At 42.7% G+C, this 71,618-nt stretch overlaps 7 protein-coding genes across 7 annotated transcripts; 1 reads left to right on the top strand and 6 right to left on the bottom strand.

Moving 5' to 3' along the window:
- Window positions 1–12,180: 12,180 nt before the first annotated feature.
- Window positions 12,181–13,154, bottom strand: LOC129147086 (olfactory receptor 18-like). Its single transcript, XM_054716895.1, has one exon. It carries the CDS (start codon window positions 13,009–13,011, stop codon window positions 12,181–12,183), a length of 831 nt encoding a protein of 276 aa, XP_054572870.1. The 5' UTR covers window positions 13,012–13,154.
- Window positions 13,155–18,112: 4,958 nt separating this feature from the next.
- LOC103304456 (putative gustatory receptor clone PTE01) lies at window positions 18,113–18,721 on the bottom strand. The gene has a single exon (XM_054716894.1). The coding sequence runs from the start codon at window positions 18,719–18,721 to the stop codon at window positions 18,113–18,115; it is 609 nt and encodes a 202-aa protein (XP_054572869.1).
- Window positions 18,722–25,863: 7,142 nt separating this feature from the next.
- Window positions 25,864–26,805, bottom strand: LOC129149298 (olfactory receptor 18-like). Its single transcript, XM_054716893.1, has one exon. It carries the CDS (start codon window positions 26,692–26,694, stop codon window positions 25,864–25,866), a length of 831 nt encoding a protein of 276 aa, XP_054572868.1. The 5' UTR covers window positions 26,695–26,805.
- A 4,392-nt stretch (window positions 26,806–31,197) lies between these two features.
- Window positions 31,198–31,956, bottom strand: LOC129149297 (olfactory receptor 7E24-like). Its single transcript, XM_054716892.1, has one exon. It carries the CDS (start codon window positions 31,954–31,956, stop codon window positions 31,198–31,200), a length of 759 nt encoding a protein of 252 aa, XP_054572867.1.
- A 12,128-nt stretch (window positions 31,957–44,084) lies between these two features.
- LOC103304455 (olfactory receptor 18-like) lies at window positions 44,085–45,026 on the bottom strand. Its single transcript, XM_028138693.2, has one exon. It carries the CDS (start codon window positions 44,913–44,915, stop codon window positions 44,085–44,087), a length of 831 nt encoding a protein of 276 aa, XP_027994494.2. The 5' UTR covers window positions 44,916–45,026.
- A 5,355-nt stretch (window positions 45,027–50,381) lies between these two features.
- On the bottom strand, window positions 50,382–57,736 carry LOC103304454 (olfactory receptor 7E24-like). The gene is made up of 2 exons (XM_054716891.1): window positions 57,708–57,736; window positions 50,382–51,330 (listed from the first exon to the last, which is right to left on the bottom strand). The coding sequence occupies exons 1-2, from the start codon at window positions 57,734–57,736 to the stop codon at window positions 50,382–50,384; spliced, it is 978 nt and encodes a 325-aa protein (XP_054572866.1).
- A 12,604-nt stretch (window positions 57,737–70,340) lies between these two features.
- LOC103304450 (olfactory receptor 7D4-like) lies at window positions 70,341–71,279 on the top strand. The gene has a single exon (XM_008161341.3). The coding sequence runs from the start codon at window positions 70,341–70,343 to the stop codon at window positions 71,277–71,279; it is 939 nt and encodes a 312-aa protein (XP_008159563.3).
- Window positions 71,280–71,618: the final 339 nt, after the last annotated feature.

Below are 71,618 nucleotides of genomic sequence, written 5' to 3'. Positions count from 1 at the left end.
AAAATGGCGGTGGCCATCTTATGACCTCATGGGGAAGGCCATCTTGTGTGCAAGGGCATGATGGTCAGTTTGCATATTACCTCTTTATTGTAAAGGATGTTATCATCTTAGGGGTTTATTGCACAAATCTCCTAATTAGCCAATTGGTCCATGTGGTCCTAATCTCTGGATATGCTAGTATCAATGGAAGGGAAAAAAGGAAAAAAGTGAATGTCCCTGGAAGATCATGGTGCTTTCTCTCCTGAGAAGGAAGGTCACCTCTACTTCTTGCTTCTTACTTCTGAGTTTTAGGCTCTTAACATAAAATTCAGACTTCTTTTTTTTTTTAATTTAACCACTTACTATGTGATTTTGGTATCTGTAAATTGCATTGTATTAATCATAAAACCTATACAGAGTTAGTTCTTCTATACCAGTGGTCGGCAAACCGTGGCTCGCGAGTCACATGCAGCTCTTTGGCCCCTTGAGTGTGGCTCTTCCACAAAATACCATGTGCGGGCATGCACATACAGTGCGATTGAAACTTCGTGGCCCATGCAGAGAAGTCGGTATTTGGCCTGGTCGAGTCTATTTTGAAGAAGTGGCATTAGAAGAAGTGGGGGTGTCAGTCGGTCGGGCGATGGGAGACGCGGCACAGACGGGCCATGGGATACACAACGCGGGGGAGGCGCACAATTCATGCACGAGTTGAGTGAGCCAGTCAGTCAGCAGTCTCATTGTGCAGTGGTTAGTGCTAGTCACGTCTGCAAATCGCGCGCGGGTGACAAAAGTACCTACTCGAAGCTTAAAGTTACCTGTATTTTTCCAACCAGCTGCAAATCCTACAGGTATTTTTGTCATCAATTTAAGAATTGTAATTATTTTGTGTTGGTGGTTTTCCTATCTAATAAAAGAGTAATATGCAGATTGACCATCAGTCCAACACACAAGATGGCTGCCCCCATGTGGTCAAAGATGGCTGCCCCCATGTGGACACAAGATGGCCACCACAAGATGGCCAGCAGGGGAGGGCAGTTGGTGGCAATCAAGCCTTCAGGGGAGGGCAGTTAGGGGTGACCAGGCCAGCAGAGGAGGGAAGTTGGGGGCGACCAGGCCTGTAGGGAAGGGCAGTTGGGAGGGACCCAGGCCTGAAGGGGAGAGCAGTTGGGGGGAACCAGGTCTTCAGGGGAGGGCAGTTAGGGGTCACCAGGCCTGCAGGGGAGGGCAGTTAGGAGTGACCAAGTCTGCAGGGGAGGGCTGATAGAGGTGACCAGGCCTGCAGGGGAGGGCAGTTAGGGGCAAACAGGCTGGCAGGGGAGTGGTTAGGGGGTAATCAGGCTGGCAGGCAGAAGCAAGGGGGCAATTACCTAGGGGGCAATCAGGAAGGCAAGCAGGTGAGCAGTTGGGAGCCAGCAGTCCTGGATTGTGAAAGGGATGTCTGACTGCCCATTTAGGCCCAATCCTGGATCGGGCCTAAACGGGCAGTCGGACATCCACTGAGGGGTCCCAGATTGGAGAGGGTACAGGCTGGGCTGAGAGACACACACACCCTTGCACGATTTTCGTGCACTGGGCCTCTAGTATTATTATAAAATGAAACTTTTTTTTAGGTGCCCTGTTTGACATGGTTACAAAGAAAAAGCAAAGAAAAACGGAAGACGAAAACCGTGAATTTAAGTTGAATGGACCGAGACTTTCGCATTTATTCAAAACTTAAGTGGCCTTCTGACCTGTCTTATTTGTTAGGAAAAATTGGCGCATAACAAGAAATCAAATTTGGAGAGACACTTTACGATTAAACACGTGTCATTTAGTACTAAGTATCCTGTCGGTGATGCAAGGAAGAAAGCAGTTGAGGAACTTCAGAAGAGTCAAGAAAAATCAAGTTCTGTATTTAATTACTGGATGCAATCTTCCAACAATGTTAATACTGCAAGTTTTGTGGTTAGTCAAGAGATTGATTGCTAAAAGAGGAAAACCATATACCGACGGTGAATACAGAAAAAGTTGTTTTATAAATGCATCCGAAGAGCTATTTCTGGATTTTAAGAACAAAGCAGATATTCTAAAAAAAATTAAAGAGTTACTATTGTCTGCTAAAACAGTAAAAGATAGAACAGTCAAAATGTCTTTGAATATAACCGACCAGCAAGTCAAAGATCTTAAATTGGTTTCAGCTTTATCAATAGCAGTTGACGAGTCTTGTGACATAAATGATACAGTGCAAGTTTCACTTTTTGTACGATTTATTTCATCTACAGGTCCTAAAGAAGAACTTTTAGGATTATTGCCACTCAAAGTTCAAACATGTGGAGAAGATATAGCAAATGCAGTAATTGAGTGCATTGAAAAACATCATATTCCACTCGATAAAATTGTCTCAATTTCAACAGACGGGGCGAAAAGTATGACCAGCTTAAGAAACAGGTTTGTTGCTATTTTGAAAGAAAAAAATTAATCACGAGATACTTACTTACCATTGCATCATTCATCAAGAAGCGCTTTGTGCGCAGACATTTCCAGAAGAAATTGGCAAAGTTATGGAATTGGTGATTAACATTATCAGCTCCATTATAGCTAAAGCTCTTAATCATTGCCAATTTAAAGAATTTTTAGTTGAAATGGAGAGTACGCAGCTCTTCTGCTGCATAACAAGGTACGTTGGTTATCAAGAGGAAACATTTTTAAACGTTTCGCTTCCTTATTAACAGAAATTAAAGCATTTCTCCTTGAGAAGGGTGTTCACTATCCAGAACTAACAAAGGATCAGTGGATCCAAAATTTTTATTTCATGGTAGACGTTACGTCTCATCTAAATCAGCTTAATCGTAAACTACAGGGGAAAGGAAACACATTTTTTTAGATGTTAGAAGAAGTTATTTCATTTGAAAACAAATTATCTCTTTTTGCTCAAGATTTTGAAAGAGAAACTTTGATTCACTTTCCAACCCTGTTGAAACATAGCCAAGAAAATCTGATATTAACATTTGCTATTTCAAAACAACACTTTTAAATATGATGGAAGCTTTTCTCAACAGGTTTCAGGAATTCAGAAACAGCAAAGCGACGTTAGCCTTTGTTAAAAAACCTCTTAATGCTACTGTAACAGAATTAAATTTTTCCCCCTTTAATATTGACATTGGCAACTTTGAAATGCAATTGCTGGATTTAAAAAACAAAGAATTGTGGAGCTCGAAATTTGAACGTCTTTGTGCTGATATAGAAATATTGGAGAAAAACAAATGTGAACTTAGTTCACAGCACAAGTGGTCTGCTTTGAAAGACCTGGAGAAGGAAGATATGTTGATTTTTAACACCTGGAATAGTATTCCTGACTCATATAATCAACTGAAAAAACTAGTGTTTGCTGTTCTTTCCTTATTCGGGTCTACATATTTATGTGAACAATCATTTTCAAGCATGAACCTTATCAAGAGTAAATTAAGAAGTCGCCTTATTGATGAGAACCTGGAATTGTGCCTAAAATTAAAAACAACATACAAACCTGACTTACCCAAACTTTCCATGGAGATGCAAGGCCATTGTTCAGTTTAGTGTTTGTCAGTCATTGTCATGATTTAATTTTATGGATATTGTAAGGTAAATTGCAAGGAATTTAATTTTATCAATAAATAATATCGTTATTAAGTATGATATCAAGTTTTATTCAACGTACCTATAGTTTAACTAAGACTTAAAACTTTAAGTAAAGTTTATTAAGTTAATTTTAGGGAATGTTGTGGAGTGAAAGAAGATGTAGTGTCGAGGATTGAGAAAGATATGTTGAGATGGTTTGGACACATAGAGAGGATGAACGAAAGGAGATAGACGAAAGAAGTATACAAGACGAGTGCGGATGGGAGAGTTGGAAGGCCAGCTTAGGAGTACCCTAATTAAGTTAATAACAATATACCTACCTATATAGTTTAAGTTTAAAAAATTTGGCTCTCAAAAGAAATTTCAATCGTTGTACTGTTAATATTTGGCTCGGTTGACTAATGAGTTTGCTGACCACTGTTCTATACCAAGAATGTGATACTCTTTTCATTTTATCAATTAATATTTGTCTCTAAGGATAACTTCTTATTTTCATTGCCTTAGTTGTTGGTTGGCATTTTGTATTTTTGAGATTGACAGTTTTTTGTTTTTCTTTAGGGGGGTGTTTATTTTGTTTTTTGTTTGTTTGTCTTTGCCAGTTTGAATGAGGCTTCAGTTCTAAGTTTTTCTTTAATTGAATCATACTAATATATTAAAATACTATTGATTTTTATATATTTACTAGAGGCCAGGTGCACTAAATTTGTGTACTTGGGTTGAGGGGAGTCCTCTTGCAGGCCGGGAGCCCTTGGGGGATGTCTGACTGACAGCGTAGGCCCACTCCCCAGACATCCTTAGGGCTGCTGCGGAGGCGGGAGAGGCTCCCATCACCACCACTGCGCTCATCAGCCATGAGCATGGCTTCTGGCTGAGCGGAGCTCCTCCTGTGGAATCGCACTGACCACCAGGGGACAGCTCCTGCATTAAAAATGCCCCCTGGTGGTCAGTGTACATTAAAGCAACCGGCCGTTTTGCCATTTGGTCGATTTGCATAATAGCCTTTTATTATATAGGATAAGTTGTCAATAGACAACCCCAGTTCCTTGCCACATGAGCTTCCCCAGTGGGCACTTGACAACATGGCAGCTATCTTCCATCAAAGTGAGCTGGTGAGAGAGTGACAGCCCAATATTTTTGATATTTTACTCATTTCATGTAAGTCACAAGGTCCAGCCCAGATGGAAAGGGGTATATACAAGGACATGAATACAGAAGGCAGAGGATACTGGAAGCGTCTAAAAGCCACCCACCACAAGGCCTCAATTTCTGACAAAAATTTGCGTTCTGAGCACATGACACTAGAGCTGTCTCTCTGCTTTCCAGCACAGTATCCAGCCCTTCACATCACCATCTCCTCAAAACAAACAAAAACTAGCACATGCAAGATCTTGCTCTGCTTTAGGTATTTCTGCAGATCCCACAATGCTGCTTCTTGCCATGCCATGAAAAGAAGTCTCCCTGGTTTCTCTTATACCTACGGAGTCCTTCTTATTTGCAGGAGAAGTCACAGCCATTTCAGGACTAATTCAACAGGTGTTCCTAGAGGCTTCTGATTTCTGTTCCACTAGAAAGGACTAATCTCTTACCAAATATATTTTCTTTTATACTCTTTGCATTCTAACTCTTGAAGTCTTTTATTTTTTATTTTTTAATATTTTATTGATTTTTCACAGAGAGGAAGGGAGAGGGACAGAGAGCTAGAAACATTGATGAGAGAGAAACATCGACCAGCTGCCTCCTGCACACCCCCTACCGGGATGTGCCCGCAACCAATGTACATGCCCTTGACTGGAATCGAACCTGGGACCCTTCAGTCCGCAGACCGACGCTCTATCCACTGAGCCAAACCAGCTTTGGCTAACTCTTGAAGTCTTTTAAAATGTGATTCTGCCTTATATGGTGAGTAAAAGTGGGATGTATGGTAATCCTAACTGATGTCAACCCTTAACCTTTGCAGTCCTCCTGGCTCAGACTTCTCTGTCTGAGGAGCTCAGAGAGTGACTTAACTGATATGAAGAAAGCTTAAATACTTTCCAAGATAAGCTCGATGTGTGATAAAGCATGCTAATTATGTGTGTCTTCCTAAATGGCAGAGGAAAACTTTGGGGATCCCAAATGACCAAATGGCAGGAGTATAGGAAAGTGAAGAAGGAGATGTGAGTGTTGGCACATTTAAGAATGCTATGGTAGGAAGAAAAGTGTAATAGTACACTGAGCCAATTAGATACTCAATTCACTGTAGTGAAGCTAGTAGGCTATATAGTGTAGTGGTTAAATTAAATGAGTTATTGGATAGTTTCTCAGAAAGCTCAGACTTCTACCTCTGCAAATATGTATAGTATCTTTTAAGGAAAAATTGATATGTACAAAGATACCTAAGTATCCTATATAATAAAAGCGTAGTATTCAAATTACCCGCTCGACCGGGAATTCAACCAGGTGGTGGGGCTGCCCAGGGGAAGGGAGGGAGGTCCTGGCCAGCAGCAGGTGACTGGAGGAAGGGAAGGAGTACCCAGCCAGCAGCTAGCAGCCACTAGGGACCCTACCAGTGCACAAATTTTGTGCACTGGCCCTCTAGTATAGCATAAGACAATAGGAGGTCAAGAACAGATTGACCATGATAAAATAGAAGGAATGATGGTTACAAAGTGGAATCCTAATGAGGCAGTTACCAGTGAAGGAAAACTTTCCTCTTTGCTGAGGACATGGTTCTTGCTATCCCTGAGTAATGAAAATGAAAATAGAGTTAAGTTCATTCATAATGACTTGGGAGACTTAACAATCTACAGACACAATTAGAATTACACAACCACTGGAAATATCATACCACTATTTTAAACCTCAATTGTATGCCCCTGACCCAGACATCCTACCTTATAATAGAGAAATATGCAAATTGACCGCACCTCCGCTATGCCCATGATTGGGCCTGCGAGAGGCTGGGGGCGGGACTCCGGGTGGCCTATCCGGCCCTTGAGAAGAACAAGATGGCGGCGCCCAATCCTCTTAGTTCCGGGAGTCTGGGGCGGCGATCGCCACCCTGGGGGGCTGTCCGGTCTGAGCCAGGCGATCGCCACCCTGGGGGGCGTGTCCGGTCCGAGCCTGGCGATGCCAGGGGTCCGAGCCAGGCGATCGCCACCCTGGGGGGCGTGTCCGGTCCGAGCCTGGCGATGCCAGGGGTCCGAGCCAGGCGATCGCCACCCTGGGGGGCGTGTCCGGTCCGAGCCGGGCGCTGCCGGGGGTCCGAGCCAGGCGATCGCCACCCTGGGGGGCGTGTCCAGTCTGAGCCAGGCGCTGCCGTGGGTCTGGGGTGGCGATCGCCACCCTGGGGGGCGTGTCCGGTCCGAGCCAGGCGATGCCAGGGGTCCGAGCCAGGCGATCACCACCGGGGGGGCGTGTCCGGTCTGAGCCAGGCGCTGCCGGGGGTCCGAGCCAGGCGATCGCCATCCGGGGGGGCGTGTCCGGTCCGAGCCAGGCGCTGCTGTGGGTCTGGGGCGGCGATCACCACCCTGGGGGGCGTGTCCGGTCCGAGCCAGGCGCTGCTGTGGGTCTGGGGCGGCGATCGCCACCCTGGGGGGCGTGTCCGGTCCGAGCCTGACGATGCCAGGGGTCCGAGCCAGGCGATCGCCACCCGGGGGGGCGTGTCCGGTCCGAGCCAGGCGCTGCCGTGGGTCTGGGGCGGCGATCGCCACCCTGGGGGGCGTGTCCGGTCTGAGCCAGGCGATGCCAGGGGTCCTCGGGCGGCGATCGCCACGCTGGGGGGCGTGTCCGGTCCGAGCCTGGCGCTGCCGGGGGTCCTAGCCAGGCGATCGCCACCCTGGGGGGCGTGTCCGGTCTGAGCCAGGCGCTGCTGTGGGTCTGGGGTGGCGATCACCACCCTGGGGGGCGTGTCCGGTCCGAGCCAGGCGATGCCAGGGGTCCGAGCAAGGCGATCGCCACCGGGGGGGCGTGTCCGGTCTGAGCCAGGCGCTGCCGGGGGTCCGAGCCAGGCGATCGCCATCCGGGGGGGCGTGTCCGGTCCGAGCCAGGCGCTGCTGTGGGTCTGGGGCGGCGATCGCCACCCTGGGGGGCGCTTCCGTGGGTCTGGGGCGGCGATCGCCACCCTGGGGGGCGTGTCCGGTCTGAGCCAGGCGCTTCCGTGGGTCTGGGGCGGCGATCGCCACGCTGGGGGGCGTGTCCGGTCCAAGCCTGGCTATGCCAGGGGTCCTCGGGCGGCGATCGCCACGCTGGGGGGCGTGCCCGGTCCGAGCCAGGCGCTGCCGGGGGTCTGAGCCAGGCGATTGCCACCCTGGGGGGCGTGTCCGGTCTGAGCCAGGCGATGCCAGGGGTCCTCGGGCGATCGTGTCCGGTCTGAGCCAGGCGCTGCGGTGGGTCTGGGGCGGCGATCGCCACCCTGGGGGGCGTGTCCGGTCCGAGCCAGGCGATGCCAGGGGTCCTCGGGCGGCGATCGCCACCCTGGGGGGCGTGTCCGGTCCGAGCCGGGCGCTGCCGGGGGTCCGAGCCAGGCGATCGCCACCCTGGGGGGCGTGTCCGGTCTGAGCCAGGCGCTGCCGTAGGTCTGGGGTGGCGATCGCCACCCTGGGGGGCGTGTCCGGTCCGAGCCAGGCGATGCCAGGGGTCCGAGCCAGGCGATCGCCATCCGGGGGGGCGTGTCCGGTCCGAGCCAGGCGCTGCTGTGGGTCCGGGGCGGCGATCGCCACCCTGGGGGGCGTGTCCGGTCCGAGCCGGGCGCTGCCGGGGGTCCGAGCCAGGCGATCGCCACCCTGGGGGGCGTGTCCGGTCTGAGCCAGGCGCTGCTGTGGGTCTGGGGCGGCGATCGCCACCCTGGGGGGCGTGTCCGGTCCGAGCCAGGCGCTGCTGTGGGTCTGGGGCGGCGATCGCCACCCTGGGGGGCGTGTCCGGTCTGAGCCAGGCGCTTCCGTGGGTCTGGGGCGGCGATCGCCACGCTGGGGGGCGTGTCCGGTCCAAGCCTGGCTATGCCAGGGGTCCGAGCCAGGCGATCGCCAACCGGGGGGGCGTGTCCGGTCCGAGCCAGGCGCTGCCGGGGGTCTGAGCCAGGCGATTGCCACCCTGGGGGGCGTGTCCGGTCTGAGCCAGGCGATGCCAGGGGTCCTCGGGCGATCGTGTCCGGTCTGAGCCAGGCGCTGCTGTGGGTCTGGGGCGGCGATCGCCACCCTGGGGGGCGTGTCCGGTCTGAGCCAGGTGATGCCAGGGGTCCTCGGGCGGCGATCGCCACCCTGGGGGGCGTGTCCGGTCTGAGCCAGGCGCTGCCGTGGGTCTGGGGTGGCGATCGCCACCCTGGGGGGCGTGTCCGGTCCGAGCCAGGCGATGCCAGGGGTCCGAGCCAGGTGATCGCCACCGGGGGGGCGTGTCCGGTCTGAGCCAGGCGCTGCCGGGGGTCCGAGCCAGACGATCGCCATCCGGGGGGGCGTGTCCGGTCCGAGCCAGGCGCTGCTGTGGGTCTGGGGCGGCGATCGCCACCCTGGGGGGCGTGTCCGGTCTGAGCCTGGCGATGCCAGGGGTCCGAGCCAGGCGATCGCCACCCTGGGGGGCGTGTCCGGTCCGAGCCAGGCGCTGCCGGGGGTCCGAGCCCGGGGATCGCCACCCTGTGGGGGCGCGAGTCCGGTGGAGCCAGGCGCTCCGGGGGATCCGGGGGCCATCGCCACCCTGGGTGGGGCGTGGCAGCACTCGCCCAGCCCCTCCCAGTGTCCCTGGGAACATTGCAGGCATGTGGTTGCTGAGACCCAGACGAGGCCTCTGGCCACAGATTCATAGCTTTGCGGAGACCTAGGGCAGGGATCTGCTTCATCTGCAGAGAGACGGAGGTTCTGCAGTGCCCCCAAGATGTGGGTGGGCCCAGCCAGGGGTCAAGGGGCATGGAAGGACTCCTGGCAGAGGGGCAAGGACCCTCACCCCTGAGGCGGGGGTTGAGGGATGGAGCCACCTCAGTGAAGGGGTGCTGCACTGCAGGGTACTGGACTGACTGACGTGATTCAGAGAAGCTCCCAGTGCTAATGGGCCTCGCTCAGGCGGCCTTCACACTTCAGAGGCAGTGACTACTGCTCCTGCCTTCACCCAAAAGCAAGCTCGCTACACCCTGCCCCATAGCAGAGCATGCCTAGGCAGTGAGTGGGAAGCCTTCCACCTGCTTCGGAGAAGGGGGGGCAGTAAAGAATGGGGGGAGAGGAAAGAATGTGGAGCATCCGCAATGAAGAGGTGCTTGAGAAAGAGGCTCGGAAGCCTGACTGGAAGGTTTGTTCTGTTTGCTGGGCCGCTGCCCCTTAGGAAGGGCAAAGAGCATGGCTCTGAGGGCTTCCTGTGTGCTCTGAGGGCTTCCTGAGTCAAGTTCCACAGCCAACTGGAATTGGCCTCAGTTTCCTGGTCTGTAAAATGGATGAAGCGTGTCCCAGTGCCTTCACTGATCTTTGATGGCCAATTGAGATACTATATAAAGAAAATGAGGGAAGAAGTGAGAAAGAAAAGTAAGGACAAAAAAACACAAAAGAAAGATTGAAAGGAACCTGTAAACCCATTGTCACTTAAATAGGGAATATAGTCAGTAGTGTTGTAATGATTGTATGATGCCAGGTGGGTACTAGAAATATCGGGGAACACTTTGTAAAGTATATGATTGTCTAACCACTATTCTGTAACTAATATAAAACCTGAAACCAATACAAAATAATGTTGAATGTAAAGAAATGAAAATTGGAGTGAAATTTTTATAAATTTCAAAGTTTAAATAAAAGCTGTAAAGGAAGGAAGGGGAGAATAAAAAGTGTTTTTCATTTTGCCACTTCATTAAAAAGACAGTTGTCTTTATGTGATGCTTTTATACTTTTCTAAGTCATTATCTCATTTTAATTTCCGGGCAACTTAAAGACAAGATAAGTATTCCCTCCACTATTCAAAGAAAGGAAATCTTGGTGTCTGGTCCTAATGATTCAATCGTCAAGCCCTTATTGTAAAGCAGGGTTAGTAAAATTTTCTGTGCAGGGTCATATCTATACTAATAAAAGCCTTGGGGGTGATCAGGCCAGCAGGGGAGGGTATTTGGGGGCAATCAGGCCTGCAGAGGAGCAGTTAGGGGTCAATCAGGCCAGCAAGGAAGCAGTTAGGGGGCAATCAGGCAGGTAGGTGAGCGGTTAGGAGCCAGCAGTCCCAGATTGTGAGAAGAATGTCCAACTGCAGGATTAGGCCCGATTCCACAGGAATCGGGCCTAATCCTGCAGTTGGACATCCCCCGAGGGGTCCCATATTAGAGAGGGTGCAAGCTGGGCTGAGGGACACCCTCCCCAGTGCACGAATTTCGTGCACCGGGCCTCTAGTAACATTATAATTACCTTTTATTCCTGAGCTCACTTTAAATTCTTCCAATTGTATATCACACCATAGCTTTATTCCCCATATTATGAGTTTATCAGTGAGGGTTCAGTAAGGAAAGAGTAGCCACACTAGTCATTTTTAATGGAGATAGTTTAATATAGGTATGATTAAATAGTTTTTGAAAGATGTAAGGCATAAATGAAAAAAATATGGTTACAGTGTCATAACTTCAGGATGTAGTGACAACCACATGGGATAAGGGGCAAGGGAAATGGTTGGAAGAACCTTTCCTGATATTGCCAATTACTAGAAGAATCTAAAGAGAAGCCAGGTGGGAAATCAGAGGCCTTATCACAGCGTAACAACTGAAAGTGTAGAAGGGTCAGCTTGGAGCAGAAAAACTATAACTTAATATCAAGTAGAGAGAGATAGCAGTGGAGTGTGGAGGGAGAAGATATGTAAAAAAGATATTACCCAGAGTGTGAGTGGAGGAAATCACATTGATTGTTACTAACACAAGCTCTTTCATAGCTGCTCTTTTTGAGCTCTGATCACTTTAAGATCTTCATTATCTGATCATGAACAGTAACGAACCCAAGACATACAACTAACTTTTTAATAAAAGGTCAGACAAAATTCAGTAGTTCTCGCCAAGTCTAAGGATATATTAGAACCACCAGGGGTAGTGTTAAAAAACATTTTACTCTTTTCACTCTCCAATTCAGTTAAATCTTAATGTACAGTTATTGGACTCAGGCATGAAGATTTTTAAAGCTCATCAGATGCTTCCTAGGTTGAAGATCAGTGCCACACATTCTCTCACACACCTGCACTAATGGATTTGTTTAAAGCCAAAGTTTTATGAAAAATAGCATGGACACAAAAAATAGCATGGACAGCGAAATGGTTGAGAATCATATATAAACATTAAAGTACACATTAAAAAAGAGTTATGAATTTCTACATGATATGTGGGTCATAGGTAACAAATACAGAATATTCCATATTGTAATAGAACTTCAATTGTGCTGTTATTTTGACATACATAGGATCCCCCAATACTCCTTTAATCACACCAAGGATCTGCCCAAATAAACTATTTTTAGATATGATTGATCAAGAGGAATGAAAACCATAAGCTAAAAAAAAATTGTCTGACCAAAAAGTGTCTTTGCCAACTCCCATTGTTTGGATTTGAATTATTTCTAATAAACATATAAAATTAATATTAAAATAAAATAAATAAGAAAAAAATCTCCAATGGTCCATGTATTGAGACTAGGCTATTCTGTTGAGGAATCGCTGCAAGGCACTCTTGATGTCCCTGTTCCTCAGACTGTAGATGAAAGGGTTCAGCATAGGGGTGACCACAGCATACACCACAGAGGCCCCTGCAGCCTTCCTGGAAAAATGTGAGACAGTGGAACTGAGGTACACACCAAGGCCTGTCCCATAAAATAAACAAACAACTGACAGGTGAGAACCACAGGTGGAGAAGGCTTTATACTTTCCACCTGACGATGAGATTCTCAGAATGGAGGAAACAATTTTGTAGTAAGAGAAAAAGATACCAGAGACTGGAATGACACCAAAGATGGTCTCCAAAAAATAGAGTAATATTTTATTAGTAGAGGTATCATCACAAGCAAGCTTGAGGAGTTGAGGAGGGTCACAGAAGAAATGAGGAATTTCCATGTTTGTGCAAAAGGAAAGCTGTGAAATCATCAAGCAGTGCAGTTGGGAGTCCAAAAGGCTGATCAAAAAGGACAGCAGAAGCAGCAGGCTACAGACACGGGGGTTCATGATATCCAGGTAGTGCAGGGGATAACAGACAGCAACAAACCGATCACAGGCCATCACAGTGAGGAGTGAACTGTCCAAACATCCAAAAAAATGTAAAGAAGACAACTGAGTCAGGCAGCCAGCATAGGAGATGACTCTGCTATGAGTTTGAATGTCCAAAAGCACCTTTGGGACGGTGGTGGAAGACAAGCCAATGTCAGCCATGGACAGGTTGGAGAGGAAGAAGTACATGGGGGTGTGCAGACGGGAGTCAGAGCCGATGGCCAGGATGATGAGCAGATTCCCCAGCAGAGTGACCAGGTACATGGAAAGGAACAGGCTGAACGTTAGAGGCTGCAGTTCCGGATCATCTGAGAAGCCCAGAAGGAGGAATTCCAATGCACCTGTTAGATTCTGGGGCTCCACATAGCACAGACACCTTTTAGAAAATAGATGAGAATTGGTATAAAGGAAACAAGCACATTAGTGTGTCTATATTTTGAATTTAAGCAATTTATAGTTTTCACACTTAAGGACCATGCCCCTTCAGTAATTTTTCTTGGTTATTACAGACATTCTTCTTAGAACTCTTTGCATATTGCATTTTGCTCCATGAGCCTATTACTGCATGGATCACTTTGGAAAGGATGGACCGAATAAATGAGAGGAGTAAGGTTATTTAGAGCTTTAAAAATCCATAAACAGACACTCGCCTATCAGTACCCTCCTAAGAAAGAAAAAAAAAAGGGAATGAGAACTATCCATCTCTCCTAAAAAAATGCTCTTTATTATTGTCCTTATTAGTTCAAGGACACTAATAAGCAGTTAAATGTACTTTGTTTTATCCAAATGCAGCATGATTAATTCATTTGATTTGTAGTATTTATAAGCACACTAAAAGAACAATGTGATAAACTGTCTGAGTCCATTTTTGTGTGTGTGATGTTTGGCTACTAACAGTTTTTAAACCATTTCTCTGTCTTCTCCTTCTGTTCACAGGCTAGCTGATAAGAAAGCCTGTTGGTGAGGATGTGAAGAAAAAGGAACCCTAGTTCATTATTGGTGGGAATACAGATTGGTGCAACCACTATGGAAAATATTGTGGAAGTTCCTAAAAAAATTAAATTGTCTTATGACTCAACAATTTCACTTTAGAGAATATCTCTGAAGAAACTTGAAACACTAATTTGAAAGAGTATTCATACCTCTGTGTTTTTTGCAGCATTATTTACAATAGTCAAGATAAGAACTATGTAATAAACTGTATGAGTCCATTATTTCGTGTGAAAAAAGAACGATATCTCACCTTTTGTGACAGAATAGATGGACCTAGAGGGTATTATACTAAGTGAAATAAGTCAGACAGAGATAGACAAGTACCATACGATTTCACTTGTATGCATAATCTAAAGAGCAAAAATAAATAAACAAAATAAAAAACAATCGTCAATCCAACTTAGCTACAAATCAGTAGTTCTCAAAGCCCCCTCATCAGTTTCAATTAGTCATTCTAGAAAGGATGCTTGGAGGAAAATGACGACTATCATTCATTTCTTTAGTCACAAGACATCTCCAGAAGTGATGAAAACCCAGGCGGAAAAACGCCAGTGTGTGTCAGCCATATGGACTATGCTGTGTTATTATACACTAACAACATATACTCAATATGTAACAGATTGTATAAATGTTTTTGTTTGTTTTAGTTGCCTACTCTGTGCCAACCACAGTGTGGGTGCTGGGCAATCAGAAATAAATGAGACTCAGTTGCTTCCCCACAGGCATGCTGCCTGGGGTGACCTGGAAAGAGAAAGGAGAGACTGAGTAGGTTTGCCAGGAGGTTTTTTTCAGCTTATTTTCATTTTCATGTTTGATTTAACCCATTATACCAAAAACATAGTTTTACCAATATACACAATTGAGATATTTTACAGTCTTTTTATATATGTCTTCAAAACCCAGTGCTTTACTAGTATAAGGACAGCACATCTCAGTTGGGACTAGCCACATTTGAAGAGCTCAATAGCCATGTGAACCTAAATTGTAGGGAAAGACATCTGCACCCTGGGTCCTGTGAACAGCGTCCCACTGCTCAGATCCAAATCTGACTCCACCCTTTATACGCAAGGACCTGGGTACAAATTGAATAGGAATATTTTGCTCCTTTCCTTAACTCGAAAATAACAATGGTTGTATACCCTGATATTGAGGGTATTATGCAGTTGACAATGGAAGTTACATAACACAGCTCTGAATCTGGCACAATTCTGAATGAGAGCAGAATTCTGAATGAAAGTTCTAAAATCCCCAATGGAAAAAATAACATAAACTTCATAGGCCTCTGAGCTGTAACTCTGCTTATCGATGCCCTCCCATCTGGCTATCTCAGCTCTCCTGCTGCCTTAATAATAAGGAAACAAGTTTCTCCATAATTCCCCCTCCATCCACCATATCCCTTGCCACTCACTGGTTTGTGCTGTCTCTCTGCTGAGTCATGACCTAGGAGTTTGGATCCACTGCTGTCTCTTGCCTGGTAATGAGAAGGCTGAGGCTCTGTTTTCAGGACTGATGTGAAGACAGACTCAGCCATGGATCTCCTGAAGCAGGTCTCAATTCTGGGAGGAAGAGCCACACACCTGACTCTTAACTGGGACTGGCACCCTGTATGGCCTTGAGCGCTCAATGCACAGAGCTCATAATTAGTGAAATTGGTCCATTGTTTTCCTAACCTCTGAGGACTTCCTAATATTAACAAAGAGGAAATGGAGAATAGTGAATGTACTTAGGAGAGTCTGCGACTTTCCCCTTCTCAGGAGAAAGTGCATCTATAAACTTTGCTTCTGACTTCCAGTTTCAAGAATCTTAACATAGAATGCAGACTCTTTTCTATTTATGAATTTTTGAGTTTGACATCTGCAAAATCATTGTATTAACCATGTAAATTAGGAACAATTAGGCCTTCTCTAACAAGAACCTTTAACTCTTTCCATTTTCTTTGTTAAATCTTCTGTCTTTAAAAGGAAAAGTCTATTTCTCTTTTTTAGGTTTTACTTTTAATAGACGTAAGTATTGTATATTGGGATTTACAGTGTGCAAGGTGTTGTTTGTAGGCTATTTAGCCAGGATATGAGTTTTATATTATTTTTGTTAATTTTATAATGTTAAACTTTAATAATAACAAATAATTGTTGAGAACTGATGATTGAGAACTGCTTATCGAAGTTCACATTGTTGATCAGTTGTTAGAATTCGACCACCATTGTTTGGACTTAATGAACAATGGCATTTTTTAGGATTGGCAACGATGAAAACATTTTGTAACTGTCTCTCAGAGGATACACATCGTACTGCGTGCTAGTAAGCTAGTTAAACAAGTGATGTCATTACAAATCAGCTATTCAGATAATTTAGGTAAGTAATTTATTTATTTCATAAATACACAAATTTTCTTGAATTTAGCAGACAGTACTCATATTATTTATATTTTATAGTGGCGGCAAAAAGTCTAGTGCCGGCCTTGAAAGTGACACTTATGACTTACGGTACGGCAAATTCAGAGGAAAAATAATACAAGTTAGTATTGTTATTATTTAGAAAGAAATATAGGATTAAAATAATTTTTAAAATATAGTTACTTTATAACAATCAAACTAATTTATAAACTAACAATAAAATATGTTCATGTAATTATGTACCTACTTACTGTGTTTTTAAGCAATATGTATATAATAATTTATAATATAATTTTAAATTTTTTTTTTTAGATTTTTAACATAAGAAGAAAAGAGGATGCAAGTGAAAGGGCAGAGCAGGACAGCACAAAATGTACTGTACCCTCCACCCTGTGTAACTATGTATATAACTCCTTTTTCTTAGAAAACCGCGAGAATGTAACAATTGCATGAACCTGCCAATAGGAATGTAGAGAGGTGGACTCAGTCCACCTTAAGCAAGCTGCCCAGTGTGCCTTTGTGTAACTGGACCCCTCACCCTACCCCTGACCAATCATAAACACTCTCCCTGCCCACTGCTTGAGACCCCCTTAAAGCCTTGGTGTTGGCAAGAGAAGCTCTCTTGGTCCCCGGTGAGCGCTGGAGATGAGAGCTCCTGCTAGCACGAATAAAGGTTCTCTTGCAGTTACAGCGGGTCTTGGCTCCTTCCTGGGGGGTTTTTGGGGATTCTGAACACTGGGCATTACACAAGTTCAACGATGATCTAAGAGTGAATTTCCTTTAATTAAAAAAAACAAAAGCGATTGCAATATAGACCAAATTTTTAATCAAGAACCACCCCGCCCCCCCCCACCCCCCAGGCCGAAACCGGTTTTGCTCAGTGGATAGAGCGTCGGCCTGCGGACTCAAGGGTCCCAGGTTCGATTCCGGTCAAGGGCATGTACCTTGGTTGCGGGCACATCCCCAGTAGGGGGTGTGCAAGAGGCAGCTGATCCATGTTTTTCTCTCATCGATGTTTCTAACTCTCTATCCCTCTCTCTTCCTCTCTGCAAAAAATCAATAAAATATATTTAAAAAAAATAAAGAACCCCTCCTCTCCCCCCTCCCCCCAGTCAATGGTGTCCCGCTTTACCAATGTTAAAATCTGGTCACCTTAATCTATACACATGTCCACCAAATCTTAAAAATTTACATACAATAAAGGCCTTAACTGGGTTCAGTAATGTATAACATCTAGATGGTCTCAACAAAACATAACTAGCTCAAGGGTACCTCCTTGGGCCAGCTTCTGGAGAAGGGTAGGCAAGTGAAATGAACATTCCAAGGACAGGGGAAGGGGACGAGTCTCTGATTCCTCAGATCCAGCTCTGGGTCCACTGGCAGTCACATCTTGATGAACTCCTCCAACTGACCCAGTCATCAGTATTTATAAAACTCCCCACAGGGTTCCAACAAAACCCACAATTAAAAACCAGTGAACTGCATTCTCAGAAGTTTCCTGATTACATAGATTTGGCAGATGCAAGTGTGTATGGAAAATGCAACAAAACCATGGGGAAAGATGTAACATTTAACTATTTAAGAGAATTGTACATTTCAACTGGATAACAGAGTCAATGCATTTATTATGCAATTATGATGATGTATAAAGGATCCCAGGTTACTCTGCCAATTCAATTCAAAAGAAGTAAAGTTCGTATATGAAGCATAGAGAGGAATGAAAACCATGAGACTAAACACAATATTACTAAGGAAATAGTGTTCACTGGTCTACATGTTTGGTTTTGCTAGATTTTCTAACTACACCCAAAAAGGGATTGCAGAGATGTTAAGAGTAGTCTGTTCTGCTGTAGAGCCTCCATAGGGCACTCTTAATGTCCTTGTTCCTCAGACTGCAAATGAAAGGGTTCAGCATGGCGGTGACTATAGTGTACACTATAGTGCACCACATCCTTCCTGGGAGAAGGCAACAGTGCTGATCATAGGTAACCTCCAATAGCTGTTCCATGAAATAAGCAAACAACTGACAGGTGAGAGCCACAGGTGGAGAAGGTTTTATACTTCCCACCTATCGATGGAACTCTCAGAATGGAGGAAACAATTTTACAGAAAGAGCAAAAGATCCCTGAGATAGGGAGAAAACCAGAGATGGCACCAACAAAATACATGACTATGTTATTAGTGAAGATGTCAGAGCAGGCAAGATGAAGGAGCTGAGAAGGATCACAGAAGAAATTAGAAATGTTTACATCTTTGAAGCAGGTAAGTTGTAACACAATTAAAGTGTGCAGCTGGGAGTCCAAAAGGCTGATGAAAAATGACACCAAAACTAAGAAGCAGCAGAGGCATGGGCTCATGATGGCTGAGTAGTGCAGAGGGTGACAGATGGCCACAAACCGGTCATAGGCCATGACAGTCAAAAGCATGCCATCCATGCATCCAAAAAGGATCAAAAAAGACATCTGTGTCAGGCAGCCCCCATAGGAGATGACTCTGCTGTGAGTCTGGAGGCCCACAATCATCTTTGGAACAGTGGTAGAAATGAAGCAGATGTCAGCCAAGGACAGGTTGCAGAGGAAGAAGTACATGGGGGTGTGCAGGTGGGAGTCAGAGCTGACAGTCAGGATGATGAGCATGTTCCCCAACACGGCAACCAGGTACATGGACAGGAAGAGCCCCAAGAGCAGAGGCTGCAGTTCCAGGTCATCGGAGAGACCCAGGAGGAAGAATTCTGACACACGTGTTAGATTTTGTGGTTCTATGTAGCCAGGGCACCTTTAGAAGAGGATTCGGGAAAGGAAAATAAGTAAATGAGCACACAGCATTGTATGCATATTCTGTGTTCAAGCTATTCACCCCTGAGGTCATATACCCCAGTACCCTTACGAATATTTCTCAGTATGACAAACCCTATTTAATTAGAACTGTTTCTCTTTTCTTTTCTTTTCTTTTCTTTTCTTTTTTTTTTTTTATTGTTGAAAGCATTACAGATGTACCCTTTCCCCGCCCCCAAATTGACCCTTCCAGCCTGCCCCGCCCCTAGACCCAGGCCTTCACTACACTATTGTCTTTCTTTATTGGTTTCCATGTTATTCACCTCTTTCTATATACACTTTACTGTCCAGAATCTCCATTGAAAAGTATCAGAGGAGCAGGAACATTAGAGATAACAAAGCCATAATCACAGGAAAACACAGCTACTTCTTTAATATATATATAGAATGAGAAACAGCCTTCCCTCTTTAAGGAAAAAATCATTCTAATTTTAAGAAATTAAGAAGTCGCTAAATATACCTTCTTTTATTTAAATACAATCCTAGCTAGATAGTTCCTTTATTTTGAGTACTTTCAACACTGTATAAAAGACAGGATTGCGTAATCTGGATTCTAAATGAAAGTTGAATTTTCATAATCTGAAAATATTTTTATGTGATTGCTATCTTCAGGACTTTTACCATTCTTTGGGTTTCGGTCTCTCCTTCATAGAAATAAGTGATTACTCAATCATGAGAGGTGTCCTTAAAAGTCATTTGTTAGTTCTTTTTCAATTAGTACTAGTTTAAAATTTTTTGAGGAGCCTCCATATTGTTTATTATAATGCCTGTAGGATATTTATTCACACCAACAGGGTACCAGGGTTCCCTTTTCTCCACATCCTCACCAACTTGTCACTCTTTTTTCTTAATTCAATCTTTATTGTTAAAAGTATTACAAATGTCATCCTTTTGTCCCCATTGACCCTCATTCCCCTAGACCCCTTTTCCCCTCCCCAGGCCTTCACTACACAGTTGTCTGTGTCCATGGGTTATGCATATAAATTATTTGGTTAATCTCTCCCCCTTCACCCCTCCCACCCCCACCTTCCATCTGAGATTTATCAGTCTGTTTCATCATTCTATGTCTCTGGATCTATTTTGTTCATCAGTTTATTGTGTTGATTAGATACTACATATTTTCTTTTCTATAATAGCCACTCTGATAGGTGTGATATTATGCACTATTGTGATTTTTATTTGCATTTTCCTGATGGATAGTGATGTTGAGAACTTTTTCTTATATGACTGTTTTGTTTTTCTGATCATAATCCCTCCTATTTATAGTTGAGGAGTTTAGCATTCGTGAAGTCCCACTGCCAGGTTTAAGACCAAGACTTCTTATCCTGTATAATAAAAACCTAATATGCTAAGTGTGTGACTGTTCTTTTGACTGTTCAATCAGTCACTATGATACACACGACCACCATGGGGCAGATGTTCTGACTGGTAGGTTAGCTTGCTGCTGGGTCCGGCCAATCGGGACTGGGCGAGATGAGCCAGTCACGTCCCAGAGCCCTTCCACAGTCCTTCCCTGGCCCCAATCATGCACCAGTGGGGTCCCTCAGCCTTACCTACACCCTCTCACAGTCTGGGACCCCTCAGGGGATGTCAGAGAGCCAGTTTTGGCCAGATCCCTACAGGCCAGGCCGAGGGACCCCACTAGTGCACGATTCCATGCACCAAGCCTCTAGTGCCTAGATAATAGATTTTCATAGCAATCCTTTCTGACACAGTGATTGAAATTCTCTTTCTTCAGCTACCAGAAAGTTTATTATTTTGGCAGATCACATTATGATTCAATTGATGAAAAATGCAAAATAGAACAATGTAAATATATCTGGGCAGTCTCCTCAGGTGTAAAATTGAGATAATAATTGAAGCTACCTTTAAGGATTATTGTAAGAAAGTTTTAAAAAATCACTTCAGTTCCTTAAACCAGTGATTCTTATTTCCAGTTGATTGATATATTTGCCTGTGTTTTTTTAAAATATCCAGACTGTGGCCTCAGCCTAGAACCAATTTATGCAGCATCTCTACATGTGAGATTCTTGGTTGTCCTGGTGTATAGCTGGGATTGAGAAGCACTGCCTTAGAATACTGCCCAACACTTAGGTAATACTCTATTGATATTACCTATTATTACTGTCATTGAGACCCACCACCATTAAAAATATAAACATTTAACAATATTTCCTTCAGATCTCATGTTGTAGAGAGATTTGAAACATTACAATAAATTTTTATTTTTCTTGGTATCTTCATTCAATCCCATTTCAATATATACTCATTGCCCAAAGGCAACCAGTGTCATTGGTTTGGTGGGCATGTTTTTTTTTGTCAATGTTGACTTATGTACTCATAAGCAATTTTCTTTAAACCTTGCCTAACCAGTATACTATACACGTTATCACTGAAGTGTTCTTCCTTACTACAACACTGTGTTTAAGTCTCTTTATGCAGTACATACATTGACCTTAAACATTTTACTGATGCACATTATTATGTGAGGGAAGACTTTATTTTATTTAGTTTATAAATTTATGTCTATACATTTTAATATAAATTTGACCAATGTAAAATATATTTAATATATATTTATAACTTAATATATTTTATTTTTATATTAACTATTTATTTTACATTATATATTTTACTAGGGGCCCGGTGCATGCAATTTGTGCACTGGGGAGGGGTCCCTCAGCCCAGACTGCCCCCTCTCACATACTGGGAGCCCTCTGGGGATGTTCTACGGATGGCTTAAGCCTGCTCCCCATTTGGAGAAGACCTAAGCCAAAGTCTGGCCTCCCTTTGCTTGAGGCAACCGGGTCGATCAGGGGAAGGCACCAGCCCCATCACCCTGCTGTTGTGGCCATTGCCAGTCACCGCAGCCACCAAGGTATTTTCATCAACACAGACTCCAGTCCCTTCATCATGAAAAAATGACAACTTTCTTCAAGCATTTTCAAGATGTGTCTTTCATAGGATATGACATTTCTTTATTTTTCTTTTTATCCTCACCTGAGGATATAGTTTCATTGATATTTTCCCCTTCCCTCTGATCCCAAGCTCAGCCCCTTCCCAAGCCAAAAGCCTCCACCCCAGGCTTTAGGCTTGGGAAGGGGTTCCCCTGACCCCAGCACCTCTGATTGCAGGCTCTGCCCCTTCTGAAGCCTAAAGCCTCCACCTCAGGCTTTAGGCTTGGGCAGGGGTTTCCCCCAGGACCTCCCCAAGCCTAAAGCCTATGCCCCAGGCTTTAGGCTTGGCAAGGGGTTCCCCACTCCCGGCACCTCCGATTGCAGGCTCAGCCCCTTCCCAAGCCTAAAACCTCCCCCCCAGGTTTAGGCTTGGGAAGGAGACCCCCACCCCTCTGATCGCAGTCTTGGCCCCTTCCAAAGCCTAAAGCCTCTGCTTGATGGCTGGCTGGGAGTAACCTGGGTGTCAAGGAGGTTCCCTGGACCCAGGTATGTATGCAAATTAACTGCCATATTTGTTGGTTTAATTTGCATACTCACTCTGATTGGCTGTGGGCGTAGCGAAGGTATGGTCAATTTACATGTTTCTCTATTATTAGGTAAGATATTTCTATTATATTATTATTTATATCAATTTCTTCATACCACAATTCCATGAAAATTCTTGCATCTCTCTTGATTTCACACAAGTGAGAATTTGTATTGATAAGTTAGTGGTGATAAATATTTCATCTTCTAATAATTGGTGCCAGGCTAATCAGCAGCCCCTGAACGATGGATGAACAGTTTACTCTGACACAGTTCAACTGTGAAAGTGAGGGCTAAGGAGCTCCCTGGCACTAGTGGCCAGAGCAGCCTCTATTGCCTGCCTCATTAGCCCTTTATTGGAATTTTTTTATCTTTAGATACAAACATTAGGGTGAATAATCTTGGGAGGACACATTGTCCTCTAGCCAAGGACATCCAGGGATTAAGATTAACGATATCAGTAAACACCCGGTTTTCTGAACGCACACAGACTTGTTTAGAAAGGTCAGGAATAATTAGGGGCACTGCCTTCCACACTCCCTTAAGTCTCCCCTAAGTCAGAATTCCGATAAACAGATCAGGCGGCCTTCCACACACTTCCCTTTTATCAGAAGGTCCTCCTTACAACTTTCCAACCACGTCTCTTGTGCTCCCAACAAATTGATACATGTGCAATTTAACTAACGCCTAATTGACAGTATTTCTTGTTCCAATACAAAAATCCTTTTCTATTAACCACATCCTTTTATTATAAGGGTATGCATTTGAAAGTATCCTTGAAGTCTGTTTTATAATAACCATTCCAGAGAGCTCCACATGAAATTTTCATCTTCATAGCAATTTATTTTCCATTTTGGATTTCAAAATTGGACTGTACAATGCATGACTATTTATACAAAACCATAAAATCCACAATGTTTGTGACATTATGGCCCCTGTAAATCACTGACACATTTCCTAATTCACAGGTGAACTCATTGAACCAAAAGGGGATAAATTAGTTCTTCTCCCTCCCTTTTCATTGGGGACAAAGTAGGTTTGAAAGAACCACTCCTTAGCTAAAGTGGAGGTGACAGTGCCCTGGTGTGGGAATAAGGAGATCCATTTTTAGTTCTGAATCTTTCATGCCCTCCATGGGGAGTGTGTGGAAATCTCAGAACCTCTGTGCTTGTGTTCCTTCTTGGAAATGGTCAAACATTCATCTCTAGATCATGTGTGGGACCTACGGGATTTTTGGAAGTCAAGAAAGTTTTGATCATTTTTTAACAAAGGATTTCAATCATTATTAGGATAGTGTGCTTACTAATAAAATACAATTCAAAAAATGTAATGCCATTTTATGGCAGAAAGGGTGAAGCCCCTCCTGTCTCAATCAAGGCAAGTATGCTAATTATGTGTGTCTTCCTAAATGGCAGAGGAAAACTTTGGGGATCCCAAATGACCAAATGGCAGGAGTATAGGAAAGTGAAGAAGGAGATGTGAGTGTTGGCACATTTAAGAATGCTATGGTAGGAGAAAAGTGTAATAGTAAACTGAGCCAATTAGGTACTCAATTCACTGTAGTGAAGCTGATAGGCTATACAGTGTAGTGGTTAAATTAAATGAGTTATTGGATAGTTTCTCAGAAAGCTCAGACTTTTACCTCTGCAAATATATATAGTATCTTTTAGGAAAAATTGATATGTACAAAGATATCTAAGTATCCTATATAAAAAAAGCGTAGTATTCAAATTACCCCCTCCACTGGGAATTCAACCAGGTAGTGGGGCTTCCCAGGGGAAGGGAGGGAGGTCTTGGCCAGCAGCCGGCAGCTGCTGGGGACCCTACCAGTGCAAGAATTTTGTGTACATGGCCTCTAGTATACAATAAGACTATAGGAGATCAAGGACATAATGTCCAAGATTACAGACAAGGAATGATGGTTACAAAGTGGAATGCTAAGGATGTAGTTCCAGTGAAAGGAAAAATGTTCCCTTTGCTGAGGACATGGTCCTTTGCTATCCCTGAGTAATGAAAATGAAAATAGAGTTAAGTTCATTCATAATGACTTGGGAGACTTAACAATCTACAGGCACAATTAGAATCACACAACCACTGGAAATACCATACCACTATTTTAAACCTCAATTATATGCCCCTGACCCACACATAACATTACAATTACCTTTTGTTCCTAAATTCACTTTAAATTCTTCCAATTGTATATCACACCATAGCTTTATTCCCCATATTATGAGTTATCGGTGAGAGTTCAGTAAGGAAAGAATAGCCACACTAGTCATTTTTAACGGAGATAGTTTAATATAGGTATGATTAAATAGTTTTTGAAAGATGTAAGGCATAAATGAAAAAATATGGTAATACAGTGTCATAACTGCAGATGTAGTGACAACCACATGGGATAAGGGGCAAGGGAAATGGCTGGAAGAACCTTTCCTCTTATTGACAATTGCTGGAAGAATCTAAAGAGAAGCCAGGTGGGAATTCAGAGGCCGCAGCACAGCATAACAACCGAAAGTGCAGAAGGGTCAGTTTGGACCAGAAAAACTATAGCGTAATATCAAGTCCAGAGAGACAGCTGAGGAGTGTGGAGGGAGATGATATGTAAAAGAACATATTACCCAGAGTGTGAGTGGAGGAAATCACATTGACTGTTACCAAGGGAAGCTCTTTCATATCTGCTCCTTCTGAGCTCTGATCACTTTAAGATCTTAAGTATCTGATGATGAACAATAAATAACCCAAGACATACAAGTCCTTTTTTAATAAAAGGTGAGACAAAATTCAGTCATTCTCGGCCGTGTCTAAATACGCATTAGACCCACCTGGTATACTGTTAAAAAATATTATACTCTTTTCACTCTCCATTTCAGCTAAATCATAATGTATGATTATTGGACTCAGGCATGAAGATTTTTAAAACTCATCAGATGCTTCCTAGATTGAAGATCAGTAATACACATTCTCTCATACACCTGCAATAATAGAATTGATTAAAGCCAAAGTTTTATGAAAAATAGCATGGACACAAAAAATAGCATGGACAGCGAAATGGTTGAGAATCATATATAACATACACATTAAAAAAGAGTTGTGAATTTCTACAGGATGCCTGAGTCATAGGTAACAAATACAGAAAATTCCATATTGTAATAGGTTTCAATTGGGTGGTGATTTTGACATACATAGGACCTCAGAATACTCCCTTAATGCCATCAAGGATGTGCCCAAATAAACTATTTTTAGACATGATACATCAAGTGGAATGAAAACCATAAGCTGCAAAAATTGTCTGACTGAAAAGGTATGTTTGCAAACTACCAATGTTTGGTTTTGAGTCGTTTCTAATCCACAGACAAAATTTATTATAAAAAATGAATAAGAAAACAATCTGCAATGCCCCAGGTATTGAGACTAGGCTATTCTGTTGAGGAATCGCTGCAAGGCCCTCTTGATGTCCCTGTTCCTCAGACTGTAGATGAAAGGGTTCAGCATAGGGGTGACCACAGTATACACCACAGAGGCCCCTGCAGCCTTCCTGGAAAAATGTGAGACAGCGGAACTGAGGTACAACCCAAGGCCTGTCCCATAAAATAAACAAACAACTGACAGGTGAGAACCACAGGTGGAGAAGGCTTTATACTTTCCACCTGATGATGAGATCCTCAGAATGGAGGAAACAATTTTATAGTAAGAGAAAAAGATACCTGAGACTGGTATGCCAGCAAAGATAGCTCCCATAAAATAGAGTAATATTTTATTAGTAGAGGTATCATCACAAGCAAGCTCAAGGAGTTGAGGAGGGTCACAGAAGAAATGAGGAATTTCCATGTTTGTGCAAAAGGAAAGCTGTGAAATCATCAAGCAGTGCAGTTGGGAGTCCAAAAGGCTGATCAAAAAGGACAGCAGAAGCAGCAGGCTACAGACACGGGGGTTCATGATATCCAGGTAGTGCAGGGGATAACAGACAGCAACAAACCGATCATAGGCCATCACAGTTAGGAGTGCACTGTCCAAACATCCAAATAAATTTAAAGAAGACAACTGAGTCAGGCAGCCAGCATAGGAGATGACTCTGCTATGAGTTTGAATGTCCAAAAGCACCTTTGGGACGGTGGTGGAAGACAAGCCAATGTCAGCCATGGACAGGTTGGAGAGGAAGAAGTACATGGGGGTGTGCAGACGGGAGTCAGAGCCGATGGCCAGGATGATGAGCAGATTCCCCAGCAGAGTGACCAGGTACATGGCCAGGAACAGGCTGAATGTTAGAGGCTGCAGTTCCGGATCATCTGAGAAGCCCAGAAGGAGGAATTCCAATGCACCTGTTAGATTCTGGGGCTCCACATAGCACAGACACCTTTTAGAAAATACATGAGAGTTGGTATAAAGGAAGCAAGCACATCAGTGTGTCTGTATTTTGAATTTAAGCAATTCATAGTTTTCACACTTAAGAACAATGCCCTTTTAGTAATATTCCTTGGTTATGACAGACATTCTTCTTAGAACTCTTTGCATATTGCATTTTGCTCCATGAGCCTATTACCACATGCCACACTTTGGAAAGGATGGGCCAAATAAATGAGAGGAGTAAGGTTATTTAGAGGTTTATAAATCCATAAGCACACACAAGCTTATCAATACCCTCCTCAGAAAGAAAAAAAAAAGGAATGACAACTATCCATCTTTCCCAACAAAATGCTCTTTATTATTGTCCTTATTAGTTCAAGGACACTAATAAGCAGTTAAATATACTTTATTTTCTCCACATGAGGCATGATTAATTCCTTTGATTTGTAGTATTTATAAGCACGCTATAAGAACTATGTAATAAGCTGTCTGAGTCCATTTTTGTGTGTGTGATGTTTGGCTGCTAACAGTTTTTAAACCATTTCTCTGTCTTCTCTTTCTGTTCACAGGCTAGCGATAAGAAAGCCTGTTGGTGAGGATGTGGAGAAAAGGAACCCTAATTCATTATTGGTGGGAATACAGATTGGTGCAACCACTGTGGAAAATATTTGGAAGTTCCTAAAAAAAATTAAATTGTCTTATGACTCAACAATTTCACTTCAGGGAATATCTCTGAAGAAACTTAAAACACTAATTTAAATGAGTATGCATAACTGTGTATTAAACTGTATGAGTCCATATTTTAGTGTGCAAAAAAGAATGATATCTCACCTGTTGTGACAGAATAGATGGACCTAGAGGGTATTATACTAAGTGAATTAAGTCAGACAGAGATAGACAAATACCATATGATTACACGTGTATGCATAATCTACAAATCAGAAGTTCTCAAAGCCCCCTCATCAGTTTCAATTAGTCATTCTGGGAAGGGTGCTTGGAGGAAAACGACGACTATCATTCATTTCTTTAGTCACAAGACATCCCCAGAAGTGATGATACCCAGGCAGAAAAACTGCCAGTGTGTGTCACCATATGGACTATGCTGTGTTATTATCCACTAACAACATGGAATCAATATGTAACAGACTGTATAAATGTTTTTGTTTGTTTTAATTCCCTACTCTGTGCCAAGCACAGTGTGGGTGCTGGGCAATCAGAAATAAATGAGACTCAGTTGCGTCCCCACAGGCATGCTGCCTGGTGTGACCTGGAAAGAGAAAGGAGAGACTGAGTAGGTTTGCCAGGAGGTTTTTGTCGGTTTATTTACATTTTCATGTTTGATTTGACCCATTATACCAAAAACATAGTTTTACCAATATACACAATTGAGATATGTTATAGTCTTTTTATATACGTCTTCAAAACCCGGTGTTTTACTACTATAAGGACGGCACATCTCAGTTGGGACTAGCCACATTTCAAGAGCTTAATAGCCATGTGAACCTAAATTGTAGGGAAAGACATCTGCACCCTGTGTCCTGTGAACAGCGTCTCACTGCTCAGACCCAAATCTGACTCCACCCATTTTAGCCAAGGACCTGGGTACAAATTAAATAGGAATATTTTGCTCCTTTCCTTAACTCGAAAATAACAATAGTTGTATACCCTGATGTTGAGGGTATTATGCAGGTGACAATGGAAGGTATATAACACAGCTCTGAATCTGGCACAATTCTGAATGAGAGCAGAATTCTGAATGAGAGTTCTAAAATCCCCAATGGAAAACATAAAATAAACTTCATAGGCCTCTGAGCTGTAACTCTGCTTATTGATGCCCTCCCATCTAGCTATCTCAGCTGTCCTGCTGCCTTGATAATGAGGAAACAAGTTTCTCCATAATTCCCTCTCCTTCCACCATTTATTCCTTGCCACTCACTGGTTTGTGCTGTCTCTCCGCTGAGTCATGACCTAGGAGTTTGGTTCCAATGCCCTCTCCTGCCTGGTAATGAGAAGGCTGAGGCTCTGTTCTCAGGACTGGCATGAAGACAGACTCAGCCATGGATCTCCTGAAGCAGGTCTCAATTCTGGGAGGAAGAGCCACACACCTGACTCTTAACTGGGACTGGCAGCCTGTATGGCCTTGAGCGCTCAATGCACAGAGCTCATAATTAGTGAAATTGGTCCATTGTTTTCCCAACCTCTGAGGACTTCCGATTATTAACAACGAAGAAATGGAGAATAGTGAATGTACTTAGGAGGGTCTGGAACTTACCTCTTCTCAGGGCAAAGTGCATCTGTACACTTTGCTTCTGACTTCCAGATTCAAGAATCTTAACATAGAATGCAGAGTCTTTTCAATTTATGACTTTTGAGTTTGACATCTGCAAAATCATTGTATTAATCATGTACATTAGGGACAATTAGGCCTTCACAAGAACTTTTAACTCTTTCCATTTTCTTTGTTAAATCTTCTGTCTTTAAAAGGAAAAGTCTATTTCTCTTTTTTAGGTTTCACTTTTAATAGACCTAAGTATTGTATATTGGGGTTTACTGTGTGCAAGGTGTTGTTTGCAGCACTACATATTTCTGATCTCTTTTTTCACTTCTTTTTTTTTTCTTTTCTTGTACTTAGTGGGGATGACATTGATCAATACAATTATATTGGTTTTAGATATACTATTCTATAATATGTCACCTGTATATTGTATTATGTATTCAACTCCCAGAGTGAAGTAAGGGATTTTTTGCTTATTTAAATGACAGTCCAAGTTCTGATTTTTCTTGTTCATTGATGTTTTGGATACACTAAAACACTACTGACTTTCTCTTAAATTAAGCAGGGTACCCAACAAGAGTGTAATCATAGTTTTAGCAAGGGCTGCAGGCCTCTCAAAGTTTGACTGGGGTTGATCTATTTCCAATCCCACTCACTATTGGAAGGAGGGAGTTGCTTGTGGGCTGTTGGCCAGAGGCCTTGCTCAGTCGTCTACCTAATGGGCCTCTCACAGGGAAGCTCATGCATGACTGTGGCTCCCATTAGGACAGGTTACAAGAGACAAGGGCCAGGAATATAAAGCCTTTTTGTACCCTAATATCAGAAGGGACATCTCATCAGTTTTGCCATCTTGTGTTGGTTGGAAGCAAGTCACTAGGCCCAAGACACACTCAACAGGATTGGTCTCCACAACAGCGTGAACACAGGAGCGGATGTCAATGGGAGCATATTGGAATCTGCCCACCATGCAGGCCTCTCCTCTATCAGGACATTGGTCTCTAAGCACCACAACACTGGAGAGATGGCTCTGCTTCCCGGATAGCCCACAATCCATCACACCACAATGCTCTCAGCAAAATTTCTGCAGATAAACAGACAAATGAGTATAAATTGCCTCTGTTTTGGTGTTTCTGCAAACCCCACCATGTTCCCTCAGGACACACAGTTCAAAAAAGCCAGCATGGTTTCCCTTCCTTCACCAGGGTCCCTCACATCAAGCTGCAGCCATTCTGTGCCCAGATTCAACAAATGTTTCCAATGGCTTCTGATTTCTATCAGTGAGAAGAGCTTAACCTGTTCCAGGATGAATTTTTCTTTAGCTTTGTGTCCACAGATCCTAAAATTTATATAGTGTGTTTGGGGACTATTTCATTGTTGTTATTTTTTTCCAATTGATAACATGAGTATGAGAATGATGGTACTTTGCAACCTCCCACATCCTACTCATGCAGTCCTCCTGCCTCAGATAACTCTGGATGAGGAATGTAGAGATCGGTCTGTCATTCACTGATAGGAAGAAAATGTGGCAAAAAAGAGTTGGCAATGTAGGAGACACCAACCTCTGTTGCCCAACAAAGATCAACAATTAGATCCATGAACAATGGCAGATCTGGGAGAGCTCAAGAGTCCACTTATGGAACGTCAGCAACACAGTGGAACAAAACACCTGAGAATAACTACACAAAATGAAGCAAAGAGCAGCGTCATAGTTCCTGCATCATGCCATCACCCATAGATTTGACAAATACAAATGTGTATGGAAAATACCATAAAGCCATGGGGAAAGGTGTATCATTTAAGTATTTACTAAGAGAATTGTACATTTCACCTGGATATCAGAGTCAATGGATACCAGAGTCAATGCCTTTATTATGCAATTATTATGATGTATAAAGTATTCTAGGTTACTCTGCAATTCAATTAAAGGCAAATCAAAAGAAGTAAAGTTCATATGTGAAGCATGGAGAGGAACGAGAACCATGAGACTAAACACACGTTTGGTTTTGCTAGATTTTTCAAAAACACTCCAAAGGGATTGCAGAGATATTAAGGGTAGACTGTTCTGCTGTAGAGCCTCCATAGGGCACTCTTAATGTCCCTGTTCCTCAGACTGTAAATGAAAGGGTTCAGCATGGGGGGGTGACTACAGTGTACATGACCGAGGCCGCCTCATTTTTCCTGGGGGAAGGCAACAGTGCTGATCCAAGGTAACCTCCAATAGCTGTTCCATAAAATAAGCAAACAACTGACAGGTGAGAACCACAGGTGGAGAAGGCTTTATAATTCCCACCTGTCGATGGAAATCTCAGAATGGAGGAAACAATATTATAGTAAGAGAAAAAAATCCCTGAGATAGGGAGAAAACCAGAGATGGCACCAACAAAGTACATGACTATGTGATTGGTGAAGGTGTCAGAGCAGGCAAGATGAAGGAGCTGAGAAGGATCACAGAAGAAATTAGAAATGTTTACATCTTTGAAGCAGGTAAGTTGTAACACAATTAAAGTATGCAGCTGGGAGTCCAAAAGGCTGATGAAAAATGACACCAAAACTAAGAAGCAGCAGAGGCATGGGCTCATGGTGGCTGAGTAGTGCAGAGGGTGACAGATGGCCACAAACCGGTCATAGGCCATGACAGTCAAAAGCATGCCATCCATGCATCCAAAAAGGATCAAAAAAGACATCTGTGTCAGGCAGCCCCCATAGGAGATGACTCTGCTGTGAGTCTGGATGCCAACAATCATCTTTGGAACAGTGGTAGAAATGAAGCAGATGTCAGCCAAGGACAGGTTGCAGAGGAAGAAGTACATGGGGGTGTGCAGGTGGGAGTCCGAGCTGACAGTCAGGATGATGAGCATGTTCCCCAACACGGCAACCAGGTACATGGACAGGAAGAGCCCCAAGAGCAGAGGCTGCAGTTCCCGGTCATCGGAGACACCCAGGAGGAAGAATTCTGAGACACGTGTTAGATTTTGTGGTTCTATGTAGCCAGGACACCTTTAGAAGAGGATTCGGGAAAGGAAAATAAGTAAATGAGCACACAGCATTGTATGCATATTCTGTATTCAAGCTATTCACCCCTGAGGTCATTTACCCCAGTACCTTTACCAATATTTCTCAGTATGACAAACCCTATTTAATTAGAACTCTTTATTTTTTGTTTTCTTTTATTAAATGTACTTTATTGTTGAAAGTATTACAGATGTACCCTTCCCTCACCCCCCCACATTGACCCTACCAGCATGCCCCGCCCCCAGACCTAGGCCTTCACCACACTATTGTCTTTCTTTATTGGTTTCCATGTTATTCACCTCTTTCTATATACACTTTACTGTCCAGAATCTCTATTGAAAAGTATCAGAGGAGCAGGAACATTAGAGATAACAAAGCCATAATCACAGGAAAACACAGCTACTTCCTTAATGTGTATGTGTGTGTGTGTGTGTGTGTGTGTGTGTGTGTGTGTGTGTGTGTGTGTATATATATATAATGAAAAACACCCATCCCCCTTTGAGGAAAAAATCATTCTAATTTTAAGAAACAGCTAAATATACCTCCATTCATTCAAATACAATGCTAACTAGATAATTCCTTCATTTAGAGTATTTTCAATACTCTGTAAAAGATAGGATCGTGTAATCTGGATTCTAAATGAAAATTCAATATTCATAATCAGAAAATATTTTTATATGATAGTTATTGTCAGGAGTTTTACCATTTTTTTATGTTCTGTCTCTCCTTCATAGAAATAAGTGATTACTCAAGCATGAGAGGTGTCCTTTAAGTCATTTTGAAGTCCTTTTTTCAATTCGTACTAGTTTAAAATTTTTTGAGGAGTCTCCATATTGTTTATTATAATGCATGAAGGGTATTTATTCACACCAACAGTGTACCAGGGTTCCCTTTTCTCCACATCCTCACCAACATGTGTCTTCTTTTTAAATTTATCTTTATTGTTGACAGTATTACAAATGTCACCTGATTTTCCACATTGACCCCCTTCACCCCAGACCCTTCTCGCCCTCTCCAGTCCTTCACTACACAATTGTCTGTGTCCATGGCTTTTGCATATATCCATATAAATTATTTGGATAATCTCTCCCCAGCCACCACCACCTTCCCTCTGAGATTCATCAGTCTGTTCCCTGCTTCTATGTCTCTGCATCTATTTTGTGCATCAGTTTATTGTGTTGATTAGATACCACATATGAGACTTCTCTTTTTTATAATAGCCATTCTGATAGGTGTGAGATTATGAAATATTGTGATTTTTATTTGCATTTCCCTGATGGATAGTGATGTTGAGCACCTTTTCATATATGACCGTTAGTTTTGTTTTTCTGATCGTAGTCCCTCCTATTTATAGTTGAGGAGTTTAGCATTGGGGAGGTCCCACTGCAAGGTCTAAAACCAAGACTTCTTATCCTGTATAATAAAAGTCCAATATGCTAATCGTCCAACCATTCATTCAACCGCTCGACCAGTTGCTATGACACTCACTGACCACCAAGGGACAGACTTTTCAACCAGTAGGTTAGCTTGCTTCTGGGGTCTGGCTGATTGGGACTGGGCAAGGTGGGCCAGACATGCCCTGAAGCCCTCCTATGGTCCCTCGCTGGCCCCTCCATCGTGCACTGGTGGATTCCCTAGGTCTGGCCTGCACCCTCTCACAATCTGGGACCCTCAGGGGATGTTGGAGAGTGGTTTTGACCTGATTGCGACAAGCCACACCCAGGGACCCCACTGTTGTCCAAATCCGTGCACCAGGCCTCTAGTGCCTAGATCATAGATTTTCATAGCAATCCTTTCTGACACAGTGATTGAAATTCTCTTTTTTCAGCTACCAGAAAGTTTATTATTTTGACAGATCACACGATGATTCAATTGAGGAAAAATGCAAAATAGAACAATGTAAATATATCTGGGCAGTTTCCTCTGGTGTAAAATTGAGATAATAATTGAAACCACCTTTAAGGATTATTGTAAGGAAGTTTTGAATAATCACTTCAGTTGCTTAAATCAGTGATTCTTATTTCCAGATGAGTGATATATTTGCCTGTGGTTATTTAAAAATATACAGATACTGTGGTCTCAGCCTAGAACCAATTTATGCAGCAGCTCTACATGTGAGATTCTTGGTTGTCCTGGTGTGTAGCCGGGATTGAAAAACACTGCCTTAGAATACTGCCCAACACTTAGGTAATACTCCTATTGATATTACCTGTTATTACTGGCATCAATACCCACCACCCACATTAAAGATATAAATATTTAACAATATTTCCTTCAGATCTCATGTTGTAGAGAGATTTGAAACATTACTGATACATTTTTATTTTTATTGGCATCTAAATTCAATCACATTTTTATATATATACTCACTAGGGACCTGGTGCATGAAGATTCGTGCAAGGGGGGGGAGGGATCGGTCCCTCAGCCCGACCTGCACCCTCTCCAATCTGGGAGCCCTCAGGGGAGCCCCCTCCAATCCGGGAGTTTCTGTCTGTCTTTGCAATCACATGAGCCAATTGTCTGAGACCCCAACCCAGTTTGGTTTGTTGTTCACAGAATAATAAAGGCATTTTTTTTCTTTGTTTCATTGGTGTAGATTTCCTGGAAGTTTTAGGATAACTTACCTTTAATTTTTCCTAGACACTCTGATTTTACTTATATCTCTCACCTTTGCATTCCCTCCATTCCCCCACCGCAACAGAAACTTGCTCCAGGCTCACTTTTCTCTAGTGTCTAGATCCCTCTGCCACCAGATCTACTATTCCCCAAATTCCTGCTGCTCCCCACGTTCTTGATTTTCCTTTCTTGCTCTGTCTCAGTTCCACAGCCTCCCGCTCTGCCAAGTCCGCCAAGCCCCCAGCTCTTCCTCCCTGCTCTCCCTCTGGTGGCTTAAGGAGCCAAGTTCCCCAAGCCACTCCACTCTCTGCCAGCTCTCCTGCTCTGCTCTCTGCCCTGCACCTGTGTCTCTTCTGCTCCCCAACAAATTGGTACATGTGCAATATTTCTTGTTCCAATACAAAAATCCTTTTCTATTAACTACATCCTTTTATTATAAGGGTATGCATTTGAAAGTATTCTTGAAGTCTGTTTTATAATAATCATTCCATGAGAGCTCCACATGAAATTTTCATCTTCACAAAAATTTATTTTCCATTTTGGATTTCAAAACTGTACTGTACAATGCATGACTATTTATAGAAAACCATAAAACCCACAATGTTTGTGACATTATGGCCCCTGTAAATCACTGACACATTTCCTAATTCACAGGTGAACTCACTGAACCAAAAGGGGATAAATCAGTTCTTCTACCTCCATTTCCCATTGGGGACCAAAGTAGGTTTGAAAGAACCACTCCTTAGCTTACGTGGAGGTGACAGTGCCCTGGTGCAGGAATAAGGAGATCGACTTTTAGTCCTGAATCTTTCATGCCCTCCATGTGGAGTGTGTGGAAATCTCAGAACCTCTGTGTTTGCGTTCCTTCTTGGAAATGGCCAATCTAACATTCATCTCTAGACCATGTGTGGCACCTAAGTGAAGTTTGGAAGTCAAGAAAGGTTTGATCATTTTTTAACAAAGGATTTCAATCGTTATTAGGATAGTGTGCTTACTAATAAAAAAGAATTCCAAAAATGTAATGCCATTTTATGGCGGAAAGGGTAAAGCCTCTCCCGCCTCAATCAAGGCACTAGAGCATGGAATGACATGAAACCTGAAATGTACCTCAGCTCAGCAATAACATTTAGTACCCCCTTCTTTCCTGCCTCTATTTTTATATTTATGAAAACTCCCTTCAGTGAATATTCAGTATTTGAAAAATATAAATACTACTACATGGAAATTAACAGGTGTCATAAAAAGCCTTTGACATAGACACAAATAAACACTATTTTATCTTCTCTCTATTCCGATTGGACATTCTAGAAATGCAAGGAAACACTGGCATGGATAGTCAAATGTGGGGAATTCATATTGACCACTTTATTTCTATAAACAACGGAAGTCTATTCAATATTTAAGGGAGATTTTTTTTGTTGTTTTTTAATGCCTCCAGTCTGCCCATGAGGTATAGTGTTGGGGTGGGGAATCAAAAATAAATGACACTCACTCATTTCCCTCAATATACTAAGGATGTACTTGTAAAAACCAAAATGAATGGTCATATCAGGGATGTAGGGAAACCATAAGTTCAGCTCACCCTTACTCTATGCACCCATCTAATGTTTATTTTATAGAGGGCATCAATAATTTGTTTAATTCTTATTCAGTGAAGTTGTGTCAACTGGGAATCAACTAGGAGGACAATCCCATATTTTAAAGACAGTAAGAACTTTCCCCATAGCACACTAATAATAAGTAGAGCAGAAGGAATTCAAAATTAAATGATCAGTCTCTGAAGTCTCATGCACTAAACTTCATTATGCCCCAACTTTCTGAAATTTTAAGCAGAGGTACAGAGATCTTAATCACAGGTATTTCTGAGGTACATTTTTTTACTGCTTTGAGTATCCTGAATAAGAATGGTCCCAAAGATCCTGACTTTGGCCCTAGCCAGTTTTGCCCGGTGGATAGAGCATTGACCTAAAGACTGAAGGGTCCCAAGGGCACATGCCTAGGTTGCAGATTCAATCCCCAGTAGTGGGGGTGCAGGAGGCAGCTAACCAATGAGTCTCTCTCACCAATGATGTTTCTATCTCTACCCCCTTCCTCTCTGAAATTAATGAAAAAATATTTTTAAAAAAGACTCTCATTTTGTCTCCTTTAAAATTGAGTAGGTTGATTATAAGGGTGGAGAAAGAAATGGACAGTTGATGTGAAATCCAGGAGCAAGGACAAGACAGGGACCAAGTTATCCGCCCTAAATTATCATGTGCCACTTCTTCCTTTAACCTTTGCCTGTGGCGTTAGCCACCCTTTTTGTAGTTGATGCAGCAAATGTGGCCTACTGTTCTCCACTGTAGTCTACCAGAAGACTCCATAGGGAAGATAATAGTAAGTAGGGGTTTCCTGTCAGGATTGAGAGGGAAATGAAATGACTGATTGGATTGGCCGAGGAGGAAACTGACCAGATGTCCTGAATCTGGAGTCAGACTGTCCAGATACAAACCTGGCTTCAGTTCATACTAACTCATGATCTGTTTCAAGTTACATAAAATGCTATGCTGCTTTCTTTTTATGTAAAAGAATAATAATGTTTGCACTTATAATTCAGAAGAGATTATACAGATGAAACCAAACAAAATACATAAAACACATATTTCAGAGCCTAGCACTTAGGAAGCACCCAATAAAAGTGCTTGATGTTATGGTTAATGTCACCCTTTTCATCATCACCTTCATGATCATTTTGGGGTGCTCAGGGGCAAGTTTAGAGAGATTCACTTTCTGCTATGCTGAGGAAGATGCCAACCAGAGCCAGAACCATTGAGGATGGAAGGTGAACTCTGAAAGTCTCACAACCCCACCAGAACCAAGAACAGAAACATCAAAGGTCACTGATCTGAAATTTTGCATATTGGTGCTCTCTCATCAATCTATTCCAATCTGTTCCTTCTCCCATAGCACTTACTGGGCTGGCCTGCATCTCTGCTGGAACATGAGCAAGGAGTATCAATGAATCTGCTGCCCTTCTCCTGCTTTGTGTGGGAGAAGGGCTTGGGGTTTCTCCTCAGGGATGGGAGGAAAGCAGGGACCTTCTTATGCATATGCCACAAAGAAAGAAGACACATATGTAGCCACTGCAGTATAATTCACATCCATAATGGCCGGAGGAATCAGCCAATTATTTACTACTAGAGGCCTGGTGCAGGATATTTGTGCACTGGGGTGGGTGTCCCTCAGCCTAGCTTGCATCCTCTCCAATACGGGACACCTTTGGGGATGTCTGACTGCCGGTTTAGGCCCATTCCCTCTCATAATGCGGGACTGGTGGCTATTAACCACTTCTGCCTGCCAGCCTGATCACCCCGTAAGCACTCCTCTGCCAGCCTGATCTATGCCTAACTGCTCTCCTGCCAGCCCAATCGCCCCCAACTGCCTTCCCATACTGGCCTGGTCGCCCCCAATTGACATCCCTTGCTGGCCTAGTTGTCCTAATTGCCCTCCCCTGGCATCCTGTTTGCCCCCTACTGCCCTCCTCTGCTGGCCTGGTTATCCCCAACTCCCCTCCCCTGCCAGCCATCTTGTGGCAGCCATCTTGTGATGACATGGGTGCAACCATCTTGAGTTCACATGGGGGCTGCCATCTTGTGACGACATGGGTGTGGCCATTTTGTGACCACGGGGGGGGGGGGGATGCGCAACCATCTTGTGACCACATGGGGAAGCCATTTGTGTGTGAGTGCATGATGGTCAATTTTCATATTACATCTTTATTATATAGGACTAGAGGCCTGGTGCATGGAATTCATTCATGGATGGGGGTGTATCCTTCAGCCTTCACCCTCTCCAAGCTGGGACCCCTTGAGGGATGTCCACCAGGATCAGGCCTAAATGGGCAGTTGGACATCCCTCTCACAATCCCAGACTGCTGACTCCCAAACGTTCACCTGCCTGCCTGCCTGATCACCTCCTAACCACTCCCTTGACAGCTTGATCGACGCCTAACTGTTCCCCTGCTGGCCCCATTGTCCCTAACTGCGCTCCCCTGCTGGCCTGTCACCCTTAACTACTGCCCTCCCCTGCTGGCCTAGTTGCTCCTAACTGTCCTCCCCTGCAGGCCTGGTTGCCCCTAACTACCCTCCCCTGCTGGCCTGGTCACCTCTAACAGCCCTTCCTTGCCAGCCTGGTCTCCCCTAACTGCCCTCCCCTGCCACCCTGGTCACTTCCAACTGCTCTCCCCTGCAGGCCTGCTCGTCCCTAACTGTCCTCCCTTGCAGGCCTGGTCACCACCAACTGCCCTCCCCTGCTGGCCTGGTCACCCCTAACTTCCCTCCCTTGCCAGCTTGGTCACCTGTAACTGCCCTCCCCTGCTGGCCTGGTCACCCTTAATTACTGCCCTCCCCTGTCAGCTGGGTCACCCCTAACTGTTCTCCCCTGCAGTCCTGATCACCATCCACTGCCCTCCCTTGCAGGCCTGGTCCCTCCAAATGGCCATCCCATGCTGGCCTGATCACCCACAACTGCCCTCCCCTGCCGGCCATCTTGTGGCAGCCATCTTGTGTCCAAATGGGGCAGCCATCTTTGACCACATGGGGCCAGCCATCTTGTGTTGGAGTGATGGTCAATTTACATATTACCTCTTAATTATATAGTATGTTATGATCTTAGGGGCTCATTGCACAAATCTCCTAATTAGCCAATTGGTCCATGTTGTCCTAATTTCTGGATATTTGCTGGTATCAATGTAAGGGAAAAAGGGAAAAAAGTGAATGTCCCTGGAGGATCTTGGTCCTTTCTCTCCTGAGAAGGAAGGTCATCTCTACTTCTTGCTTCTTACTTCTGAGTTTCAGGATCTTAACATAAAATTGAGACTTCTTTTTTTCTTTAAATTTAAGAACTTACTGTGTGATTTTAGTATCTGTAAATTGCATTCTATTAATCATGAAATATATACCTAATTAGTACTTCTATACCAAGAATGTGATCCTCTTTTCGAAAGCCCTTGGGGGGTGTCCGACTGACAGCTTAGGCCCGCTCCCCAGACATCCTTGGAGCTGCCACAGAGGTGGGAGAGGTTCCCGTCTCCACCACTGCACTCACCAGCCCAGCTTCTGGCTGCTGAGCAGTGCTCCTCCTGAGGGATCATACTGACCACCAGGGGACAGCTCCTGCATTAAGCATCTGTCCCCTGGTGGTCAGTGAACATCATAGCGACCGGTCATTCTGCCATTTGGTCGATTAGCATATTAGCCTTTAATTATATAGGATAAGTTGCCAATAGACATCCCCAGTTCCTTGCCACATGAGCTTCTTCAGTGGGCACCTGATGACGTGGCAGCTATCTTCCATCAGCGTGAGCTGATGAGAGAGTAAAATAGGGCTGGTAGTTGAAAGCCTGAGTCTATTTTTTACACATTAATGTTGGAGTGACAGCCCAATATTTTTGATATTTTATTCATTTCATGTAAGTCACAAGGTACAGCTCAGATGGAGAGGGGTATATACAAGGGCATGAATACAGAAGGCAGAGGATACTGGAGGATCTAAAAGCCACCCACCACAAGGCCTCAATTTCTGGCAGAAATTTGCATTCTGAGTACATGATACTAGAGCTGTCTCTCTGCTTTCCAGCACAGTCTCCAGCCCTTCACATCACCAACTCCTCAAAACAAATAAAAACTAGTACAAGCAAGATCTTGCTCTGCTTTGGATATTTCTGCAGATCCCACAATGCTGCTTCTTGTCATGCCATGAAAAATAAGTCTACCAGGTTTCTATTATACCTACAGAGTCCTTCCTATTTGCCAGGAGAAGTCAGAGTTCTGTTCCACTAGAAAGGACTAATCTCTTACCAAATATATTTTCTTTTATAATCTTTGCATTTTAACTCTTGAAGTCTTTTTAAATGTGATTCTGCCTTATATGGTGAGTGAAAGTGAGATGTATGGTAATGCTAATTGGTGACAACCCCTAACCTTTGCAGTCCTCTTGGCTCAGATTTCTCTGTATGAGGAGCTCAGAGAGTGATTTAACTGATATGAAGAAAACTTAAATACTTGCCAAGTTAAGTTGGATATGTGATAAAGCATGCTAATCATGTGTGAGTACCTAAATGGCAGAGGAAAACTTTGGGGATTCCAAATGACCAAATGGTAGGAGTATAGGAAAGTGAAGAAGGAGATGTGAGTGTTGGCACATTTCAGAATGCTATTGTAGGAGAAAAAATGTAATAGTACACTGAGCCAATTAGATACTCAATTCACTGTAGTGAGGTTGGCAGGCTATATAGTTTAGTGCTTAAATTACATGAGTTATTGGATAATTTCTCAGAAACTCAGACTTCTACTTCTGCAAATATGTATTGTATCTTTTAAGGAAAAATTGATATGTACAAAGATACCTAAGTATCCTACCTAGTAAAATGGTAATATGTAAATTGACCATCACTCCGCTAAGCCCACGATTGGGCCAGCAGGAGGCACAGGGGGCGGGACTCAGGGTGGCCGGGGTAGCCGATTGGGCCAGCGTCTGCGCCGTGGCTGTGCTTTGGAACAGAAGGGGCCTCTGGGGCAGCAAGCTCATGTCCCACCACGAACCATCAAAAGCGGGGTAGCTGAGTGCCTGTGTGCTCCAGCACCAGGCCTTTCAGAAGCCTCCGCCTAGCCGGAGGCTTGTGAAAGGCCTGCTGCACCAGCGGACAGGCACCCAGCTCCCCCACGATCGAAAGCGAAAGCGTGTAGGGGACCCTACACGTGCATGATTCAATCATACACTGGGCCTCTAGTCCTATCTAATAAAAGAGTAATATGCAAATTGACCATCACTCCAACACACAAGATGGTGGCCACCATGTTGTCAAAGATGGTCCCCCCATGTGGACACAAGATGGCTGCCACAAGATGGCCAGCCGGGGAGGGCAGTTGGGAGGGACCAGGCCTGCAGGAGAGGCAGTTAGGGGTGACTGGGCAGCAGAGGAGGGCAGTTAGGGGTCACCAGGGCTGAAGGGGAGGGTAATTGTGAGGGACCAGGCCTGCAAGGGAGGGCAGTTGGGAGCAATCAGGCCTATAGGGGAGTGCATTTAGGGGTGAACGGACTGGCAGAGGAGGGCAGTGGGGGGGGGGACCAGGCCAGCAGGGGAGAGAAGTTAGGGGCAACCAGGCTGGCAGGGGAAGGCAGTTAGGGATGACCAGGGCAGTAGGGGAGAGTAGATGGGGGGAACCAGGTCTGTATGGGAGGGCTGTTGGGGGTGACCAGGCCTACAGGGGAGGACAGTTGGTGGGGGACCAGGCCTGCAAGCGATGGTAGTTGGGGGAAACCAGGCCTGCAGGGTAGGGCAGTTGGGGGAAATTGGGCTGGCAGGGGAACAGTTAGGCATTGATCAGGCTGGCAGGCAGAAGCAGTTACGGGCAATAATGCAGGCAGGCAGGCGAGCGGTTAGAGCCAGCAGTCCTGGATTGTGAACCAGCAGTCCTGGATTGTGATCCAGCTTCCTGGATTGTGAGAGAGGTGTCTGACTGCCTGTTTCAGCCCGATTCCACCTATATGGGCAGTCAGAAATCCCTCAAGGGGTCCCAGATTGGAGAAGGTGCAGGTTGGGTTGAGGGACACCCCCACCGTGTGCATGAATTTTGTGCACTGATCCTCTAGTCCTATATAATAAAAGCATAGTATGCAAATTTTCTTTTCGACCAGAAATTCTACCAGGTGGTGGGCTGCCCAGGGAAAGGGAGGGAGTACCCAGCCAGCAGCCAGGTACTGGGGACCCTACAAGTACACGAATTTCATGCATGGGTCCTCTAGTATAGCATAAGACAATAGGAGGTCAAGGATAGATTGACCATGAAAAAAAGAGAAGGAATGATCGTTACAAAGTGGAATCCTAATTGAAGCAGTTACCAGTGAAAGGAAAAATGGCCCCTTTGCTGAGGACATGTTTTTTTGTTATCCCTGAGTAATGAAAATGAAAATAGAGTTAAGTTCATTCATAATGACTTGGGAGACGTAACAATCTACAGGCACAATTAGAATCACACAACCACTGGAACTACCATACCACTATTTTAAAGCTCAATTGTATGCCCCTGACCCAGTCATAACATTACAATTACCTATTGTTCCTGAGCTGACTATAAATTCTTCCAATTGCATATCACATCATAGCTTTGTTCCCCATATTATGAGTTATCGGTGAGGGTTCAGTCAAGGAGATAGTAGCCACACTAGTTATTTTTAATGGAGATAGTTTAATATAGGTATGATTAAATAGTTTTTGAAAGATGTAAGGCATAAATGAAAAAATATGGTAATACAGTGTCATAACTGCAAGATGTAGTGACAACCCCAAAGGATAAGGGGCAAGGGAAATGGCTGGAAGAACCTTTCCTCTTATTGACAATTGCTGGAAGAATCTAAAGAGAAGCCAGGTGGGAGATCAGAGGCCGCAACACAGCGTAACAACTGAAAGTGTAAAAGGGTAAGTTTGGAGCAGAAAAACTATAGCTTAATATCAAGTACCTAGAAACAGCTGTGGAGTGTGGAAGGAGAAGATATATAAAAAAATATATCAGCCAGAAAGTGAGGGGAGGAAATCCCATTGACTGTTACTAAGGCAAGCTCTTTCATAGCTGCTCCTTTGGAACTCTGATCACTTTAAGGTCTTCAGTATCTGATCATGAACAGTAAAGAACCCAAGACATACAAGTCCTGTTTTAATAAAAGGTCAGACAAAACTCAGTCGTTCTCGGCAAGGTCTCAATATGCATTAGATCTACCTGTGCTATTGTTAAAAAAGATGATCCTCTTTTCACTCTCCAATTCAGTTAAATCTTTAGGTATGGTTAATGGACTCAGGCATGAAGATTTTTAAAGCTCATCAGATTCTTCCTAGATTGAAGATCAGTGACACACATTCTCTCACACACCTGCACTAATAGATTTGATTAAAGCCAAAATTTTATGAAAAATAGCATAGACACAAAAAATAGCATGGACAGTGAAATGGTTGAGAATCATATATAACATACACATTAAAAAAGAGGTGAATTTCTATGGGATGCCTGAGTCATAGGTAACAAATACAGAAAATTCCATATTGTAATAGGATTAAATTGTGCGTCGAGTTTGACATACATAGGATCCCAGAATACTCCCTTACTCCCATCAAAGATGTGCCCAAATAAATTACTTTTAGACATAATAGATCAAGAGGATTGAAAACAGTAAGCTACAATAATTGTGTGACCAAAAAGACACATTTGCCAACTACCAATGTTTGATTTTGAGTCATTTCTAATCCACAGACAAAATGAATGAATGAATGAATGAATGAATAAATGAATGAATGAATGAATAAATAAATAAATAAATAAGAAAAAAATCTCCAATGGCCCAGGTAGTGAGACTAGGCTATTCTGTTGAGGAATCGCTGCAAGGCCCTCTTGATGTCCCTGTTCCTCAGACTGTAGATGAAAGGGTTCAGCATAGGGGTGACCACAGCATACACCACAGAGGCCCCTGCAGCCTTCCTGGAAATATGTGAGACAGCAGAACTGAGGTACAACCCAAGGCCTGTCCCATAGAATAAACCAACAGCTGACAGGTGAGAACCACAGGTGGAGAAGGCTTTATACTTTCCACCTGATGATGTGATTCTCATAATGGAGGAAACAATTTTATAGTAAGAGAAAAGGATACCTGAGATTGGAATGCCGCCAAAGATGGCCCCACTAAAATAGAGTAATATTTTATTAGTAGAGGTATCATTACAAGCAAGCTGGAGAAGTTGAGGAGGGTCACAGAAGAAATGAGGAATTTCCATGTTTGTGCAAAAGGAAAGCTGTGAAATCATCAAGCAGTGCAGTTGGGAGTCCAAAAGGCTGTTCAAAAAGGACAGCAGAAGCAGCAGGCTACAGACACGGGGGTTCATGATATCCAGGTAGTGCAGGGGATAACAGACAGCAACAAACCGATCATAGGCCATCACAGTGAGGAGTGCACTGTCCAAACATGCAAAAAAATTTAAAGAAGACAACTGAGTCAGGCAGCCAGCATAGGAGATGACTCTGCTATGAGTTTGAATGTCCAAAAGCACCTTTGGGACGGTGGTGGAAGACAAGCCAATGTCAGCCATGGACAGGTTGGAGAGGAAGAAGTACATGGGGGTGTGCAGACGGGAGTCAGAGCCGATGGCCAGGATGATGAGCAGATTCCCCAGCAGAGTGACCAGGTACATGGAAAGGAACAGGCTGAACGTTAGAGGCTGCAGTTCCGGATCATCTGAGAAGCCCAGAAGGAGGAATTCCAATGCACCTGTTAGATTCTGGGGCTCCACATAGCAGAGACACCTTTGAGAAAATACCTGAGAGCTGGTATAAAGGAAACAAGCACATTGGTGTGTCTATATTTTGAATTTAAGCAATTCATAGTTTTCACACTTAAGGACCATGCCCCTTTAGTAATATTTCTTGGTTATGACAGACATTCTTCTTAGAACTCTTTGCATATTGTATTTTTCTTCATGAGCCTATTACTGCATGGATCACTTTGGAAAGAATGGGCTGAATAAATGAGAGGAGTAAGGTTATTTAGACCTTTATAAATCCATAAGCACATACTAGCCTATCAGTACACTCTTAAACAGGAAAAAAAGGGAATGAGAACTATCCATCTCTCTTAACAAAGTGCTCTTTATTATTGTTCTTACTAGTAGCCCATTTGCACGAAGATTCGTGCAATAGATCTTCAGTCACCTGGCTGCCTGCACCAGTTTTCTGCCAGCACCGGGGACCCAGGCCTTGGCTGTGGCCACCGCCTTCTGCCTTCTTTCAGGGTCCGGGCTTGGCCCCGGGCGGTGGCCTTGGGCTCCACCACACCCCAACATCCCTGCAACGGTTTCCTGATGGGCATGGTTGATGGGCATGTCTTGTTGGTGGGCGTGGCTTGGGCGTGGCGAAGGTGCGGTCAATTTGCATATTTGTCTATTATAAGGTAAGATTAGTTCAAGGACACTAATAAGCAGTTAAATGTACTTTAGTTTATCCAAATGCAGCGTGATTAATTTCTTTGACTTGTAGTATTTATTAGGACACTATAAGGACTATGTAATAAATTGTCTGAGTCCATTTTTTGTGTGTCAGAAAGAATGATATCTCTCACCTTTTGTGACAGAATAGATGGACCTAGAGGGTATTATACTAAATGAAATAAGTCAGACAGAGATAGACATAGACAAACACCATATGAGTTTACTTGTATGCAGAATCTAAAGAGCAAAATAAACAAACAAAATAAAAACAGATTCAGTCTAACTTATCTACAAATCAGAAGTTCTCAAAGCCCCCTCCTCAGTTTCAATTAGTCATTCTGGGAAGCGTGTTTGGAGGAAAATTATGAATCTCATTCATTTCTTTAGTTACACACCATCCCTGGAAGTGATGAAACTCAGGCAGCAAAACCACCAGTGTGTATCAGCCATATGGACTATGCTGTGTTATAATACACTAACAACATATAATCAGTATTTCACAGAGTGTGTATATGTTTTTGTTTGTTTTAGTTGCCTACTCTGTGCCAACCAGTGTGGGTGCTGGGCAATCAGAAATAAATGAGACTCAGTTGCTTCCCCACAGGCATGGTTCCTAGAGTGACGTGAAAAGAGAAAGAATAGACTGAGTAGGTTGGCCAAGAGGTTTTGGTTGTTTTTTTTGGTTTATTTTAATTTTCATATTTGATTTAACCTATTATAGCAAAAACATAGTTTTACCAATATACACAATTGAGATATTTTATAATCTTTTCTTATACGTTTTCAAAATCCAGTGTTTTACTAGTATAAGTACAGCACATCTCAGTTTGGACTAGCCACATTTCAAGAGCTCACTAGCCATGTAAACCTAAATTGTACGGAAAGACACTGTTCTGCACCCTGTGTCCTGTGAACAGTGTCTCACTATCCAAATCTGACTCCACCTTTTTTGCCCAAGGACCTGGGTACAAATTGAATAGGAATATTTTGCTCCATTCCTAAACTTTAAATAACATTAGTTGTATACCCTGAGGTTGAGGGTATTATGCAGGTGACAATGGAAGCTACATAACACAGAGCTCTGAATCCAGCACAAGGAAACCCTCAATAGAGTTTTGTGAAATTATGGTTAATCTCGTCATTACCATCATGTTCATAACCATATCATTCATACTGGAATGCTTAGGGAATAAAGAGATCCGGTTCCCGCTCTGGCATGGGCAATGCCTTTGGAAGGTTGGAATGGTAGTGGAGAAGAGCAGAATTCTGAATGAGAGTTCTAAAATCCCCAATGGAAAAAATAACGTAAACTTCATATGCCTCTGAGCTGTAACTCTGCTTATCGATGCCCTCCCATCTGGCTATCTCAGCTGTCCTGCTGCCTTCATAATGAGGAAACAAGTTTCTTCATAGTTCCCCCTCCATCCACCATATCCCTTGCCACTCACTGGTTTCTGCTCTCTGCTGAGTCATGACCTAGGACTTTGGTTCCACTGCCGTCTCCTGCCTGGTAATGAGAAGGCTGAGGCTCTGTTCTCAGGAATGGTGTGAAGACAGACTCAGCCATGGATCTCCTGAAGCAGGTCTCAATTCTGGGAGGAAGAGCCACACATATGACTCTTAAGTGGGACAGGCAGCCTGTATGGCCTTGAGCGCTCAATGCACAGAGCTCATAATTAGTGAAATTGGTCCATTGTTTTCCTAACCTCAGAGGACTTCCTAATATTAACAAAGAGGAAATGGAGAATAGTGAATGTACTTAGGAGGTCTGGAACTTGCCTCTTCTCAGGAGAAAGTGCATCTGTACACTGTGCTTCTGACTTCCAGATTCAAAAATCTTAATATAGAATGCAGACTCTGCAAGTCATGACTTTTTGACTTTGACATCTGCAAAATCATTGCATTAACCATGTAAATTAGGGACAATTAGGCTTTCTCTAATAGGAACCTATAACTATTTCCATTTTCTTCATTAAGACTTCTGTCTTTAAAAGGAAAAGTCTATTTCTCTTTTTTAGGTTTTACTTTTAATAGACATAAGTATTGGATAATGAGGGTTTACTGTGTGCAAGGTGCTTTTTGCAACACAATACATTTCTAGTCTCTTTTTTTCACTTTGATTTTCTTTCTTTTCTTGTACTTAGTGGGGATGACATTGATTAATACAATTACATAGGTTTCAGATGTACTATTCTATAATATGTCACCTGTATATTGTATTGTGTGTTCAGCACCCCAAGTCAAGTAAGGGATTGTTTGCTTATTTAAATGACAGTCTAAATTCTTATTTTTCTCGTTTATTGATGTTTTGGATACGCTAGAAACCTACTAACATTCTCTTAAATTAAGCAGGGTACCCAACAAGAGTGCAATCAAAGTGTTAGCTAAAGCTGCAGTCCCCTCAAAGTTTGACTGGAGTTGTTCTATTCCAAGCCACTCACTTTTGGAAGGAGGGAATTCCTTGTAGGCTGTTGGCCAGAGGCCTTGCTCAGTCCTCTGCTTAATGGGCCTCTCACAGGGAAGCTCATGCATGGCTGTGGCTTCCATGAGGACAGGTAACAAGAGACAAGGGCCAGGAATATGAAGCCTTTTGGTACCCTAATATCAGAAGGGACATCTCATCAGTTTTGCCATCTTGTGTTGGTTGAAAGCAAGTCACTAGGCCCAAGACACACTCAAGAGGATTGGTCTCCACAACAGCGTGAACACAGGAGCAGATGTCATTGAGAGCATATTGGAATCTGCCCACCATGCAGGCCTCACCTCTATCAGGACATTGGTCTCTAAGCACCACAACACCAGAGAGATGGCTCTGCTTCCCAGATAGCCCACAACCCATCACACCACAATGCTCTCAGCAAAATTTCTGCAGATAAACTGGCACATGAGTAGAAATTGCCTCTGTTTTGGTGTTTCTCCAAACCCTACCATGTTCCCTCAGGACACACAGTCCAGAAAAGCCAGCATGGTTTCCCTTCCTTCACCAGGGTCCCTCACATCAAGCTGCAGCCATTCTGTGCCCAGATTCAACAAATGTTTCCAATGGCTTCTGATTTCTATCAGTGAGAAGAGCTTAACCTGTTCCAGGATGAATTTTTATTCAGGTTTGTGTCCACAGATCCTAAAATTTGTATAGTGTGTTTTGGGCCTATTTCGTTGTTGTTATTTTTTTCCAATTGATAACATGAGTATGGGAATGATGGTACTTTGCAACCTCTCACATCCTACTCATGCAGTCCTCTGCCTCAGAGAACTCTGGATGAGGAATTTAGAGATCGGTCTGTCATTCACTGATAAAAAGAAAATGTGGCAAAACCAAGTTGGCAATGTAGGAGACACCAGCCCCTGTTGCCCCATCAAGATCAACAATCAGATCCATAAACAAAAAAGCTCTGGGAGAACTCAAGAGTCCACTTATGAAATGTCAGCAACCCAGTGGAACAAAACACCTGAGAATTGCCACTCAAAGGAAAAAAAGAGCACCTTCATAGTTCCTGCATCATGCCATCACCTAGGCCTCGCTACTCAGCAACAACAGGCAACTCCAAACTGGAAAGAGTTGTTAAACTGGTGGAAGAAGGGAGAGTAGAGTCAGCAACTAGTTTACCATAGGAAAGACCTGTTTTATTTCACTCCACCCAGAGAATGGCAAAGCTTAGATATAAAGACACAGCTAAAAGCAAAAAAGAAGAGCAGGGATTGCCACAATGGGATGTAGGAATGGGTTAAAAATGGACACAGAGACCAATGGTACAGAATCTAGGGCCAGAAATAAACCAGTGCATGCACAGGCAACTAATATTTGACAAGGGAGACTCCGTTGTTTCTCAATCTAAGGAACGTCCAGGTGAAATCTGAACCAGCCCGCCATGCACGGAAATCAGGGAGAGACCAAAGAAAGCTCACTCTAGTTCGGGAGGTGGCAGTTTTCATAAACCAGTGAATTTATATGCAAGGCTTGTCTGGGGCAGCCACAAGAAAAGTAGATCTATACACCTGCCCACCAAATCTTAAAAGTTTATATACAATAAAGGCCTTAACTGGGTTCAGTGATGTATAACATCTAGATAGTCTCAACAAAACATAACTAGCTCGAGGGTATATCCTTGGGCCATATTCTGGAGAAGGGTAGGCAAGTGAAATGAACATTCCAAGGACAGGGGAAGGGGACGAGTCTCTAATTCCCCAGGGACAGCTCTTGGGTACACTGGCAGTCACATCTTCATGAACTCCTCCAACTGACCCAATCATCAGTATTTATAAAACTCCCCAGAGGGTTACAATACAATCCACAATTAAAAACCAGTGATCTGCATCCTCATAAATTACCTGAATATTTAGATTTGACAGATGCAAAATGTGTATGGAATATACCATAAAGCCATGGGGAAAGATGTAACATTTAAGTATTTACTAAGAGAATTGTACATTTTACCTGGATACCAGAGTCAATGCATTTATCACTGAATTATGATAGTGTACAAAGGATCCCAGATTACTCTGCAATTCAATTAAAGTCAAATAAAAGGAAGTAAAGTTCATATGTGAAGCACATGAAGAGGAATGAGAACCATGAGACTAAACACAACATGACTAAGGAAACAGTGTTCACTGGTCTACATGTTTGGTTTTGCTAGATTTTCCAACTACACTCCAAAAGGGATTGCAGAGATGTTAAGAGTAGACTGTTCTGCTGTAGAGCTTCCATAAGGCACTCTTAATGTCCCTGTTCCTCAGAGTGTAAATGAAAGGGTTCAGCATGGGGGTGACTACAGTGTACATGACCGAGGCCACTTCATCCTTCCTGGGGGAAGGCAACAGTGCTGATCCAAGGTAACCTCCAATAGCTGTTCCATAAAATAAGCAAACAACTGACAGGTGAGAGCCACAGGTGGAGAAGGCTTTATACTTCCCACCTATCGATGGAACTCTCAGAATGGAGGAAACAATTTTATAGTAAGAGAAAAATATCCCTGAGATAGGGAGAAAACCAGAGATGGCACCAACAAAATACATGACTATGTCATTGGTGATGGTGTCAGAGCAGGCAAGATGAAGGAGCTGAGAAGGATCACAGAAGAAATTAGAAATGTTTACATCTTTGAAGCAGGTAAGTTGTAACACAATTAAAGTGTGCAGCTGGGAGTCCAAAAGGCTGATGAAAAATGACACCAAAACTAAGAAGCAGCAGAGGCATGGGCTCATGGTGGCTGAGTAGTGCAGAGGGTGACAGATGGCCACAAACCGGTCATAGGCCATGACAGTCAAAAGCATGCCATCCATGCATCCAAAAAGGATCAAAAAAGACATCTGTGTCAGGCAGCCCCCATAGGAGATGACTCTGCTGTGAGTCTGGAGGCCCACAATCATCTTTGGAACAGTGGTAGAAATGAAGCAGATGTCAGCCAAGGACAGGTTGCAGAGGAAGAAGTACATGGGGGTGTGCAGGTGGGAGTCAGAGCTGACAGTCAGGATGATGAGCATGTTCCCCAACACGGCAACCAGGTACATGGACAGGAAGAGCCCCAAGAGCAGAGGCTGCAGTTCCAGGTCATCGGAGACACCCAGGAGGAAGAATTCTGAGACACGTGTTAGATTTTGTGGTTCTATGTAGCCAGGGCACCTTTAGAAGAGGATTCGGGAAAGGAAAATAAGTAAATGAGCACACAGCATTGTATGCATATTCTGTGTTCAAGCTATTCACCCCTGAGGTCATTTACCCCAGTACCTTTACCAATATTTCTCAGTATGACAAACCCTATTTAATTAGAACTGTTTATTTTTTCTTTTTTTAAATATACCTTTATTGTTGAAAGTATTACAGATGTACCCTTCCCTCACCCCCGCCCCCCACATTGACCCTACCAGCCTGCCCTGCCTCCAGTTCCAGGCCTTCACCACACTAATGTCTTTCTTTATTGGTTTCCATGATATTCACCTCTTTCTATATACACTTTACTGTCCAGAATCTCCATTGAAAAGTATCAGAGGGGCAGGAACATTAGAGATAACAAAGCCATAATCACAGGAAAACACAGCTACTTCTTTAATATGTATATAGAATGAGAAACAGCCTTCCCCCTCTTTAAGAAATAAAAATTATACTAATTTTAAGAAATTAAGAAGTAGCTACATATACCTTCTTTTATTTAAATACAATGCTAGTTAATTAGTTCCTTTATTTAGATTATTTTCAACACTGCCTAAAAGACAGGATTGTGTAATCTGGATTCTAAATGAAAGTTGAATTTTCATAATCAGAAAATATTTTTATGTAATAGTTATTTTTATGAGTTTTACCATTCTTTGATTTTCTGTCTCTCCTTCATAGAAATAAGTGATTACTCAAGCATGAGAGTTGTCCTTTAAAAGTCATTTGGAAGTTGTTTTTCAATTAGTACTAGTTTAAAATTTTTTGAGGAGCCAGATATTATTTACTAGTAGCCCGTTTGCATGAAGATTCGTGCAATAGACCTTCATTCACCTGGCTGCCTGCACCAGTTTTCTGCCGGCACCGGGGACCCAGGCCTTGGCTGTGGCCACCGCCTTCTGCCTTCTTTCAGGGTCCGGGCTTGGCCAGCGTCCCTGCGACCGATCGCAGGAGCCGACCCCCAGTGGTCTCCTGCGATCAGCGCTGGCGCCCAAGGCCAGGAAAGCCTCGGGCGGCTTTCCCGGCCTTGGGCTCGGCCGCACCCAGCGTCCCTGCGACCAATAGTAGGAGCCCACTGCGATCGGCGCAGGCTCCCCGCTGGCGCCCAAGGCCGGGAAAGCCTTGGGCGGCTTTCCCCGCCTTGGGCTCCGCCACACCCCAACGTCCCTGCAATGGTTTCCTGGTGGGCGTGGTTGGTGGGCGTGGCTTGGTTGGTGGGCGTGGCTTGGTTGGTGGGCGTGGCTTGGCCGTAGCGAAGGTGCGGTCAATTTGCATATTTGTCTATTATAAGGTAAGATTATAATGCCTCTAGGATATTTATTCACACCAACAGTGTATGAGGGTTCCCTTTTCTCCACATCCTCACCAACATTTGTGGTTTTTTTCTTAATTTATCTTTATTGTTGAAAGTATTACAAATGTCACCCTTTTTTCCCCATTGTCCCCCTCCAGTCCAGACCTCCCCACCCCATCCTCAGGCCTTCACCACACAGTTGTCTGTGTCCATGGGTTATGCATATATGCATATAAATTATTTGGACAATCCCTCCCCAACCACCTTACCCACCACAACCTTCCATTTTTGATTTAACAGTCTATTCCATGCTTCTATTCTCTGAATCTATTTTGTGCATCATTTTATTGTGGTGATAAGATACCACATATGAGACTTTTCTTTTTTATAATAGCCATTCTGATAGGTATGAGATTATGTACTATTGTGATTTTTATTTGCATTTCCCTGATGGATAGTGATGTTGAGCACCTTTTCATATATGACTGTTAGTTTTGTTTTTCTGATCATAATCCCTCCTATTCATAGTTGAGTAGTTTAGCCTTGGGGAGGTCCCACTGCCAGGTTTAAGACTGAGATTTCTTATTGTGTATAATAAAGTCTAATATGCTAAGTGTCCGACCATTGGTTCGACCGCTCGACCAGTCTCTATAACACTCACTGACCACCAGGGGGCAGATGCTCCAACTGGTAGGTTAGCTTACTGCTGGAGTCCTGCTAATCCGGACTGAGCAAGATGGGCCAGACAAGCCCTAGAACCCTGAGACGGTCACACCCCAGCCCATATCATGCACCAGAGGGGTCCCTAGGCTTGGCCTGCACCCTCTCACAATCTGGGACCCCTCAAGGGATGTCGGAGAGCCAGTTTTGGTCTGATCCCCACAGGCTAGGCCGAGGGACCCCACTGGTGCACAAATCCATGCCCCAGGCCTCTAGTGCCTAGATAATAGATTTTCATATCAATCCTTTCTGACACAGTGATTGAAAGTCTCTTTCTTCAGCTACCAGAAAGTTTATTATTTTGACAGATCACACGATGATTCAATTGAGGAAAAATGCAAAATAGAACAATGTAAATATATCTGGGCAGTTTCCTCTGGTGTAAAATTGAGATAATAATTAAAGCTACCTTTAAGGATTATTGTAAGGAGGTTTTAAAAAATCTTTACATTTGTCAAATTTATATTTGCTTAAACCAGTGATTGGTTGCTTAAACCAGTGATTAGTTGCTTAAACCAGTGATTCTTATTTCCAGTTGATTGATATATTTGCATGTGATTATTTAAAAATATACAGATACTGTGGCCTCAGCCTAGAACCAATTTATGCAGCATCCCTACATGTGAGATTCTTGGTTGTCCTGGGGTATAGCCAGGATTGAGAAACACTGCCTTAGAATACTGCCCAACACTTAGGTAATACTCCATTGATATTACCTAATATTACTGTCATTGAGACCCACCATCCACATTAAAAATATAAACATTTAACAATATTTCCTTCAGATCTCATGTTGTAGAGAGATTTGAAACATTACCGATAAATTTTGATTTTTCTTGGTATCTTAATTCAATCCCATTTCTATATATACTCATTGCCCAAAGGCAACCAGTGTCATCATTTTGGTGGGCATGTTTTTTGTCTATGTTGACTTATGTACCCATAAGCAGTTTTATTAAAACCTTGCCTAACCAGTATACTATATACGTTATCACTGAAATGTACTTCTTTACCACAACATTGTGTTCAAGTCTCTTTATGCAGTACATACATTGACTTAAAACATTTTACTGATGCACATTATTATGCGAGGGAAGTCTTTATTTTATTTGGTTTATACATTTATGTCTATATATTTTAATATAAATTTGACAAATGTAAAATATATATTTAACATATATTTATAACTTAATATATTTTATTTTTATATTAAATATTTATTTTACATTATATATTTTATATTTCTATTATATTATTATTTATATCAGTTTCTTCATACCACAATTCCTTGGAAATTCTTGCACCTCTCTTGATTTCACACAAGTGAGAATTTATATTGATAAGTTAGTGGTGATTAATATTTAAACTTCTAATAATTGGTGCCAGACTGATCAGCAGTCCCTGAATGATGGATGAACAGATAACTCCAACACAGTTTGACTGTGAAAGAGAGGCCTAAGGGCTCTCTGGCTCTAGTGGCCAGAGCAGCCTCTATTGCCTGCCTCGTTAGGCCTTTGTTGGAATTTTTTCTTTAGACACAATGAGTAGGGTGAGTAATCGTGGGTGGACACATGTGCTTACATTGTACTCTCTGCAAGGGCATCCAGGGATTAAGATTAAGGATTCCAGTAAACACCTGGGGGTCTGCACGTCCACAGACTTGTTTAAAAAGGTCAGGAATAATTAGGGGCACTGCCTTCCACACTCCCTTAAGTCTCCCCTAAGTCAGAATTCCGATAAACAGATCAGGCGGCCTTCCACACACTTCCCTTTTATCAGAAGGTCCTCCTTACAACTTTCCAACCAAGTCTCTTGTGCTCCCAACAAATTGGTACATGTGCAATTTAACTAACGCCTAATTGACAGTATTTCTTGTTCCAATACAAAAATCCTTTTCTATTAACCACATCCTTTTATTATAAGGGTATGCATTTGAAAGTATCCTCGAAGTCTGTTTTATAATAATCATTCTATGAGAGCTCCACATGAAATTTTCATCTTCATAACAATTTATTTTCCATTTTGGATTTCAAAACTGGACTGTACAATGCATGACTATTTATAGAAAACCATAAAATCCACAATGTTTGTGACATTATGGCCCCTGTAAATCACTGACACATTTCCTAATTCACAGGTGAACTCACTGAACCAAAAGGGGATAAATTAGTTCTTCTCCCTCCCTTTCCATTGGGGACCAAAGTAGGTTTGAAAGAACCACTCCTTAGCTAACGTGGAGGTGACAGTGCCCTGGTGCGGGAATAAGGAGATCCATTTTTAGTCCTGAATCTTTCATGCCCTCCATGTGGAGTGTGTGGAAATCTCAGAACCTCTGTGCTTGTGTTCCTTCTTAGAAATGGCCAGTCTAACATTCATCTCTAAACCATGTGTGGCACCTAAGGGAAGTTTGGAAGTCAAGAAAGGTTTGATCATTTTTTAACAAAGGATTTCAATCGTTATTAGGATAGTGTGCTTACTAATAAAAAAGAATTCCAAAAATGTAATGCCATTTTATGGCAGAAAGGGTGAAGCCTCTCCTGTCTCAATCAAGGCATCTGAGCATGGAATGACATGAAACCTGAAATGTACCTCAGCTCAGAAATAACATTTACTTCCCCCTTCTTTTCTGCCTCTATTTTTATATTTATGAAAAACCCCTTCAGTGGATATTCAGTATTTAAATAATATAGATACTACTACATGGAAATTAACAGATGTCATAAAAAGCCCATGACATAGACACAAATAAACACTATTTTTCCTTCTCTCTATTCTTATGGGACATTCTAGAAATGGAAGGAAACACTGGCATGTATGGTCAAATCCGGGGAATTCATATTGTCCACTTTATTTCTATAAACAATGGAAGAGTCTATTCAATATTTAAGTGAGATTTTTGTTTTTGTTTTTTGATGCCTCTTGTCTGCCCACAAGGTATGGTGTTGGGGTGGGGAACCAGAAATAAATGACACTCAGTCATTTCCCTCAATATACTAAGGATGTACTTGTAAAAACCAAAATGAAAGGTAATGTGAGGGATGTAGGGAAACCATAAGTTCAGCTCACCCTTACTGTATGCATCCATCTAATGTTTATTATATAGAGGGCATCAATTATTTGTTTAATCCTTATTCAGTGAAGTTGTGTCAACTGGGAATCAACTAGGAGGACAATCCCACGTTTCAAAGACATTAAGAACTTTCCCCGAAGCACACTAATAATAAGTAGAGCAAAAGGAATTAAAAATTAAATGATCATTCTCTGAAGTCTCATGCACTAATCCTCATTGTGCCCCAACTTTCTGAAATTTTAAGCTGAGGTACAGAGATCTTAACCACAGGTATCTCTGAGGTACATTTTTTACTGCTTTGAATATTCTGAATAGGAATGGAACCAAAGATTCTGACTTCGGCCTTAGCCAGTTTTGCTCAGTGGATAGAGCATTGGCCTGGAGACTGAAGGTAGCCAAGGGCACATGCCCAGGTTGCAGGCTCAGTCCCCAGTAGTGGGGGTGCAGGAGGCAGCCAGTCAATGATTCTCTCTCACCAATGATGTTTCTATCTCTCTCCTTTCTTCTCTGAAATTAATAAAAATATATATTTTAAAAGATTCTGATTTTGTCTCCTTTTGAAATTGAGTAGGTTGATTATAAGAATGGAAGAAGAAATGGACAGTTGATGTGAAATCCAGGAGCAAGGACAAGACAGGAGTCTTCCCTAAATTATCATGTGCCAATTCTTCCTATGACCTTTGCTTGTGGTGTCAGCCATCGTTCTTATAGTTGATGCAGCAAATATGGCCTACTGCTCTCCAAAGTGGCCAGATGTCCTGAATCTGGAGTCAGACTGCCCAGATACAAACCTGGCTTCTGTTCATACTAACTCATGTTCTGTTTCGAGTCACATAAAATACTATGCTCCTTTCTTTTTATGTAAAAGAATAATAATGTTTGCACTTATAATTCAGAAGAGATTATACAGATGAAACCAAACAAAATACATAAAACACATATTTCAGAGCCTAGCACTTAGGAAGCACCCAATAAAAGTGCTTGATGTTATGGTTAATGTCACCCTTCTCATCATCATCTTCATGATCATTTTGGGGTGCTCAGGGGCAAGTTTAGAGAGATTCACTTTCTGCTATGCTGAGGAAGATGCCAACCAGAGCCAGAACCAATGAGGATGGAAGGCGAACTCTGAAAGTCTCACACCCACACCAGAACCAAGAACACAAACTTCAAAGGGCTCTGATCTGAAATTTTGCATATTGGTACCCTCTCATCAATCTATTCCAATCTGTTCCTTCTCCAATCACCATCTCCCATAGCACTTACTGGGCTGGGCTGCATCTCTGCTGGAGCATGAACAAGGAGTATTGATGGATCTGCTGCCCCTCTCCTGCCTTGTGTTTGACAAGGGCAGGAATACAGGCTCAGGCTGGCACCTTCTGATGCATATTCCCACCAAGAAAGGAGACAGATATATAGCCACTACAGTATGATTCACATCCATTAGGGCTGGAGGAATCAGCCAATTATTTACTATGTTATGATCGTAGGGGTTCATTGCACAAATCTCCTAATTAGCCAATTGGTTCATGTTGTCCTAATCTCTGGATATTTGCTAGTATTAATGGAAGGGAAATAAGGAAAAATAAGTGAATGTCTCTAGAGGGCCTTGGTCCTTTCTCTCCTGAGAAAAAAAGGTCACCTGTACTCCTTGCTTCTTACTTCTGAGTTTCAGGATCTTAACATAAAATTCAGACTTTTTTTTTTTTAATTTAACCACTTATGGTGTGATTTTGGTATCTGTAAATGTATTGTATTAATCATGAAATCTATACAGAATTAGTTCTTCTATACCAAGAATTTGATACTCTTTCCATTTTATCAATTAATATTTATCTCTAAGGATAACTTCTTATGTTCATTGCCTTAGTTGTTGGCTGGCATTTTGTATTTTTGATATTTACAGGTGATTTGGTTTTTCTTTAGGGGGTGTTTATTTTGTTATTGTTTTTGTTTGGTTTTTTTTTTTTTTTTTTTGCTAAATTGAATGAGTTCTAAGTTTTTCTCTAATTGAATTATATTAATATACTGGAGGCCCGGTGCATGAAATTTGTGCACAGGGGGGTGTGTCCCTCAGCCCAGCCTGTACCCTCTCCAATCTGGGACCCCTCTCAGAATCCAGGACTGCTGGCTCCCAACTGCTCGCCTGCATGCTTTCCTGATTGCCCCTAACTGCTTCTGCCTGCCAGCCTGATCACCCCCTAACCACTCCCCTGCCAGCCTGATTGATGCCTAACTGCTCCCCTGACAGCCTGATTGCCCCTAAATGCCCTCTCCTGCAGGCCTGGTCTCCCCCAACTGCCCTCCCCTGCAGGCCTGGTCCCCCCAACTGCTCTCCCCTGCAGGCCTGGGTCCCGTCCCCCAACTGCCCTTCCTTGCATGCCTGGTCACCCCCAACTTCCCTTCTCTGCTGGCCTGGTCACCCCTAACTGCCCTCCCCTGCAGGCTTGATCGCCCCCAACTGCCCTCCCTTGCAGGCCTGTTCCCTCCCAGCTGCCCTCCCCTGCTGGCCATCTTGTGTCCACATGGGAGCAGCCATCTTTGACCACATAGGGGCAGCCATCTTGTGTGTTGGAGTGATGGTCAATTTGCATATTACTCTTTTATTAGATACTAGAGGCCCAGTGCACGAAATTTGTGCACGGAGGGGGGGTGTTCCTCAGCCCAGCCTGCACCCTCTCCAATCTGGGACCCCTCGAGGGATGTCAGATTGCCCATTTAGGTCCGATACTACCGGAATCAGGCCTAAACGGGCAGTCAGATATCCCTCTCACAATCCAGGACTGCTGGCTCCCGACTGCTCGCCTGCCTGCCTTCCTGATTTCCCCTAACCGCTTCTGCCTGCCAGACTGATCACCCCCTAACCACTCCGCTCCCAGCCTGATTGATGCCTAATTGCTCCCCTGCCAGCCTGTTTGCCCCCAACTTTCCTCCTCTGCTGGCCTGGTCACCCCTAACTGCCCTCCACTGCAGGCCTGATCACCCACAACTGCCCTCCCTTGCAGGCCTGGTCCCTCTCAACTGCCCTCCCTTGCAGGCCTGGTGCCTCCCAACTGCCCTCCCTGCTGGCCATTTTGTAGTGGCCATCTTGTGTCCACATAGGGGCAGGATCTTTGACCACATGGGGGCAGCCATATTGTGTGTTGGAGTGATGGTCAATCTGCATGTTACTCTTTTATTAGATAGGACTAGAGGCCCAGTGCATGATTAAATCATGCACATGTAGGGTCCCCTAGGCCTAACCTGCCATCCAGGCCATATCCACTGCCCCGCAAAGCCTAACATGCTCCGCGGACACTGCTAGCCACCTGCTCCCCGCTTTTGATGGCAAGGGGTCCGCTGGTGCCGGAGCGGACAGGCACCCAGCTCCCCCGTTTTCGCTTTCGATAGCGGGGGAGCTGGGTGCCTGTCCACTGGTGCACCAGGCCTTTCAGAAGCCTCCGGCACGGTGGAGGCTTCTGAAAGGCCTGGTGCCGGAGCGGACAGGCACCCAGCTCCCCCACTTTTGATGGTCCGCGGCAGGACATGGGCTCGCTGCCCCAGAGGCCCCTTCTGTGCTGCAGCACAGCCATGGCGCAGACGCTGAGCTCGTGCCGCCCCTGGCAACGCGAGCTCAGCGTCCCACCGGCCCAATCAGCCACCCTGGCCACCCCGAATCCCACCCCTCTGCGCCTCCTGGCCAATCGTGGGCATAGCGAAGGTACGGTCAATTTGTATATTTGTCTATTATTAGGTAGGATGATGATAGAGGCCTGGTGCATGGGTGGGGCTGGCTGGTTTGCCCTGAAGGGTGTCCCGGATCAGGTTGGGGGTTCCCTTGGGGCATGAGGTGGCCTGGGCGAGGGGCCTGCAGTGGTTTGCAGGCTGGCCACACCCCCCGGTGACTCAAACGGATGGCCCTGGTATCTGGGATTTATTTATCTTCTATAATTAAAACTTTGTAACCTTGAGTGGAGACCAGGGCAGGCCAGGAAGCTTGGCTTCCTCCATCGCCGAGGAAACCCAAGCCTCCTGCTCGCTTCGTGGCCACAGCCATTTTTGTTGGGATTTATTTATCTTCTATAATTGAAACTTTGTAGACTTGAGTGGAGGCCAGGGCCGGCCAGGGCAGGAAGCTTGGCTTCCTCCATTGCCGGGAACCCAAGCCTCCTGCTCACTCCAAGACCGCAGTCATCTTGGTTGGGATAATATGCATACTCGCTCCTGATTGGCTGGTGGACGTGGCTTGTGGGTGTAGCAGAGGTACGGTCAATTTGCATGTTTATCTTTTATTAGTGTACATTAAAATACTATTGATTTTTATATATTTATTTCCTAACTAATACTTAACTCCTTGAGGGAGCTTCTTATAAGGTTTTGATCAAGGTGTCACCAAGGGTTGCAGTCATCTCAAGGTTTGACTGGCTGAAGCCCAATTTCAAGTTCAGTCACAAGGCTATTGGTAGAATTCCCGTGCTTGCAGGCTATTGACCAGAGAAACTCCTCAGTTCCTTGACAAGTGGGCCTCTTGACAGTGCAGCTCACCACACAGTTGTTGGGTTACATCAACCTGAAGAGCAAAAGGGGCACAGCAGGAAGAGAGCCAGATTTTTTTCACTCCATTTTCAAAAGTGACTTCCCATCATTTCTTCACATTTTCATTGTTGGAAGCAAGTCACTATGTCCAGGCCAAACCCAATGGGAGGAAATAGATAAGCACATGGAAATCAGGAGTTGGGAATCATTGGAAGCCTCCCAGATGCTGCTCACCACATAGGCCTCATCTCTATAAGGGCTTTGTGTTCAGGCTCTTCCAGACTCAGACCACGTTCATCTGCTTCCCAGCATGGCCTCAAATTCATCATACTACAAAAACTCAACAAAAATTCATTGGCGACAACCTGGCAAAGGCGTAGAACTTCCTCTCCACTAGAAACTCAGCAGACCTCATCTACTCCTTCTGTCACACACTCCCCAGCATACCCTTGGTTTCTGTTCCACCAGGAGAGTTGCTCCATCAGCATAAGGCCCATGTACAGCCATCCATAGCCACATTAACCAAGTCCCCATCCCACAGGCACAGTGGTCATGTCCCCATCTCACAGCCACAGTAACCACAGTCCCATTCTACAGCCACATTAACCATGTCCCAGCAGTGCTGATGCTGATACTAGGAAGGAGTACACTCACTCCAGATCTATGCTCTATATATTTCTTTGTGTCCTCATCTCTTGAAAACCATAATAAAATGTGGTTTTGGTTTCTCTCTGTATTTTTTTTTCTAGTGGGTAAAGTGGGACCTATGTGTATAGAAGTGTGTTGTAGCCTTCTAAATTCCATCCTGCAGGCTTCCTGATTCAGAGATCTCTCTGCTGAGGAATGTGGAGATTGGTTTGTCATTAAGTGATTTGAAGAAAACTGTAGATACTATTTTGTAAAGTTCAAAAGAAAGCCAAAGACTGGGCTATTATGACGGAAGACAGGGAAGCATGGTAATAAAGTGAAGTCTTAACCAGACCATTACTAGGGAGAGAAGAGAACTCTCCTTTGTTGACAACATGGTCCTTTGCAATTCTAGAGTAATGTAAAAGAAGATAATGTAATGTGATGACTTGGTGAATCCATGATCCTCAGGCATCATTAGAGAACACGGCAACTATAAATACGTTATAACCACTGATTTTCCAGTTGTTAAACCCATAGCCAAGACACTTCATTTACAAACACCTTTCTTCCTAAGCACATTTCACAATCTTCCAGTTGCAGACACCTCACAAAATACTTTTATACCCCATATCATATTATTTCACTTACATGTGGAATCTAAACAAAATTAAGAAAAAAACAAAGCAGAAACAGATTCATTGATATGGAGAACAAACTGATGATTGCAACAAGAGAGGGGGACTTTAGGGGCTGGATGAGAAAGGTGATGGAATTAAGAAGTAAAACTTGTTAGTTAAAAAATAAAGGGATGTAAAGAACATTATATGGATTATAGTCAATAATATTGTAATAATTATGTATGGTGCCATGTTGGTACTAAACTAATAAGATGAATCACTTCGTAATTTATTTAAAAGTCTAACCATTATGTCATACACCTGAAACATATATAATAATATTGAATGTTAACTGAAACGGAAAAATTTAAAAAGAATTTCTGTTAATTTTAATAATATATTTTATTTTATTTAACCCAGGGTATCCAGATATTATCATTTAACATGTAATCAATATAAAATTTATTCATGGATGTTTTACAGTCTTTATATTAAATTCAGAATCTGATGTGTATTTTATATTTACAGCACAGAGCAATTTGCGCTAGTCACATTTCAAGTGTTCAATAGCTACATGTAGCTGGTGGCTCTTGCATTGACAATGCATGTCTAGAAATACAGTATGAACAAACACATGAAATCTAATTTAATCGAACCTAATTTTCTGCAAAAAAATTTTATTTTATTTTCTTCAAATGCTGTTTTTTAAAATTTATCTTTACTTTTGCAAGTATTACAGATGTCCCTTTATTTTCCCCATTGACCCCCTTCACCCTCCCCTCACTGCACTATTGTTTATGTCCATGGGTTAAGCATACACTGAGTGGCCAGATTATTATGATCTCTGAACACATAATAATCTGGCCACTCAGTGTATTTCCTAATAATAAAAGGCTAATATGCAAATTGTCCCCTCGACCAGGAGTTCGATCAGCAGGTAGCCTGGCCAACCGCCCATGTTCCCTCCCCCTGGCCAGGCTGGCCGGAACCCACCCATGCACAAATTCATGCACTGGGCATCTAATATATATACTGAGTGGCCAGATTGTTATGCATTCAGAGATCATAATAATATGGCCACTCAGTGTATATGCACATAAATTAAACTTTGGTTAATCTCTTTGTCAGTCTGTTCCATTCTTCTATGTCTCTGGATCTATTTTGTTCATCAGTTTATTCTGTTCATTAGCTTCCAAATATGAGTGTGATACTTATGTTTCTCTGAATGGCTTAAAGAATTATTAAAAATACGTTGAGGCTAAAAAAAAAAGGTTGATTCAAATGTCCCTAGAGATGGACTAGAGAATGCTGTGCTTATTGCCCAGATCCCCCTTCAGAATTAAGGGCTTATGATGTAGGTGCAGGGAGGGCAGCCATCTGACAGCACTCAGGCCTCTTTGCAAATACCCATCAGCTAAAGGAAGCTGCCTCACCCAGGAGACCCCACTCAGATCTCTTGACATTTGCATTCACCGCTATGCTTGCACTGTGGTTGCTCCTGAGCTGCTCGCAGCCACTCACTAAGAACAGCAGAATGCCAATGCATGCCCATTGCCATGGTCACACAATGACATTGATGACCAGGATCTATTACACCTACCAGAATGGTGAATCCTCTGCTTGCTTTGAGGACCTAAAGTGTCAGGCAGCAGTAGATCTTGAAGTTCAATGGGACTTTTGCCATGTGTCTGGAAGTATATCTCTTTAGGAGTCAAGACCTCTTGACCTGCATAGGCCAGAGCTATGGAGATCTGAAGCACAAACTCCCAAGTGGCTCAATGGAAGTGTCATTAGAAAGGGCCACTTCTACTTTCAACCCTTGATTTATGGACAAAATATTCTATAAATCAAAGTGATAGCATACTATGATTGTCAGTGACTTAGAGTGGATACTGCATCCTGTGGGTTATATAGACAGCTTCCTGTGTATTCAAAAGCCTGAACTAAACTTGGTCATTCTCTTTAAAACTAAACCTATTCTTATATCTTCCACTAAAATTTTTCTTAAACACTCTCATGTTCCACACTCTCTTTATAATATGTTTTTTACTCCTCCCCACAATCATGATAGGTGGTTTATATTTGTCACTTATATTTCCCCAATACTCACTCTTCAACCCGCTCTACTAGGATTGTTTCTGCCTCTACTCTTCTATTTAGAGGTAACAAATGGAGCCCCCATTAATGTCAACAGAGGATCCATCTCACCAGGAAATGTCAAGAACATTTTTCAGCCCTCATTTGGTTGGTCCTTTCAATAGAACCAAACTATTTAACCAAACTCTGCTTTTCTTTAGAAAGGACCTCTTTGCCTCTGCATCATTGTAAACACCAAGGGTCCATGACACCCACAAAGTTGTTCAAGGGAAGAACATCACAGAAAGTTGCTTTCTGAGACAATTAAACATTCCTTTGGAGACACCTTGTCACTTTTAAGTCAAATCAAAGAACAAGTGTTTTTCCTAGGAGGAAATAAATGTATCTCCCTCCCTTTGATGCTTGTCACAGCAGCAGACAAACTTTTTCCTTTTTTTAAATCTTTGCACCCCAGAGGATATGAATTGTTTGGAGAGTGAAAAGACAGTAGAACAATTTATTTAATGAGGAGCTCTGAGAATTCAACCCTTGAGATGCTGGAAAATTTAAATGTGTTTCTTTGCTCCTTTCTTTAATTCTCTGATCCCAGCCAAATAAAAACTCAACTGGCTTCAGCGACATCCTTCAGAGAGGGTCATCGTATTCCAGTGGCATGAAAAGGAAATGAGACAAAGTGAGTACTGGGGTTTACCTGTGGAGTAATTAGACTGTGATTATCCTGTATTATATGGTTTATGAAAATGAAGTCCCTGTACTTTGATCGTATTTTAGTTTCCACTGAAACCAGTCTTTTCCAGTATTTGTTCTGTTCCCTTCTCTCTTCTTTTTGGTATCTAGAGATCTCAACAATAAGAATTGTATTCCAGAGAATCTCCACCTCTTTTCTACTCTTTCCTATAAAAATAATTAGACTGTGATTATCCTGTATTACATGGTTTATGAGCCTATAATTGTAGGCTCTTTTTTATTTCTGTGTGTAACAATTTATTAATTGGAGATCTATTACGCATGAGGTATTGTCTATGTTGTTGCTAATGTGGTTGGGTTTTTTTATTCCCTACCTTTTGCAGCAGACTGGACTCACTGATAACACATAATAGTTTTATATTGATGTTATTGTTTTTTCACCTTAATGTCCACAATATTATCTGTGACTAATATAATTATTTCTGATGTTTAGTACTCAGGTGAATTTTCTTTCTTGATTTTACCGATCTCTATAAATGTTTCAGCAGAATATCAAGTGATTGAAGTTAAAGTTGACTGCATTGGTCTGTTCATGAATTGAACAGAAATATTTTGGTGAGTTAATGTAGAATATCCTGTTGCCTGCAGTTTTAAAACAACTGTTATTTATTGAATTAAGAATTTGCCATTGGTTTCCTTATTTAACCAGAGGAAACCAATTTATGATGAACTGGAAGATTTCTATTTTGTGTTATAGTTACTCTTTTGATCTCAATCTTTATTATACGTCTAACATTTGTATGTTGAGCACTTACTATTTGTCAGGTACCTGATAGGTCTTGGAATAACAGTGGTGAGCAAAAACGGTTCCAACTTCTAACCCACAAATGAACATAAAATTACCAACATGAGAGGCATTTGGAAAAATAGTACAGGTGCTCAAAATGTGGGACTTACACATTCTGTCCCTCCTCACCCCAATTATCTGTTCTCTGTCTCAGGAGATTCTCTAATTCCTTCTTTTACCAAGCTCACCAACCCAAGTGCGACTGGAAATTCTGCTCTCTTAGCCACAAGTACTTGCCCTTTTAAAATTTCTCCTAATTCACAATTATCCATTCCTCCTCTCACAGCTCAAATATATATATTTCAGAAATGTCTTTTCTACCGAATTTCCCAGAGAAATAGTTCCTCAGTGATTTTTTTCTCCTTATTTAATTAGCATCCACTAGACATTAGTTATATTGGAATATTTATATCATTGAGAATATAAACATTTATTTACTCTCTTTTTAAATTGAAAATATTGGGTTAATATTGGTAAATAACAATGCATAGATTTTAGGTATAAAAATTTATAATACATAATCTATATATTCTATTGTGTGCTCACCACTCAAAGTCTAGTCTCTATCCATCACCAAATATTTGACCCCTTTTATCCTCTTTATCCTCTCCACAACCTGCTTCTCCTCTGGTAGCCAACGCACTGCTGTCTATATATTTGTTTGTTTACTTGTTGATTTCTGTTTTATATTCAACATATAAGTAAAATCACATGATTTTTGTTCTTTTCCATCTGACTTATTTCACTTAACATGATACTCTCAAGATACATCCATGTTGCCACAAATGGCAGTACTTCACTTTTTTAATGACTGAGAAGTATATGTGCCACATCTTCTTTATCCAATCATCATCAAAGGACCCTAAGGTTGTTTCCACGTCTTGATATTTGTGGATAATGCTGCAATAAACATAAAGGTACATACATATATCTTTATGAATAAGTGTTTTCAAACTGTTCAGGTGGATACCCAGAAGAGGAATTTCTGGGTGATAAGGTAATCTATTCTTAATTTTTTTTATGAACCTCCATACTGTTTTCCACAGAGGCTGCACCAATTTTTGTTCCCACAAAGGTTCGCTTTTTTCCACATTATCTCAAAAACTTATTTATTGACTGATTGATAATAACCATTCTAACAGGTGTGAGGTGATATCTCCTTGTGGATTTTATTTGCATTTCCCCTATAGCTAGTAAAGTTGAGCATTTTTTCATATATCTGTTGGCTATCTGTATGTCTTCTTGGGAAAAGTGTCTGTTCAGGTGCTCTGCCTATTTTTTTAATTGAACTATTTGTTTTCTTGTTTTAAATTTGTATGAGTTATTTATATATTTTGGATATTAGCGCCTTATTGGAAGCTTTAGGATGATTTCATGTATAGACACTGACTATTTCTTAATAAAGTATATTAATTTTTTCATTTCATGCCACTAAATTTAATATAACACATCTCCACTTGAGAGCATGTACACATGTACACATGTCCTCACAAATGCTTTCTGTTTTATTATGATGGTAGTGTGTTTCTGTTTCCCCCTATTATCTATGAAGTCAATGTGCATCTTCCTCTTCTGGGAAGAATCCACTTGGCAGGAAGTCTCTGAAATAGGAAACCATAAGGATCTTCATTAATTAGAAGTTCTGTGTGGTGATAAAAAAAATAATAGACCTGTTGTGTTTATAATGATGACTGTCCAAGTTTAAGAGAAATACTAAAAGGGAAGGTAGGGGAGGGTGGGGGTAAGGGGGAAAGATCAAACAAAGGACTTGTATGCATGCATATAAGCTTAACCAATGGACATAGACAACAGGGGGTGAGGGCATGAGTTGGGGGGGTAGGGGAGGTAATGGGGGAATAAGGACACATATGTAACACCTTAATCAATAAAGAAATTTAAAAAAAGAGAAATACTAAAAATGATCACCATGCGAGACAGTTGTATTGTGATGTTAAGAACAGAAATTCACATTTATCATATGTCCAGTGTATATCACAGTAACTACACTAGAAAAATGATATGCATATCATTTAATCACACACCTGTCCTACAATGTAGGGATTATTTACTACTCCCATTGAGAAGGTGAAGTATCTGCAGGTGAAAGAGATTAAATAACTTCGTCAAGGTCACAGAGATGTAACATGGTAGACCAAATTTTGTTCTAGGAAGTCTGACTCAGATCCTATATTCCAAATCACAGCTCTATACTTTACTTTGGAAGAGTTATATATAAAAAATAATTGTGATGAAAGGATAGATTAATAATGCTAATAATAGCTATAAATTAGAAAGATCTTACTGTGATTAAAGGCATTTTCATATCTCACAATGACGGTCATAGCAGTAATCATATTTTAGAAAAAAACACAATAACTGTGACATCAACATAAAGCATCAGGTCACAAAATTAAGGTTGTTTGAGTTGAAAACACATGTTTTATTCACTATTATGAAATGAAAGTAGTGTGGAGATTAGGAAACATTTTATTTTTATTTTTTTTCAATTTTTTATTAAGGTATTATATGTGTACATATCTTACCATTGCCACCCCCCAACCCACTCCCATATATGCCCTCACCCCCCCGAGTTTTGCATCCGTTGGTTATGCTTATATGCATGCATACGAGTCCTTTGATTGATCTCTTATCTCCCCCACCTCTCCCTAACTTTCCCCCTGTAATTTGACAGTCTGTTTGATGCTTTACTGTCTCTGTATCTATCTTTTTGTTCAAGTTTATAATGTTCTTTATTACCCATAAATGAGTGAGATCATGTGGTATTTTTCTTTCATTGACTGGCTTATTTCACTTAACATAATGTTCTCCAATTCCATCCAGGTTGCTGCAAATGATGAGAATTCCTTCTTTTTTATGGCAGCATAGTATACCATTGTGTAGATGTACCACAGTTTTCTAATCCAGTCATCTGCTGACGGGCACCTAGGCTGTTTCCAAATCTTAGCTATGGTGAATTGTGCTGCTATGAACATAGGGGTGCATATATCCTTTCTGATTGGTGTTTCTAGTTTCTTCAGATATATTCCCAGGAGTGGGATTACTGGGTCAAATGGGAGTTCCATTTTCAGTTTTTTGAGGAAACTCCATACTGTTCTCCACAGTGGCTGCACCAGTCTGCATTCCCACCAGCAGTGCACGAGGGTTCCTTTTTCTCCGCATCCTCGCCAACACTTGTCGTTTGTTGGTTTGTTGATGATAGCCATTCTGACAGGTGTGAGATGGTACCTCATTGTTGTTTTGATTTGCATCTCTCGGATAATTAGTGACGTTGAGCATGTTTTCATGTGTCTCTTGACCTTCCTTCTGTCTTCTTTTGAAAAGATTCTATTTAGGTCTGTTGCCCATACACCATGACCAAGTAGGATTTATCCCAGGAATGCAAGGATGGTACAATATCCGCAAATCAATAAACGTGATACATCACATAAACAAATTGAGAGATAAAAATCACATAGTCATATCAATTGATGCAGAAAAAGCATTTGACAAAATCCAACACCCTTTCTTGATAAAAACTCTCAATAAGGTGGGAATAGAAGGCTCATACCTCAACATAATAAAAGCGATATATGATAAACCCACAGCAAACATCATACTCAATGGACAAAAACTAAAAACATTTCCCCTAAGAACAGGAACAAGACAGGGATGCCCACTCTCACCACTCCTGTTTGACATAGTACTGGAAGTATTAGCCATTGCAATTAGACAAGAAGAAGAAATAAAAGGCATCCAAATTGGAAAAGAACAAGTAAAGCTATCTTTATTTGCAGACGACATGATATTGTACATAAAAAATCCGAAAGACTCCGTCAAAAAACTAATAGACTTAATAAATGAATTTGGCAATGTAGCAGGATACAAAATTAACACCAAGAAATCTATGGCATTTCTATACACCAATAGTGAACTTACAGAAAGAGAGACTAAAAAAGCAATCCCATTTACCATAGCACCTAGGAATAAACTTAACTAAGGAGGTAAAAGACCTATACGCGGAAAACTACAGGACACTGAAAAAAGAGATAGAGGAAGACATAAACAGATGGAAGAACATACCATGTTCATGGATTGGTAGAATCAACATAATTAAAATGTCCATACTACCCAAAGCAATCTATAGATTCAATGCACTCCCCATTAAAATACCAAGGAAACATTTTAAATGTCTTTAGTTATTTTGGAAGGCTGGTATGAAAGAAGAAATTGGTTTATGTCCATAGATTTCAATAAGTGAATTAGAATCAGAGAGTTGAAGATAAAAAGACAAAGACTTCTGCTAAACTAAAGAAAGTCTGAATAATTACACAATTTAAAATAAAATTGGGTAACCACGTAAATGAGTGAATGACTGGCATTGGAATGACTACTAGATCATGAAGGATGCCCACACAAAGATGGAAACAGAAGGTGATGACCAGCTGAGATGCCATTTGGCTGTTTACTGAATGTTGCTTTTCCTCCTTTAGAATATACAGCAGCTGCATGGAAGCTGAAAACCACACAGAAGCATCACAATTCCTACTCCTGGGTCTCTCAGATGATCCTAAACTGCAGCCCGTCCTCTGTGGAGTGTTCCTGTCCATGTACCTGTTCACTGTGCTTGGAAACCTGCTCATCATTGTGGCCATCATCTCTGACTCCCACCTCCACACCCCAATGTATTTCTTTCTCACCAACCTGTCCTTTGTTGACATCTGTTTCACCTCCACCACGGTCCCAAAGATGCTGGTGAATATCCAGGCACAGGGCAGAAATATTTCCTACACTGGGTGCCTCACTCAGGTGTATTTTTTTACACTATTTGTTGGAATGGACAACTTCATTCTGACTGTGATGGCCTATGACCGGTATGTGGCCATCTGCCACCCCCTGTACTACATGGTCATCATGAACCCACGCTTCTGTGGCACTCTGGTTCTGGTATCTTGGTTCATCATGTTATGGGTCTCCCTGCTTCATATTATACTGATGAGGCGGCTGACCTTCTGTGTCGGCACTGAAATCCCACATTTCTTTTGTGAACTGGCTCAGATTCTCAAGGTGGCCTGCTCTGACACCCTCATCAATAACATCATTTTGTATGTGGCTACTGCGCTACTGGGCGTGTTTCCTCTTACGGGAATTTTGTTTTCTTACTCTAGGATTGTCTCCTCCTTAATGAGAATGTCATCTACAGGGGGGAAATATAAAGCATTTTCCACCTGTGGGTCTCACCTGGCTGTGGTCTCCTTGTTCTATGGGACAGGCCTAGGAGTCTACCTCAGTTCTGCTCTGACCCATTCTTCCCTACAAAACTCAGTTGCCTCAGTCATGTACACCCTGGTCACCCCCATGCTGAACCCCTTCATCTACAGCCTGAGGAACAAGGATGTGAAGGGGGCCTTGAGAAGGCTCCTCAAAATAGCAGCATCTTGTCTGTGATGGATCTCTGGCCTCAGAACTAAGGGTACATTGTGTGCCCAAAGTTAAATGTTGCAAATTTAAATATCTGGTTCTTTTTCACACCTCAAAGACAGGCTTGATTTCTTCTATTTCCAAAGAATGTGTGATTTTGCTTTTGTTTGTATTTGTATTAGTTTCTTCTTAGCTACTCCCTCAAAAATTCCTTTTTTACTTTTCTTCCCTATATGCTGTCCACAATGTTTCATGTTTCATCAACATTCTTTCAGCTATTCTTAAGAATTCTAATTTTATGTCCTAGCTGGTTTAGCTCAGTGGGTAGAGTGTTGGCCTGCGGAATGAAGGATCCCTGGGTTGAAT

Source organism: Eptesicus fuscus, chromosome 6 (genome assembly GCF_027574615.1).
Source record: "Eptesicus fuscus isolate TK198812 chromosome 6, DD_ASM_mEF_20220401, whole genome shotgun sequence".
Taxonomy (NCBI): Eukaryota; Metazoa; Chordata; class Mammalia; order Chiroptera; family Vespertilionidae; genus Eptesicus; species Eptesicus fuscus.
This window is presented reverse-complemented; position numbering and strand designations above follow the sequence as displayed.

Bases quoted from the DNA above. Each gene is read 5' to 3' on its own strand.
- LOC103304450 (XM_008161341.3), top strand. From the start codon at position 70,341: ATGGAAGCTGAAAACCACACAGAAGCATCACAATTCCTACTCCTGGGT.
- LOC103304456 (XM_054716894.1), bottom strand. From the start codon at position 18,721: ATGTACTTCTTCCTCTGCAACCTGTCCTTGGCTGACATCTGCTTCATT.
- LOC129149297 (XM_054716892.1), bottom strand. From the start codon at position 31,956: ATGTACCTGGTTGCCGTGTTGGGGAACATGCTCATCATCCTGACTGTC.
- LOC103304455 (XM_028138693.2), bottom strand. From the start codon at position 44,915: ATGTACCTGGTCACTCTGCTGGGGAATCTGCTCATCATCCTGGCCATC.
- LOC103304454 (XM_054716891.1), bottom strand. From the start codon at position 57,736: ATGCTCCAGCAGAGATGCAGCCCAGCCCA. The intron at 51,331-57,707 runs GTAAGTGCTATG...CCTCTTCTAAAG, and splicing joins CAGAGATGCAGCCCAGCCCA to GTGCCCTGGCTACATAGAAC.
- LOC129149298 (XM_054716893.1), bottom strand. From the start codon at position 26,694: ATGTACCTGGTCACTCTGCTGGGGAATCTGCTCATCATCCTGGCCATC.
- LOC129147086 (XM_054716895.1), bottom strand. From the start codon at position 13,011: ATGTACCTGGTCACTCTGCTGGGGAATCTGCTCATCATCCTGGCCATC.